Genomic DNA, 60,948 nt, shown 5'->3' with positions numbered 1-60,948 from the left:
GCAGGTCCTCTCTCCTGTAGCGTTTCTCTTTCTTGCCATTCCTTTACCTTGCTTGTGGAACACACCGGATGGACCACACAGTGCACCTTTGGTTTTTGATCTTTCTTTCCGTGTTGCAATTTTATCTCTTAGGTTCTGCAGAAGAGTCTCTTTATCTGTGCTGTACTTAGTTTGTTGACAGAAGGACTTGACAGCTACTCTGTCACCATATGTAGTTATGCATGACGGATAGCACTGCCTTATCCACCTGCAGACATAAAACATTAAAGAAATGCTATAAATGAAATTCAGTTCCCAGAGGAACCCACCCGAGAGGTTAATAAAGTTTTATCTTATAAAAAAAAAAAAAGATTTCGTGAAGTAAGGTTTAAGTAAGATAAGTTCCACCAAGTATTTCGTGCCATGACGTCCACGTTACCATTATTCATGGCAAAGCCAGATAACAATATGAAATTTCTAAACATATGTTTACTTGATGTTTAATGAACCTGAACATAATTACAAGAGTTAATATTAAAGGCTTGCATATGCAAATTCTGTTTTTCAACAAGTTACTCGCCTTCTCAACTCCAGTGTTTTATGCTATCTTGTTCTTTCACTTACTGAATTTATACGTACTTTGTCTTGTTGCATGTGCATGATGTCCTCTTGTGAGACCTCTCTTGACCGCAGGAAATGCTCTAAATCCTCCTCCATACCGTACCCTTCTGGTACAGAAACAGAACCGAAAAGTAGCAGGATCTTTTGTGAGATCTTGCAAAAGTTCATTAAAAAATTTTTCCCTCCCATGTCCCTTGCAGGGCTCCGTAGTCCGGTAACCGTTGTTTGGGTTACGAGTTTACTTATTTTTCTAATAATTCCACCTATGTAAATATTATATGAAACATTAAAAGCTTTTTGTTTTTTTAAAAATTGCATTTCAACATTTCTAACACTGAGACTTAGAGGTTGTTTTTTTTTAGTTTCCACTTATGGGCGGATACCAGTCCAAGTGTAGTCTACTTATACCAGTGAAGCAGAAAGTGAAAGAGTTTATTCTCCTTTGTGCGTCTTCCCGGCGTCTAACGATGGTCGAGGTATACTCCTATCCTCTGCTCATCGGATTCGGAGAAACCAACATACCCAGATTAGAAATAATGTTGGTGAAGTACTTTAGTAGTGAGAAATCTGCCGGTGTTGACTGTGAGATCGAGTATGAAAATGGCAGCAGCACAGCGGTAGTGCGCTTCAGGAGAGAGGAGGGTAAGTTTGGCACCATAAAGTGAACTGAAAGTAATAATAACAACAATAATAATAGCTTTTACGCAGTATTATCGGTGGAGTTATTCACTGCAGATTTTTTTCTCTTGTGTCACAGATCAGAAAAATGTTCTGGCGAAAGAGTCTCATCAGATCAGTTTGGAAAAGGGTGTCTTGAAGCTGACGGTTTGTTTACCCACTGAAGAGAAATCTTCACAGGTATTATTCACAATAGGCTGGTGTAATCAAGGGAGATCTGCATACCAGTAAAATGTTCAAGAATAGTTTTGTATTCCCTTGTCAATATAAATACAATAATGTAAAATATAGTAATGTTACACTATTTGTGGGTGGAAGGATTACGATTAGTTTATATTAAACTGATCTCCGTCTTGGTTTTGAGCGGTTTTTCCGATTTTGGAAGTCGCGTGACTTAACATGAACTCAAAGCTGTTCTCGCTGATCTCTCTTCCTTTTTTTGTTTACTTCCCTTTATTTTTAGTCTTTGCACAAAAAAACCCCATTTACAATATAAATATGTGTAGGCTTATTCTTCTTATGACATTTTATATTTTCTTTTCTGGCAACACTTTAACATAAGGCTTACTTGGTACAAAAAAATGAAACATTCATTAAAAGGATATTGGGTCACATTTTCACATAAGAAAGCAGCATCTTTACATGAATCCTTCAGTAGTTCTAAAGATGAAAAAATGATTTTTAATTCAGTCTTCAACCCATTTAGGGAAGGTTTTTTGTTTTGCCATTTACACTGTGGTATTTGCCCATAACATTGCGTGTTTCTGTGTTTCTGCTGCTGGGTATTATCCATTGATTATTTTAAATTGCATTTCTTTAACTTTGGGTGGGATAGGCCATTTCAAAATGTTTATATTTGTTTGTTATTTTAATATTATCCCTTTTAATTTTGTTTTATTGTTGGTAATAAACTAATCATTTGATTCAGGTGGGTTGACCCAGGGTGATATCTAAAACCTGCAGGACACTGGCCCTCGAGGCCTGGAGTTCAACACCCCTGCTCTAGACTATAGAAATAAGATGTTTCCTCCTCCCCCCCCATGTTCAATCCACTTGGCTTTAGACCTCACATATGCTCCTTTAGCCTTATCCAGGTACTTTGTCTAGTTGTTTTTTTTTTGGTTTTTTTTTACATCAACAGTGAAGTCCAGGTTTTATTTATTTATTTATTTTTTGCCTGTCCCGTTTGGTTCTTTTGCTATGAGAATTATTGTCTAAAGGCGAGGAAAGATGCCCAACGGATTTACTTTACCAAACTGACCATCCCAGCCTTGCCGTAATGGTCTATTTGATTCACCTTTTATTGTTTATTTTATTTTCACTTGCTAGATATGGGACAGACTTGAATGAGGAAAAGAGAAGGGAGAAAGGAAAACGGGGGGGAAGGGAAAAAAAACAGTGGAGAAGAGGGACAGGGATAAAGGGCAAAAAAACAAAAACCAACTAAATAAGCAGACAAAAATAAAATAAAATACATATATCAATCACCTGTTGAGAAAGAAAAGTTGGAATGTTACATTTCAGACACTTCGATAAGTCTTCACATATCTCGCGCCAAAACTTCTGAACTGGTGGACAGAACCAAAGAGCGTGGATATAATTGTCCGGTGTATTGGTTTGACAGTGTGAGCAGTTGTTGGTAGACATAAAGCTCTTGAACATCCGATGACCTGTATAGTGCACTCTATGTAGTATTTGTATTGAATTAATTGAAGACTGGGATTTCTAATTAGATGAAAGGTTTTTAAGCAAATCTGAGACCAGAAGTTTAGGTCTAAGTTAACTGATAAATCCGCTTCCCATTTTGCAATAGGAAGTGATATTGAGCTGATCAGCTCCATCACCTAGTGGGGGTGGGGGGTCATAGTTTGGTCCCGCCTTCACTGTTGTGATTGGTGTGGGGGTAGGGACAGGCTTAGGGCGTCGGGGGGTTCCCCGGAGGCATCTTCCTTGGGGGGCTCAACCCGGGGTAGCGGTCATGTCCGGTTAGGGGCTCTGTTGGCTCTCAGGTGACTGTTTCCTCGCGGCTGCGTGCAGCGGGGCTAGGGGAGGGTCTGTGCTGACGGACGTGGGTTACTGACCTGGTAGCCTGGCTGCCCCTGGGTGGGTCCGGGATGGGCGTGAGGTTCTGGGGGCGCTCCGTCTCTGGGCTGGGGCCCGGGCCGGGCCTCGGGGGCTTGGGTCCTGGTTGGTGTGTTGCCGGGGTTGTGGGCGGGTGGGTGCATGGGGGCCCAGCCCTGGAGCAGGGTGCCGCCGGTGCATCGAGCCACCTGGGGGGCTCTTCAACTGGTGGGGAAGATTGTCACATCTCGCAGGAGCTTTCCTCTCCTCAGGAGCTCTCTCTGCAGGAGGGGGAGACACAGGAGAGGTGGAGGAAGATCTCAGCCTGGGTGTTTATTGTCTTATGTAGTCTGGAAGATGAGTGGATGGTGGGGTGGGTGCAGTTTTCTCTGTGGTGGGGTTGGGTGGACTGTCCCGGGCTCTGTGGGGCCAGGAGGCGCTGCTGCGCTGGGCCCCGGTCTGGATGGGCCTGGGCCCCCTTTCCCTGGCGGGTCGCGGAGTATGGGGGTGCCTACTGGGGTCAGCGGGGGAGCTGGCCCCAGGGAGGGGTCACTTGCCCCTCCCTTCCTTCCCTCCCCATCTCCAGCTGCCTCCCTCTTCCCGCTCCACCACAACCACCCACACATGCAGGACCTTGGAGTAGGGGTATGTCACCAGGGTGCAGAGGAGGCTACCCCCCCCTGTCCCCTTCTGGCTGCCTCTGCCTCAATTTTATCCCACAACTTAGACATTCACATTACTCACACTCTCATTACACATACATATAGGATCTTGGGGGTGGGCACGATACACGGAGTCCAAAGTACCATGAGGGTGTACACCCCACCCCTGGCATCGTTGCCCACCTCTCAATGTTAAATACACGTAGACATTGAGGGCTAGCAGGACGGACCATGCGCTTACCTGCTGCTCTCTGGCAGGTAGCTCCATGCCCTCCTGGGTTTTAAATGCACCTTAGAACACACATGCATCAACACTACAATGAGCGGGTGGAGGGAGGTTTGGAGTCTTCTCTCACCCCCGTTCTCTGCGACCTGCTGGAGCGGGGGGGGGCTAGGAGGAGGAGTTGGCCGTCCGACTGCGGTCTGGAGTGTGGGGCCTCCCTGCTGCTGCGGAGTCGGGGCGGTCTGCCTCCCCCCACCGCAGGGAAAAGGGTAACACCACCTGGGTCTGGGTGCAGTTCCCCCCTCCGGCAAGGGTACCTAGACCCGGTTTGTTGAGTACGCTTGGGGAGTGTGATCGTGTGTACAGCGTCTCTTTATGTCTCTCTCCACGTTGGTTGAGTGTGGAGTAAGTGCATATGAGAGCATGAGGGTGGGAATGGATGTTTGTATATGTGTGTGCCTGTATTTCTGTGTCTATATGTCAGGTTGGGTGTCAGGCGCCACCTCTCTGGGGACATCTTAGGCCCTCCAAGGTTTGGAGGCCTATCTCCCCCTACCACCACTTCCCCTGCCAGTGGTGGACTCCCTCAGACATCGGTGCGTTGGTGGTTCTATGTGTCCGGGGATGGGCGTCCAGGTACACACCGGCTTACTCCTTGGCGGCCGCTTATCGGGGCCTGGAGCCTGGGGCTCGCTCGGGCCACTTCGGAGGTGGGGTGCCCCCGGCCTCTCGGCCTGGGGCTCGGTCACTCAGGCACGAATGGCTGCCGGCGGAGCTCACGGGCGCGTCACTGCAACCCCCCCTGGCTTCTGCTCCGCGGCTGCTGAGTGAGCCCTCATCTGGGACTCTCCTCAGCTCTTTCTGGGACAGTGGCGCGGCTGCCCCTCTGTTGGTCTTCCTTGGTCTCTTGTGTTCTGGGGGCCTCTGGATGTCTGGAGTTTTGATCTCCTCCATACCTGCTTCATGCCCTGGAGGACGGGGCTGTGGCCCCCCCACACCCTCTAGCAGATTATTACATGAAGGAACCTTTTAAAAAAACAAAAAACAAGCGCGTCCATGCTCACAGGTGTACACACGGGTGATCACACCCACAAACTACACCCTTTTTGGCTCCTACCTCAAAGCACACTGTGTTCTGTTGATCTTATGTGCTGCACAATAATGTTTAATATTTAGTATTTACTGTCATATTCCCATATATCATTGTGATGTTGTTTATTCTATTACTCTTGTTCTCTTCTGCTTGTTTTCTTTTTCCTTTCTCAGCAGGTGATCCAGGTGATTGATATATGCATTTTTTTCTGCTCATTCTGTTGGTTTTTGTCTTTTGCCCTTCTCCCCCGTCCCTCTTCTCAGCTGTTTCTCTTTCCCTCTTTCTTTCTCCCCTTCTTTCCCCCAGTCAAGTCTGTCCCGTATTCAGTAAGTGAAAATAAAATAAACAATAAAAGGTGAATCAAATGGACCATTACGGCAAGGCTGGGATGGTCAATTTGGTAAAGTAAATCCGTTGGGCATCTTTCTTTGCCTTTAGACAACAATTCTGATGGCAAAAGAGCCAAACAGGACAGGCAGAAAAAAGAAAAAAAAGAAAAAGAAAAAGGAAGTGATATTGATTCATCTGTTTTAGAAAGCATTCTGTATATTTTGGATAGTAATTTGGGGGTTTTAAGAGTAAGAAATTGAACCACACTTGGTGGTGTTTGTAGTTCAACTTGACCCGGTTTAAATTTCTTTTTTACTATGGATTTAATTTGTTGATATTCTAAAATTCTTTTCTTGTTGATCCCATATTGTGTAACTAGTCCGTCAAACGTAATAAAGTCTGTTCCTTCTAGTACATGTTCTAAATATTTGATTCCTTTACCACTCCAATCTGAAAAGTTTATCATATTATTGTTTTGTAATATGTCAGGGTTGTTCCAGATAGGTGTACGTTTGCATGGGATTAATGAAGACGCCGTCAATTTTAGAAACTCCCACCATGCTGTCAGAGAAGAGCTGATGTTGATGCTTTTGAAGCATTCATGTCGTTGGATGTTTGAGCTGATAAATGGTAGGTCTGAGATCTCTAGATTATTGCAAAGTGCTTGTTCTACATCTAGCCAAGGTTCATCTAAGAGGGTATGTTTTAGCCATCCTGAGATAAACTGAAGCCTGTTGGCTAAGAAGTAGTGCTGAAAGTTAGGTAGTTCTAGTCCTCCTTTATCCTTGGTCTTTTGTAGTGTTTTTAAGCTGATACGTGGGGGTTTATTTTTCCAAAGGAATTTGGACATACATGAATCTAGAGATCTGAACCAATCTTGTGGCGGTTTAGTTGGGATCATTGAGAATAAATAAATTTTTGGTAAGACCATCATTTTTATAGCGGCAACCCTTCCCATGAGTGATATGGGTAGACATTTCCATCTAGCCAGATCATCTTCTACCTTCTTTAAAAGTGGGATATGGTTTAATTTAGTTAGATCTGCAAGCTTGGGAGAAACATTAATACCTAAATATTTTATATTTCCCGATTGCAGTGGTGTAGAAGAGGAATTATGGAGGGAGCAATTAATCGGTAGAACTGTAGATTTTGACCAGTTAATTGAGTAATCTGATATTCTTGCAAAAGAGTTTATCAATTCAATCACCCCAGAGATATTGGTTTGTGAATTTTGGAGAAAGAGTAACACATCATCCGCATAAAGGCTGATTTTATGTTCCACGTTCTTGCATTTTATGCCCTTAATTACTGAATTCTGTCTAATTGCTGCTGCTAGTGGTTCAATAAAAATTGCAAACAGTGAAGGGGAGAGTGGGCATCCCTGCCTGGTGCCCCTCAGGAGACAGAAGCTGGAGGATGTCTGGTCATTTGTTCTAACACAAGCTGTTGGGGAATTATATAATATTTTTAACCAGTTTATGAAAGAGGATCCAAAACCAAATTTGTGTAAAGTTGCAAATAGAAATTTCCAGTTAACTCTGTCAAATGCTTTTTCTGCGTCTAAAGAGAATATTGTAGTTTCTAGGTTTTTACTGTATGAGTAGTCTATCAAATTTAGTAATCTACGTGTATTTGTTGATGAGTGCCTACCTTTTATGAAACCAGTTTGGTCAGGATGAATTAAGAGGGGGGTTATTTTCTCCAGTCTCTTCGAGAGAGCTTTGCAGATTATTTTAAGGTCTACATTTATAAGAGATATTGGACGATAGCTTGAGGGATATACAGGGTCTTTGCCTGGTTTTAGCAGGAGATTAATGTTTGCAGAATTCATATTTGATGGAAGTCTGCCCTTTTCTTTGATTTCCAACAATGTTCTGTAGAAAACTGGTGCTAGAATCGACCAGAATTCTGCAGGAAAGCCGTCTGGACCTGGAGCCTTATTATTGGGCATACTTATCAGGGCTTCCTGGAGTTCACCTGGTGTCAGTGGTGAATCCAGTGCCATTGCTTGAGTGTCCAATAATTTTGGAAGAGTTATGTTGTCCAATAACTGATCAATTTCCTTTTTAGATGGGTTTATTTGTGGTGAATACAACGTTTTATAGAAATCCCTGAAAATGTTGTTTATTTGTTTCGGTTCATATATTGTGTTCCCAGATGAATCTTGAACAGCACATATAGTTGTTTTTTCTTCATTTATTTTTAGCTGGTTTGCTAGAAATTGACCGGATTTATTACCATGTTCATAATTTTGTAGGCGTAGTCTTTGTACTAAGAATTTTTTTTTTTTAAATCAATTATCTCATTTAATTCTAGTTTTGTTTTGCGTATTTTGTTCAATGTTTCCTGATCTTGGTGGGACGTGTAGGCTTCTTCTAGTGATTTGATGGTTTTTTCTAATTCCTGAATATTTTTGTTTTCTTTTTTCTTGTTATGTGATGAGGAAGAAATTATTTTAACTCTCATCACAGCTTTCCCTGCTTCCCATAGAACAGAAGCTGATGTTTCGGGAGTGTCATTATAGTTCAAATATGAAGTCCACTCTTTTTTAAAATATTTAATAAAGTCTTCATCTTTAAGTAGTGATGTATTAAATCTCCAGTTTTTACTTGGCGTAGTATTATTCTTGTGCATTAGTGTTAAAGATACAGGAGCGTGATCGCTGACACCTATAGGGTGAATCTCAGTGTCTGAAATGTCGCTCAGCAGTGAGCTGCTGACCAAAAAATAATCACCTCCAAGAACAAGTGTGCCATCTAAGTGTTCAGAGAGTGCACTGAAAAAACCGTGAAAGAATGAGATAGATATCTATTTATTTATTTATTTATTTTTAAAGACTGAGACTCTACAGTACGCAGTGGTAGCATCTCTTCCACAATGTAGCCTTCAATCATTTTTTTAAGCTCACCTTCAGATGCTTTCTGTGCTGCTAAAGTAAAATCAAGTTTTGCCTGCTTAGCAGGAGTTGCCGCGGTGTTATCCATGGATGATGAACAAGGATCACTCAGAAGTGTTCATCTATGCTCTCGTGTCAGGTGCTTCAGTAGATTACTCGTGCTATTAACAGCAGCTGATAGTTTTTTCTCCCCAGGACATAGCTTACATATTACTGTAATATTCTTGTCTGCTTGTTTCAGAAAAGTGAAGAGACGGGAATATGTCCATTTCATAAAACAAAAATATTCAGGAATTAGGGAAACACAGCTGGGGCAAATCAGGCCTAACGAGACAAAGGAAGCAAAACCAGATGCATTTACATGAGACACGGACTTTCAAAGTAAAACAGGAAACATAACGCAGACTGAGCTTACAGACACTGGCTGTATCCCAATTCAGGGTCTGCAGCCTTAAAGTACGCAGCCTCAGATTTGCACATAAATAAGTGACATAATATTCAGTACTTAAAGTTTACTCTTCGGGCGCCCCTCATCATTTTTTCGGCAAAATTATCCACACCCACCGCCGCGCTATGCATTCTGGGATATGTTGGGCCACGAAGTCTACACCGCATTCTAATAATGCAAGGCAAGGCAAACATTCTAAACAACAGAATGTTTGCCTTGATTTCTTTGCAAAATAAAAACGTGGCCTTATGTTTAACGCTGTTTTTAAGCCTCAAACATTTAAAGAACTTATTAGAACAGCCAAATAAAAGGTGAAGAAAAGGAAATAACAAAATACAAAACAAGAACAATACCAGCTTCTTTTGGCCCTTATGAGAAGAAAAAGAATGCTTCAAGCAGGAATAAGCCTAGTGTCCTACATATGTCATTATAACAATACTCATACACATTATCAAAGTACTACCCTGTTTTTATGAGTAGCAATTATAACTCCCTCTAGCTCAACACATAGCTAAAACATTGCTTTGCAACCCTCACATTTTTTTTCTTTTTTTTTTACTTAACTTGTAGTGACTTTTTTAAGTGTATCTCACAGATCGATTCAAATTCAAATTCAAATTTTATTTGTCACGTACACAGTCATACACAGTACGATATGTAGTGAAATGCTTGGACAACTGCTCGTGACCTAAAGAAAACAAAAAAGGAAAAGGCTATGAATAAGATAGGAAATAAATATGAAAAATTAAAAAGGGTAAATTTAACTAGGAAGGAATAAAATATAAATTAAGGTTAAAAATGAAATAACTGTACAACACAAATTAGAATGAAGGGTAAATTTAACTGGGAGAATAAGATAAAATATATAAATTAAAGTTGAAAATAAAATAACTGTACAACAAAATACACAATATAGAACTATATAAGAATGTATGAAGAAATATAAATATTCTTTTACTGTCTATTATAGCATAACCCTCCTTTAGGAATGCTCTTCTGCTGTTGTTTCATACTTCCTGTACCTTTATGGGCTCAAAATGTTGTCATAAATATTTTGTACTTGTAGATCAAATGCGCATTTGTGAACTGTGTTTTGTAACCTTGTAAACCAAAATATGTGAAAATTTTATATTTGTGCATCAACAGATGAGAATATAAGTTACAGATTTTTTGTTAAGGTCTGCTTACAGATACAAAGCAAAAAACTATGTGTAAAACTCTGCGCTCAGGCTCCCTGGCTGTGTGTAACTCTCAGCTTACATGTACAAAATTTGACCCGATTTTTCTTCCTTGCAGCTGATTGGTCAATGTCAATCGGTCAATCACAAATTTAGCAATCCAATCAGAGAACAGATGGGTTTGGCTTTTTGGCTAGATTACTTTTAAGACCAACAGCTATTTATGGCACTGGTCACACAAGACTTCAGTATAATAAAAAAAATGGTGAATAAAATGTATATTTTTATTTGTTCCACACAGGAAGTCCAATTGGATAAAAACAACATGAAATGTAAGTACTGAAATATCCAACACACCAATCATGTGCCATGCATGCAGTGTTGGGAAGGTGCAGTGTTTTAAAATGTATTCCACTACAGATTACAGAATACATGTCCCAGAATGTATTTTGTAACGTATTCTGTTACATTACTCAATCAGAGTAACATATTTTGAATACTTTGGATTACTTAATATATTATCATGCTTTTTACAGCTACATGAATGTACTATTACTGTGTGATTTATTACTATTACTGAAGGTTACTCGCCATGCCAATACCAACTAGATTTTTAAATCTTAATATAAAATGAGTAACAGTAGGGTGGACCCTTGGCAGCAATCTCATAACGAAAACTATTCCGCGCATATATAAAACAGGTTCACGGCTCCGAACCGTAGTAAAGGGACCTGTGGCTAATACATTGGGTTCCGTGTCAGGCTCATAACCAAAAACTAGCTTTACTTTGTTGTCTGGGTTAACTTTGCTAGTGAGAGACAGAGAGAGGCATTGAAAGGCTGCTCCAACTGAACTTATTGTTTCGGAGGAAAACACGAACACGGTGTACAGTCGAGTCTTAATAGCTTACTTACAACTGGGCTCGTCAGGCACTCTTCTTGGCTGCAGTGGTTATTATTATATTTGCATGCTTCCAGCTCCCGTTTCTGGTCAGTGACACCTAGTATTTTTTGACTCTCCTTTATATCCCTGCCTCGTGCTCACAAGACACATAGCGGGTATGGCAGTCCATTCTCCCTGCAGCACGATGAAGCAAACATTCTTTAGGGCAGAGGTTCCAAAGCTTTTTTGAGCCATGGACCGGCCTTTAAGGCAACAAAATAATACTATATAATAATAATAATACAACAAAATAATTACAAAAGTACAATTACCAAAAAAACAGAAGATTAATTCATAACACACGGGAAAAGACCCAGAGAAACCGAGTTAGCAATAAAAATGATAAATAAAATAAAATAAAAACCAATAGAACTCCTGAAAACCATACATTTCATACCCGAGCCCCAACTCGCAGCTCGGTACCAAACGACTCACGGACCGGAACCGGTCCATTGCCCAGGGGTTGGGGGACCACTGCTTTAGGAATATGCCTCATATTAAATTAATTTTTGACTAATAATTTAAAAAAAATATTTCTTCATGTCATTAAGCGGGCCGCAAGTGAGGCCGCGAGATTGCAATACAGGCATTACAAAGTAACTGTATTCTGAATTCCACCTTTTTAAACAGTAACAGTAAAGGAATACAGTTACTCATATTTTGTACTCTAAATATGTAACACTGGTACTTGTATTCCGTTACTCCCCAACACTGCATGCAGTGAACAGGAAGAAAAAGTCTTTCATATCTACAGTGTTTCACATGTTTTTCAAGGTTTTTGTTTTTTTATTACAGCTGTTGAAAAGAATGAAGAGGCCACAGTTAATTGGTTTTCTAAATATTTTAAAAGAGCCCTCTATGGCAAAGAAAAGCCTTCACTAAAACTTCCTGCTGCCATCTCAGAGCCCATTGACAGTGCTATCCTGAGATACCTAGCTAAAAATAAATCAGCAGCACAGACCATTTGTAGTGAAATGGAAAAACATTTCTGCATCGTCAAGCTCCACCAAACCACTGTGACCTTGAGTCCTGTATCTTCTCTACTAAAGCAAAAGGATGCCAAAGCCATCATCAAAGAATGGACTGATACTGTGAAGTCAGCGTTTGCACAATCTGTGTCAAAGTTCAAATCTGTGAAGTTCTGTCCAGATTCAGATGCATGGAAAGAGTCTGAGAAAAAGATCAGAGAGATGCTACTGAATGAAAATGTGATCGTAGTACCTGATAAAAACAGAGGTGCTTTATCAGTGGCTGGTCCTGTTAGTGATGTCGACAGACTGGAGAAATCTCTTTCTGAAATTATTAACAAGATCCACAGGGACAAATCAAGTAAAACCGAAGAGATCAAAGTGTCACCATCAGTTTTTCATCTCCTATGTCAGGATGGCCTCATGGACAAACTTCTACTTGTGTATCCAGAACTCAAATTGTCACCAGAGAGTCCTAATCTGAAAATAACTGGCTTAGGGGAAGAGATTAATGCAGCAATCAATGCTATATTTGATGCAGTACTTGCATTAAAACGACAGAATCTGGAAATAGATAAATATGTGCTTGAACTGTTGAAGGATGAGCAACAAGAGGAGCTTACAGGTGCTCTCCTCACATCTCATCAAATAAACGCAGCGTTTGAAATCAGTGGAAACAGGGTGCAGCTCCTTGCTGTGTCTGACACAGATCTGTCTCATGCTCAGGACCATCTAGGACAGCTGTTAACATCTCAGTACATTAATGTTGAAGACAGTAATGTCCTGAAGAAGCCAGAGTGGCAGCAGCTGGTCAGTCACTTAGAGCAGGCTAACAGTAAGAAATGCAGAACTCGAATCAACACAACTGCTCAACAAGTCGTGGTGTCAGGCTACAAGGATAGTGTCAAAAATGTTCAGCATCAGCTTGGTGTCTTCTTAACACAGAACGCTCACATAGAAGAAACTGTTGTGGTCAAAGCTAATGCTGTCGTTGAATACTTGAAACATTTCAACACATCTTGGATGGAGAAAGTGAAAGACAAGGTGAGAGTGTCCTACAGAAATGAGGCCATCTGTCTGAGTGGATCCAGAGTGAATGTGACACATTGCAAGACTGTGGTTGAAGGTGCCGTCTCTGCTGTAGTCTTTGACAGTCTGAATGTCTTCAAGTCTGGAGTGAAGAAGCTCTTCCAGGAAAATGAAGCGCTGTATGTTTCCTCAATCAAAACTAAAACTGGTTGCCTGGTTCAACTAGTCGATAGGCCAGTTCTGCAGCCTACTGGATCTGACCAGTACTTGTATCATATACAGTCCAAAGAGGGTCTGGACATCCTTCTTACAAAGGGAAATATAGAGGCTACCATGGTAATTTGGATTCTTATTATACTTAATCCAGAGCACGTAGTTACTTTATGCCAGATTTTTTACTCACACAAGATGCCAGACTACAAGAGTACACATGTAGATTAACTAATCACCCTATCCTCTAGTTATAAATTATCTTTAATAGTGAAGGGTTTGACGGTTTCTTTTATTATTGTTTTTTGTTTTATTGTTTATAATAGTTATGTTCACTTTCATAAACTTTTAGACAGAGGTGATTGTGAACAGTGTGCCTCCAAACCTCAACCTGAACAGAGGTGCAGTTTCAAAAGCCATCTTGCGTGCAGCTGGACCCAAACTTCAGCAGTCAATAAATGCACAGGGTGCTACTGGAAATGTTGGTGAGATCATTGTTACTGAGGGCTGCCAACTAAAGAACAAAAAGGTTTTTCACACAGTTGCACCTCACTGGGATAATGGACAATGCACATCTGAAAAGGTAATGTATTCTCATCATAAATAATATATTTTAAATAATCTCTACAGTCTAAAATTGATGACATATGAATATTACTGAAACTAAATGTCATTATATTTATTACTATCATTATTATTATTAAATAGTATTTATTTGTTGCCTTACAGTGTTTGCAAGGAATCTTTATGGATTGTTTGGACATGGCAGAGAATAATAATCTAACCTCCATATCCTTGCCAGCAATTGGCACTGGAGACCTGTGTTTCCCAACAGCTGTCGTAGCCTCCTTGATGTTGGATAAAATCTTAGAGTTTAGCAAAAAGAGAAAACCCAAGCACCTGAAGAAGGTTCATATTGTACTTTACCCCAGTGATAGACAGTGTATTCAGGTAAGAAAAGCTTGCACATTAATATATCACATTCAAATACACAGCAAGTCAAGTTTTTATTTGAACATTGGCTGCTTTTCCCTTGATTTTCACTCCAGTTCTTGTATCTGGCAATTTTCAGCAGAATATTTTTTTTAATTTGTTTTGTTTCTTTTGGCGCTTTACACTGATCTATGAATCATCCAAGCATAACAAAGGCAACTAACTGTTTTGTATTCACATCTTAGTCAAGAACCAACTTTAAATTATTTTTCTTTAAGCATGTCATCTGTTCCCATTTCTTTGCCTGACTACATAAAATATCACAGATAACACAGTTAGACAAACATAAAACAGGATTTTTCACAATTATATTCAAGCTGAAAACTTGGCATCTCAAAATGGTGCACAGTTTGTTCTTCAAAAAAATCTGAGAAAAATGGACAAGTGGAGGACAACGGAAGAAGTGGTGTGCATCTTCTTCTAGATTCAACAAGGTGCAAGAAACATTCCTCGGAGATTCTGGGCCATACTGATATAATAGCAAATGTAATAATGATGTAAAAACATATATAAATTATATAATTATATATATAAATTGGCTCCATCTTCAGCTTTAGATGTATAATTTTATGGCCCCCTTGTGAATCACTACCTTATCATGGTAGAGGAGTTTGTGTGTCCCAGGGATCCAAGAGGCTATCTTGTCGGTAGAGTCTCCCATGGTAAATTGGTCCTGGGTGAGGGACCAGACAAAGAGTGATTTTAAAAAAACCCTAAGAGAAGAAAATCCCGGGAATAGTTCACTCTGCCTGGGATAGGGTTACAAAATCAGCTACTGTGGCATGGAACATTACCTCTCTGATGGGAAAGGAGCCTGAGCTAGTACTTGAGGTCAAGAGGTACCAGCTAGATATAGTTTGGTTAGAGTTGCCTGAGGTGAGAGACAGCGGGCTCGGGGTGGGTATCTCCTCAGCTTGCTGCCTATACATTAGAGTTTTCCCCGATGGACGAGAGGGTTTGTTCTCTGCACCTTCGGGTCGGGGAACGGCTCATTACTGTTGTCTGTGTCTATGCGCTAGGGCTATCATGATTAGTCTACTAGTCACAATTACGTCGACTATCAAAATCGTCGACGACTAATTTAATAGTCGACGCGTCGTTTGAAGTAGGGGTGGGTTTTTATAATCGATTCATCGATTAAAATCGATTCTGGCTTGGATAACGTAAAATCGATTCATTAAAATCCTGAATCGATTTTTTAATATAAATTTATTTTGTCCGAAATGCCAGAATCTCTGGTGACATCTCACAAAATTTCAATAACCACAAAACAGTAAATGAGAGCAGGTACAGGGATTCTTCACATAGACTTAAACACAGGGCGTGACCCGCGGATCAGAATCAGTTAGATGTCGCCTTTCTCACAGTCGGGGCTGAAAGCCGACAGCTCGCTGATCCGGGTCCGCGCTTTGTGTTCACGCCCTTTATGCGCTGATTCTAAAGCTGTTAGTTTGATCTCTCTCCAAACAATATTGACCGAACCAGCAGCAAAAGAAGATCCAAACGCTTCACATAAACATCGTCATGAATTCACTCTTTTACTGTTTTGCTTCCATTGCGATGCGCAGCTCTCTCTCTCTCCCTCTCTCCCTCCCCCCCCTCTCTCTCTCGAACAGTTTCGCTTTCTTCATTATTCGCTTGCTTGTTATGCACAAGTCTACTGTTGTTTACAGCGCTGTCGGCCGCTGTTTTTTTCCCTTTTACATTCTTCCGAAAAGAAAGCCTCATTTCTGCTGTTCAATACTGAACAAATTTAAACTTTTTAATATTATTCAAAATGCAAAATGCTTAGCCGTGTGTCTAATAAAACCGCTGTAACGTCAGAGGTAATGTTCATTAATTAATGGTTTTCTTTCGTTTTTGATGTACTGCAGAATATTTTTATAAAATCCCAGGCCAGGAAAACCTTCATGTTTTTGTGTTTTATCTTCAGCTACTTTGACACAAAGGCATCTGCTGTGATGCTCACACCTTGGATAAAGTCTTGCGAGTGTCAGCTTCCTTTTTATAGATACAAAAATATGTAAATGTTCTGATCTGAATTATACTTCTGACTGTCAAAATTTCCCAGATTTAAATCGAATCGAATCGAATTAAATCGAATCGTGGATCGAATCGATTTGGGACCTTGTGAATCGGAATTGAATCGATTCTAGAAATCAGTGACGATACCCAGCCCTAGTTTGAAGCTTTATAAGATCCCAAACAGCGCAAGAATAAGTAGTAGGATTTAAGAGTGTAATAATGGACTGAAACAGAAGATGGCAGCACTGCATGTACAAAGATGCCAGCTGCCGTTAAACCCCGAAGAAGAAGACAAAGCTGTGTCCAGTACTGTAGTTGTGTCCAAATTCAGGACCCGCGTCCTCCTGTGCCCGCATTAGTAGGCCGATTACGTTACAGCGACACGACGAAGACTGTCCAAAGTCGAAGACTCCAACAAATGCGCCCTTCATTTAGTTAGTGGCCCAACCTATCCCAGAATTCATAGCGCGGCCCAGCGTGGCCCTGCTCAGTTTCCAACAATGGCGACAATTAGTTAGTTTTATTTTACTCTTAATATTCTTTCTGGGTCACAAAATAAATGTTTAACATATTTTCAGGCGAGAATGTAGCTGTGTAAACTTCCAATATCTGCTCAGTTTAAGACACATATTTTCAAAAGCGCTCCGTTTTCGGAAACGTCTGTTACCCACTAGCTCGATAGTTAGCCTCGGTTCAAGGCTCACTAGAGCCGGTGAGAACACCAGTCTCCCGGCAAATCGTTTTTTAAACCCACAGTATTTTATTTGTTCCCGAGTAAATCGGTTTGGCTGAGATTAAAGTTATATTTTTTACACAGCTGAATAAACAGACAGACAACTGTTTATCAGAAGTGTGAGATGCTCGAGAATTTATTCCGGTGTCCTGTTATATTTTAGATAGCAAGGAGCAGACAGCTGAGTTTATTAAACTTAACCGAAACAATCTGCAAATTTCATTAAAATTTAATAAACTATCATCTTGTCTTTATTTTTAGTTAGCACATACCGTAAACACTTAAAGCTGTAAGCTAATGATAGTTATATAAGAGCAGATGCATGCTGGTGCAATAAACTGTACGTTTTACGTCCAGTGGACACATGATCTGATTAGTCGACTAATCGCAAAAATAATCGGTGACTAGTCGACGATCAAAATAATCGGTTGTGGCAGCCCTACTATGCGCCAAACGCATGTGCTCCAACTATAGAAGGATCACACCCCTCAGCCTCCCAGGGAAAGTCTATGCCAGGGTGCTGCAAAGTAGAGTCTCTCCTTTAGTCAAACCTCAGATACAGGAGGAACAATGTGGTTCTTTACCCGCTTGAGGGTACATGGGAATTTGCTTAACCAGTCTACATGTACTTTGTGGACTTGATAATGGATTGGATTTATATAGCGCTTTTCAAGGCACCCAAAGCGCTTTACAATGCCACTATTCATTCACTCTCACATTCACACACTGGTGGAGGCAAGCTACGGTTGTAGCCACAGCTGCCCTGGGGCAGACTGACAGAAGCGAGGCTGCCATATCGCGCCATCGGCCCCTCTGGCCAACACCAGTAGGCAAGTAGGGTAAGGACACAACGACCAGGACAGAGAGCCCAGGGATCGAACCGGCGACCTTCCGGTTACAGATGCGATTCCCAACCCCTTGAGCCACGGTCGCCCCTTGAAGAAGGCATTTGACTGTGTCCATCTGAGTATTCCATGGGAGGTGCTTCTAGAGTATCGGCCATTTGATCCTTATTGAACCATTGCAAGAGCTTAGTCCACATAGCCGGTATGAGTCAGATTTGTTCCCGGTGGGCCACGGCTGCCCTTTGTCACCAATTCTGTTCATACTTTTTATGGACAGAATTTATAAGTGTAGCCAAGTAGCAGAAGGCTTCCACTTGGGCGGTCTCAGAAATCCTGTCTCTGCTTTGTGCTGATGATGTGGTTCTGTTGGCTTCTTAAGGTGGTCTTCCAGGGCAGTGATGAAAAGAGGTGGTGATGTGTTTACCAATCGATCAACATCCATACCCTCACTTATGGTCACAAGCTTTGGGTAGTGACTGAAAGAATGACATTGCTGATACAATTGGTGAAAAGGAGCTTTCTCTGAAGGGTGGCTGTCCTTTCTCTTGGAGCTAGTGTGAGGAGTTTGGACATTTGGGAGGGGCTCAGAGTAGAGCCATGCACCTCCTGGGTGAGGTGCATGTCCCACCATGAAGAGGCCTCGGGGCAGACCTAGGATACGCCAACACGTTCTCACTCCCAAAGCGTAACATTTTACGCTAGGTGACAAATCGTCACCATATTACGTTTTCGGCTACCCACCACGTTCCTAAATGACGACCTCGGAAAAAAAAGGAAATATGAGAACCGTCTGGACTGAATCTACACATGTTCGCTCTTTTTCTTCAAATCGCTTAGAAACACGCTATTTAACATCATTAAAGTCCTGGTTAAGGTCAGGAATAAGGTTATGGTCAGGGCTAGGGATAAGGTTAGGTTTAGGGCTGGAATACAGGGCTGGAACGTCTATTACCGCGGGAGCGTCATTGCACTGGATTCCAGCCATAACCCGCCGCGTACCATAAGAACGCCGAAGGTCTCCTTTCGCGTTCCTCAGGAACGCCGCGGGACCTGACAAAACGTCGACATGTTACGACTCGGGAGTGAGAACGGGCTGGATACGCTGGAGAGATTTGTTAAATTTTTATTTGCTTTATACTTTGACTTTTACTCACTGGTTAGCTGTTGTTATAGAACTATATTAAGTTTGACAAAAAGGAAAGGAAATTAGAATTTCATTCCACATATCCTTCATTTAGCATGACTAAAGATCAGCTTAAAGGTTCCGTACATACAGTCTTCTATGATGAAACAGTACCTACGTTTTGTTGTCTGTAGCACAATACTGGACCCTGTTAATAGTATTAGTTTGGAAGTTGGAGTTTCCATATAATTATGTCTTCGTTTCTTAGCAATGCTGCTTCCCTGCTGACTTATTCATAGTGCTACTTCTTGTGGTGATGTCACATGCTATATTACATATCTAAAACACAGGATTGTGCCAAGGCCTCTTTAATGTCAGTTTTGATTCAATATTTTTAGACTGAGATTTCATAATATGCCAAAGCTTCATTGCATAGATTCTTGGACAAGTTCCAGAGTCTGCTACATATTGACATGATAGCATCACACAGGTGCTGCAGATTTATTAGCTGCTTGTATCCAAATTTCTCTTTCAAGTACATCCCAAGAGTGCTCTACTGGATTGAGATCCAGTAACTGTGGAGGCCAATGGTACAATGTTTTTCCAGTTTTCTATTCTCCAGGGCTGGTGAGCCTGTGTGAATTGTAGTCTCAGTTTCCTGTTCTTAGCTGACAGATGTGGTCCCCACTGTGGTCTTCTGTAACTCATCTACTTCAAGTTCAGATGTGTTGTGCTTTCATAGATATTTTTCTGCATAACTTGATTGCAATGAGTGGTTGAAATACTGTTGCCTTCCTATCAGCTCAAAGTAGTCTTGCAAGTGTTCTCTGACCTCTGACATTAAAGGTATTTTCAACAGGGAATGCTGGATAATACTGGAACCTCACAGGATATTTTCTCTTTTTCTGACAACTATTTGTAAAACTGAGAGATGAGTATGTAGAAAAATCCCACTAAATTTGCAGTTTCTGAAACATGAAAATATGAATCCATCCTGCCTTTTATCATCGCTTCAGGGCAGCTGCTGATGGTGTAATGATACTGGGGGATATTTTCTTCTCTGGGCCCCTTAATACCAAGGAAGTGTAGACCCTAACGCTGGTGGGCCTAAATGTCACACCACGAGGTTTATTTTCAGAGAAGGAAACCAGGAATAAGTAAACACAATATACACAATAAAAAAAAAGTTCTGTTTAAACTAAAATCCAAAACAAACCTTCAATAAAATTATACTAAACCCAAGAAGAATGTTCATTATATTTTAAGAGAGACAGAAACAATTCCTCTTCTGACGGTGAAACCGCATCAGTCTAGTCCCAGGAACAAGGAATCTCTTCTCTCTGCCTTGTTTCTCCATTGAGCTCATCCTCTTTCGAGGATGCCAATGTTCACATTTTGGACAGAGAGGACAGATGGTTTGAAAGAGGATTGAAAGAAGCCATCTATGTCCACTGTGAGCGACCATCTTTGAACAGAGGCGGCACCAACTCTCTGCCATCTATAATCCAGTTTTGAGATCCCTTCCCAGACGCCTTAACGCCCACTCACATCCTGGGCCATCTGACCTCAGGAATTCGCATGATAAGGTGGGGCCAGGTTTCACAATGAACACACCCGAAACTCTGGCTGACTGGGACCCACACCCAGTTTCACACCTTGGCTCAGGCGATTAGAGGATCATCAGGGGGTCCTTTTGTCCCTCTGTGGGGGGTTACTCCCACTAGCTTCTTCAGAACTGAAGAAGCTTCTCGGATGAGAGGTGAAACGTCTTCAAGCAACTTAAAGAAGTCCAGACGCTTTTCTTTGCAAGCTCCTTTGACTACGATGACCTGGATGACTGAGAACCTTCACAGACACATTGAGCTCATTGCACCACAACCCAGCTGTGGCCCACAATGTGAGTCCCTTGCTCACTGCACCAATGACCTCCCTGATGGCACCATCCTGTTAACAAACAGACACTGGACAGAAACACTGTCCGTGAAGCTGGCCTGGCTAATCTCCATTGTGACTCTCGCCCCAACAAAGCTTCACTTGGTGAGCGACAGTGAAACATGTCAACAGTACACCATGTCAAGTCCTCTCGAACATGTTTCTTGAACATGACAATGAGTTCACTGTACTCAAGTAGCCCTCACAGTCACCATATAAAATCCAATGGAGCAACTTTAGGATGTAGTGGAATGTACCTAATAAAGTCTCAGTGTAGACTGCGAATTAAAAAAATACTACATTCATAAAGTGAAGACATTGCTTACATGCCTTAAACGTGAATTCTAATCAAGAACATGGGAGGCATCTGATTAAATAGCAATTTAGATAAATTTTTAACCCGGCTATTAACGTGCTTGGATCTATTGCAAAATTCATTTTGACGTAGAGTCTTTGGAGAGAGACTCACAACACGGAAATGAACTCTACAGCTGGCCTTAAGTGGCCTTTTAGGAAATTGAATGGCTCTTCTTTGTGAACTTTGTTTTTAAACTCTACGGGTTGCTGCTGGGTATATTGCATTGTTTAACTTCTGTTTTGGTTTAAATATTAGTGTTTTTTTCAGTTGAAGTAGATTGTTTTGTTTTTGCAGGCTTTCACTGATGAATTTAAGAAGTTTCCCAATGCCTCAGGTGATTCAAGTTCTACAAAAACTGAAGGCACATAACATTGTTTGTTTTTAATTTTTTATCACAAATTGCATATTTTCAAAAACCTTATAATGAATAGTCTTTTTGCTACTCAGCTAACTAATAGTTTTACCAACATTAAATTGAAGTGTTTCGAAGTGAAAAGTGTATTTATTTATTTATCCATTAATTTAATTTGTTGGCTTTAGTTGTTCATGTTTTTTCAACTGTTCACGCCAGGACGCCCCTTCTCTAAGCTCACCTCAACCTCAGATATGCATGAGACTAAAATGGGAAATGTGACTATACAGGTAGTCACAGGAGACATAACCAGGGAGACAACAGATATCATTGTCAACTCTTCCAATGAAAGCTTTTCCCTTAAGTCAGGTAAATCATAGAAAAAAGTGGAATATTACAGTTTTGAAAAATAATTATAGTTATATGTATTCTCTCCTCACTATTGCACAGTGGACATAGAAGAATTAAGCATCTTTTTAAATTAAGTATGAAATTATAGAAAAGATGAATCCACCTAATTTTTTTTTAACCTCATCCAGGAGTCTCTAAAGCTATTCTAGATGCAGCTGGTGAGGCTGTTGAAGAGGAATGTCACAATGTTGGTAAGAAATCACTTTTAGATTTTCTAACATTGTACCTCAGAGTAGACTCCACCTATAACAGTTTGTTTTTTCAACAATAAAAATGAAGCTGACTTAATATGAAGCCCAATTTTGTAATCATACTCTAAGATTGCCAATAAAGGAAATATGGCCTAATGAAGCATTCTTATGGTCATTAAGGGTAAAAGACATAAAGATCCACTATCTCCACATTTAGGTGCCAAGTCCAATCCAGGCATGATAATGACTCAGCCAGGTAACCTAAAGTGTAAGAAGATCCTTCACGTGGTTGGAGATTCTGACCCAGTAAAAATCAACAAGATTGTGAAAGATGCACTTCAGATGTGTGTGAAAAGCTCCTACACCTCTGTATCATTTCCTGCAATTGGCACAGGTGAGATTTGTTCATGTATGTCAGAAGTTCATGATATGGAAAATCTACATACCATAGTTACGTTAAGCCCAAACCAGAAACGTGTATTATGAAACAGGTTATGTTTTGGATTGTGGATCAATAGACATGAAATCACCTTCTACTGACCAATCAATTCTCTGCACAATAGCGATTAAAACAATTACTCTATAAATATTAATGCATGAATTTGCACTAGTTAACTTTATGTCAAATTTGCACACAGTCTAAGCCGGATCTTTACTTACTGTCAAAGCTTTAAACACCAACATCATATGTAGCTGAAGGAACTTCTGAACTGAAAAACTATTGTCAGCAGAAAGTATAGTTGTTTACAAATAGTATGTTTACACATGAAGCAAACTTTTCACTGACAGTAACTCAAAACTGTAAGACCAGAGTGACCAGTCTGTGCACTGCCTGAATTAAGTACAAGAAAACCTACAACTCATGGCCTCACACATGGATCTTGGAATGCCTAGAGCAGATGAAAAAGCACTTCGGACTACCTCAAAACAGTTCTGGCAACTCAGGATCCCACTGACACATCTTTCATAGAGGTGGCAGAGTGGGGGATAAGGGAATGACTAACCCATCACTGAGGGTGAGGTCACTAAGCCAGTTAAACAACTCCTCGGTAGCAGGGCCCCTGGGGTGGATGAGGTTTACCCAAAATTCCTGAAGGATGCTTTAGGGCTGCCTTGGTTAACATTAGTGGTGCAACGGATCACGGTTGATCCAAAATCTGAACCGATCCCACTCCACGGTTCGGTACGCACGTGATCCGAAGAATTGAAAAAGAAAAAAGAAAGTATGTGCATGGTGCGCACGGTCAGTCTGTCAAGTGGTAGTTATGGCCAGCGCTAGCGGTCCAAGTAACGGAGCCGAGGAGTTTGCAGCATTTAAGCAGCCCTTTGCTGCCCAGTCCGACCGGGCTAAAGCTATTACTAAAGCTAATGGGGTGTTTAGCTGCAGACGGGAGACCGTCGTCTGTTGTGCAAAACAAGGGGTTTAAACTGTGATGAACGTGCTTGAGCCACGCTATGATTTCTTGTTGCGCGTCCACTTCAGTGACATCGTTCCAAGCATGTATGAGCAGGAGAAGTTTAAAGTTATGGCTGAACTGTCCCAGGCATCTTCTGTTGCTCAAACTACAAATGGGTGGAGCTCCTGGGCAACGGAAAGCCACGTGACCGTCACAGCGGAGTGGTAGATACAAAGCCCTGCACTGCCCTTGAAGAAAATATAATCTGATCAAACATTATTCAGCTTTAAATATTGTTCAGCTTTAAAGTTACTGTGCAACTGTGTAATAAAAATGTGCTCACGATTTTGGCCTTGAGAGCGATAAGAAGCGATCGCCTCATCCTGCAGGTGCAAGATATCTGCAAGCGAAGAGACTAGAACACCCAAGGCCGATTTCCTTTTATGGAGTTGTTTTTCTGCTAATGCAGCACTTTCCTCACAACCCCCTCCTGTAAGTTTTAGAGAATATATACCCATCCTCACAGCAAATATTGGGAATCTCCTGATGTGAGCTGTGTTGAGAGGTTGTCTCTGTCTCAATAAAAGTTCACTGATTCCCCATCTGCCGCAGGTGTCCGGTTGTCTTCATTCTCCGCCAGCCTGGTTAAGTCAATTCCTCCTTAACATCTAAAAGAACCTATTTAATGAAGGAAGACGAGTTCACTTTGTGTTTAATATTATTCTATTGCTGTTGTTGTTTTTTTTGTATCCTTCAATTGGCGTCACGAACAGGATCCGCTCCAGGTCAACTGGAACGGATGGGAGGACATCGGCCGTGGTCTGAGTGAACGGAGTTTGGACAAAAGCTGTGTGCACACAAAAACAAGGTAAGCAGACCTTTTATTTCTGCTATATTGAACATTATAAAAATACTTAGTGTCCAAACTCCTAGTAATTCATAACCAAAATTGTCTGGCTTACTTAAGGCTTGTTGAGAATCAGACAAGTGAATAAGAAATAAGTGAATAAGAGATAAGTGAATAAGTGAATAAAGATAAGAGTGAACTGAGGTCTGACCACGGTTGCAGCCGACGGGTTGCTCTCCGGTGTCGGATAAATACCTCAGTGCAGGTCTGGGACCTTGAAAGGGTTTATTAGTAACGCCTTTCTAAACAAATTAAAAGGTTAAAGGCCTTGAGAATATTTTTTAGTAATATTCTCTAAACTACAGAAGGGTTAGGAAGGCCCAGAGGACTTTATTAGAAAAGATCCTCTAAAACTTAAAAAGGAGAAGTACTGGTTGGAGTCCAAAGGAGGGGTCCCTTTGATCAATAGGAGAAAACGGATCTCTTCTTAAAACCCCGATGATTTTAGTGTTTTAAATGTTTTGATGTTCTGTTTGATATTGGACACACATAAATACACGCTGAATGCTTGCTGTGGAACACTGGGCAGGACAGTTTGGTTCTCCGTTGTTCACAGATTACACAATTAAAGGAACTAGGTTCCTCTTTTGGTTAAAATAATACACCACACATAGAATTTTTTTTTTACACATTTATTACATACATAAGGAGGGTAATGAGTGACTGCAGGTAATGTATGAAGTGTGAATGAGACGTGTGAACAAGGTGACAACCAACTAGCACCCCTATCAGGAAGCTCTAGGCAAGGTTACCCGCCAGACTCCGGTTTGGTAGAAGCTTGGTAACACCTGAAGGGATATTTCAGTGCTGACTCACCTTTAAAGCAGCGCCCCAGCTGTTAGTGCCTAACAGAGGCAGAAACCCAGCTGGCCCAAATTCTCCTTTAAAAATCAATAAAAGAACACTCCTCCATTGACAGTAAAATGGATGTAGAATTAGATCGAGAAACTAATGATGATGGTTGGGGTCCCGGTGTTATTCTTAGCACATTGGGAGAACAATTAACATGTGTTGAGACAGTCATCAACTCCACACACCAGCCTAAAGAAGCAAAAAAGCAGAAAGAGTCATTGAGGAAAACAGCTGAAAGGTTAATGAAAGAAAAGGGAAAGGACGAGGGGAGTAGTGGTAACTGGGGAATAATTTGGCAGAATAAGGCTATGCAGGCAAAAGAGAAAGAGGAAGAAGCCAACTCAGCAGCAGCAGGTGCAGGTGTGATGAGCAGGGTGAGACACAGAAAGGAAGCAGATAAGCACGCAGGCCGCAAAGCTAAATTTAATCACTGGGTGTGTTTATGGGAAACTGCAAAACCACACATGAAGAAAAATAGGTCTCAGCCACCTCCCTATTCTGCCTCAACTCCTCCCCCTGACCCACCTCATGTTACACTGTTTTATGACAGGCATGACACCACCTGGTGCCAGCACATGTTCCAAAAGCAGTGTGAGGGGCGGGCTTGGTCTCTGAACATGTCGTGCATTTTTGCGGCACCGGAGGGAGTGGCAGCAGCGGTTACTTTTACAACAGATCAATTACAGTGGTACATGATGTCTGATGAGGCAGCTCCCCATGTGTCACTGGCCTTACATCCTGGACACCAGGCTAAGGAGCTGGGTGGAATGGTTAAACGTTCCCTTGCGGCCACTGACTGGACACCTACAAAACTCCCACAGGTTTTGTTTTCTCCATCTACCAAGACATACCAAATTTTAAATGATTGCTTTAATTCCTCAACACTGCAACATGGAGTGGTCAGCGGGTCACATGGAAGAGAACACACAGACCACTGTGATGCTGCGCCTTTACTCGACTCTCTTCCAGATTGTTTGTGGTCCCTTGGACCCACAGATGTAGGTTTAGTTGATGTGGAGCCAGTCTCTTTTCAACTGTCATCTGCTACCCCTTTGTGGCAGCCTCAGTACCCACACAGACCGGAGGCTGAGGCTGGGATTGCAGAAACAATTTCTGGTTTGGTCACTGCCGGTGTCTTGGAGCCCTCCTGCTCTAAGTGGAACACGCCCATCCTACCCGTTGAGAAAAAAGGCACGGGGAAGTTCAGAATGGCACATGATTTGAGAAGGATTAATGCCTTACTTGGCACTCCTACTTTGCCTGTGCCTAATCCTTATGTTGCCTTGACCAACCTCCCACCATCTCATGCCTGGTTCACCTGCATTGACTTGGCTAATGCCTTTTTCTGCCTCCCACTTCGTGAGTCACTGCGTGACATTTTCTCATTTACATTTAGAGGCCGACAATGGCGTTACACTCGCTTACCACAGGGATTTGCCCTCTCCCCAGGACTGTTTAATCAGTGTTTGAAAGAACTTTTACAAACCAGCCCACTACCATCTGACTGTATGTTAATACAATATGTGGATGACCTTTTGCTGTCTGCCCCCACGGCTGACATCTGTTTGGAGGCCACCAGAGTGGTACTTCACCACCTGGCCAACACAGGTTTTAAAGTGAGCAAAAACAAACTACAGATTGCAAGAAAACAGGTTTCTTTTCTAGGCCGCATGGTCTCACAGTCCGGTATTTCCTTGTCCCCAGAACACAGGAACTCCATTTTGCACCATCCAAAACCTCTAACTGTAAAAGACATGTTGTCATTTTTGGGCCTGACTGGTTACAGCAGGACCTATGTCCCAGACTATGTTGGCCTTACTTCCCCTTTGCGCGTTTTGGTAAATGAACAAGGCATGAGAAACCTCTCTGCTCCCCTCTCATGGACTACAGAAACAGAACAGGCGTTTATAAAGTTAAAACAACAGCTTTCTGTCGCCTCTGACCTTGCTGTGCCAGATTATGCTTTGCCTTTTCATCTTGATGTTTCTGGAACTGGAACCCATATCAATGGTATCCTGTTCCAGAAAAAAGGGGGAGAGAGAAAAGTGTTGACATATGTAAGCGTAATGCTTGACAACACTGAAAAACGCCACCCACCGTGCACACAACACGTTTCTGGACTTGCAAAAATCATTCAGAAAACAGCACACATAGTGATGAACCACCCACTAAAAATTTTGACATCACACAGTGTGGTGGCCTACGTCTCCTCACAGGCCTTCACACTCACTTCACTCAGGCAGAGACGCCTCAGTACCATTTTGGAAGCACCACACATCACCTACTCACATGAAGGCATAAACATGGCTGATCACATGGGATCAGGGGAACCACATATGTGTGAAGAGGTTGTGCAGGTACAGGAGAAAATCAGGCCAGATTTGCAGGCAGAACCTCTAATGGATGCAGAAAAAGATTGGTTCACAGATGGATGTTGTTTCAGAACTGAAAGTGGAATGTTGAAGGCTGCATGGGCAATAGTGGAACAGACAGACATGAGATGGAAAACAGTGAAAGCAGAGCAGTTGACAGGACAACAGTCTGCACAGAGAGCTGAACTGAGAGCGGTGATTGAAGCCTTAAGGATGGGAAAGGGACAGAAAGTGAATATATACAGTGATTCAGCTTATGCTGTGGGAGCAGTGCATGTGGAGCTCAAGCAGTGGCTAAGAGCTGGTTTTTTGACAGCCAGCGGAAAGCCTATTAAACATGAGATAGAAATGAGGGAATTAGCGGAAGCACTGTTGTTACCTGTTAAGGTGGCAGTGGTAAAATGCAAAGGACACAGTGCCGGATTGGACTTAGTGGCATTAGGTAACAAACAGGCCGACTTAGTAGCTAAGCAGACAGCTGGTTACTTACCCTCCCTGATTATGGTAATGGACCCAGAAGCCACACCCCCTCCAGAAAGACCACCCATACAACTAGGCCTAGCCACAATCAGAGAGTTACAGGACAAAGCCAGCCCCCAGGAAAAATCATTATGGGTAACAAGAGGGGCCACAAACACAGATGTTTGGCGTGGCCCAGATGGAAGGCCCATTCTACCGCCAGGGGTCAGACAGACAGCAATGGAAGAGGCACATGGAGTGGGGCATGTGGGACCTGCACAAATGATGAGGAACTTAGCCGCCTGGTGGCACCCTTATCTAAAAGACATGACAAAATACATGGTTAAAACCTGTAAGGAGTGCAACCAATTTGGAATCAAGCCCGCCTTCAAGCCAATAGCAGGGTACTTCCCCATCCCACTTTGCCCAGGGAAAGAAATAATCATTGATTACACAGACATGGTGGACAGAGTAGGTAGTTACAGGTACCTGCTGGTGGCTGTGGATGCATTTTCAGGTTGGCCAGAAGCCTGGCCGACAGCAAGTGAAAACAGTAGAACTGTGGTGAAGTGTCTGATTAATCATTATATACCACAGCATGGGTTTCCCGAGGTCATAAGGTCGGACAATGGTTCACATTTCAGGAACCACGATCTGCAGAGGGTTGAAGCCGCATTAGGTTTGAAACATAAGTTTGGCTCAGTTTACCACCCCCAATCCCAGGGGAAAGTGGAAAGGATGAATCAAACTCTAAAAACTAAATTGGCTAAAATCTGTGCACAGACCAAATTAGATTGGGTTAAGGCATTGCCTCTTGCATTAATGTCCATAAGATGCTCAGTAAATCAAACCTCTGGTTACACTCCATTTGAGTTGGAGCATGGCAGGCCTTTTCCTGGCCCCTCCTCTCGCCTGTTAATGTCGGATGAAGCTGATTCAGACCTCGATCCGAGGACATATTATAACATGCTCCGCAGTTTTGTTGCCCAGTATTCCTCACAGGTCGCTGAAAGAAACCAGCAAGAGCTGAAAGAGGCGGCTACACCTGGAATGGACTACGTCCTCCTGAAAGTCACAAAGAGAAAGTGGGCTGAGCCTCGCTGGACAGGCCCTTACCGCATAACAGAGCGGACCTCCCACGCTGTCAGGCTCGAAGGGAAAGGTGACACCTGGTTTCATTACACACAGTGCGCTGCTGCCACCGAACCAGGAAGAACCTTGAGAGAGGTGCAGAAGGACCTGTCAGAAGGAGCTGCAACAGCATCACCAACCACTTGAGGGAGCCAAAACTCAACCTACAAGCCGGCTGGTTACAAAAGGGGGTGTTCTTCATACTGAACTAAACATTTTTATTTTTCTATTTTTAACATCTTTTATGACTTTGCTTTTATATTGGCTTGAGTTTTTAAGATTTACATTTTACATTGCAATAGTTTTAACCGCTGAAAGCTCATTTAAAGTTGTGTCACTGATACTTTTTGTTGCTCTTTAACTCCTAGAACACGCCCTTGGCGAGGTGGGGGGAACTGGACCACCTTTCTGTGCCCCATCATCCTCTATTAGAAGACATCCAAGCTAAGTAAACATGTCTTGGCCCTTTCCCCCTGAAATGACAGGCAGGCAAAGATGTTGCGTCTTTGTTTGCTTCCTGGCCCTGGGTCTCATTCCCATTGGCATAATCCTGATCTGTGAAGGGCCCCCGACACTTCTGACACCTTCAAGTTCAAAAGCTTCGCCCCCTTCTGACAGTCCCAATCTGACAAATGTAGCCCCTAGGGTCTTGCCCACCACCTCCTCGCCAACGGATGATGAAAACTCTGATCGTGAGGGTGACGAACATTATCGTCTTTCTCTTGTTTAAATGCTTCTAGAATGGTTGTTTCTCTGTGGTGTTTTGTATTAGGCTTGTTATTAATTGTTTCCCTCACCCACTTCCTCTTGAAGGATATATCTGGTTGAACTGTGTCTGGTCGGGTTGTGAGGGTTAAGCGATGTTCTCAGGGTCTCCGGACTTAAGCCTGAGCGAATGTGTACTCCCACCACTGGATATAAATTGTTTTTTTTTTTCCACACCCCTTCCTCACGTTTTACCATATTCACTTTTGAATGTCCTTAGCAGTTACCGTTCTGGGTTTATTTTACGGTTGATTTATTTTTTCACATTTTCACGTTTATATCTCTCATTATTATAGTATACTCTGTACTCTCCAAATTTTTATCATTACTTATGCTTTTTGGTTGCTGAGTTACAGGAACTGTTAATTTTGTGTCACTACCCTGGTTGCACTGACTCGTTGTATCCTTGTGTGCAGGACAGCTGTTACTGCTTTCGTCGGGAACCGAGACTGCTTGCAGCCGACCCCTGGGCAGGGTGGTGCCTGGACTCTTTTCTCCTCATCTGCAATGACAGATAAAGACAAATGATAAGACCCGAGGAGTTTTTCGAGCCAGGCTTCGACACGTCTCTGTGTTCCTTTTAATGTTACTTATTTTTGTGTGTTGACCCATTTAAGATGGGTCAAAAGGGGGATTTGAAGAAAATATAATCTGATCAAACATTATTCAGCTTTAAATATTGTTCAGCTTTAAAGTTACTGTGCAACTGTGTAATAAAAATGTGCTCACGACTTTGGCCTTGAGAGCGATAAGAAGCGATCGCCTCATCCTGCAGGTGCAAGATATCTGCAAGCGAAGAGACTAGAACACCCAAGGCCGATTTCCTTTTATGGAGTTGTTTTTCTGCTAATGCAGCACTTTCCTCACAACCCCCTCCTGTAAGTTTTAGAGAATATATACCCATCCTCACAGCAAATATTGGGAATCTCCTGATGTGAGCTGTGTTGAGAGGTTGTCTCTGTCTCAATAAAAGTTCACTGATTCCCCATCTGCCGCAGGTGTCCGGTTGTCTTCATTCTCCGCCAGCCTGGTTAAGTCAATTCCTCCTTAACATCTAAAAGAACCTATTTAATGAAGGAAGACGAGTTCACTTTGTGTTTAATATTATTCTATTGCTGTTGTTGTTTTTTTTGTATCCTTCACCCTATAGATTACATTAGATTAGATGAAACTTTATTTATCCCTCGGGTGGGTTCCTCCGGGAAATTCAGTTTCCAGTAGCACAGCACCGACAGAAGTTGCAAAAATGTGAGCAGAAATATACCACATATACACATTTATAAATACAGAGAATACAAAAGGGATAAATAGAATAAATAGGAATAAGAATACAAGGGAACGGTACATTTTAAGTATTGTGAGTCTATTACACCGTTGGATATTAACAAAAACTATTGCACAGTGAAAAGGCACTACAGCTACTTGTTCCCCTCTCCTCTGTCCCTGTTTCCCCTCCAGCGAGGAGTTAAACAGTTTGTTGCCGTGTGGGACAAAGGACTTTTTAAGTCTGCTGCTCCTTGACTTTGGGAGAAGCAACCTGTCACTGAACAGACTCCTCTGGTTGTTTATAGCCATGTGTAGAGGATGCAGAGGCTGCCCAGCATGGTCCATAATGTCCATATTGCACCTTAATTTGTTTTATATAAGTGCGTGGAATGAGTCTTCAGTTGAATGTTTTTTAATAGGCAAAAAATACTTAAATAAGTAAACGGCGAGTAGAATTTTTGTCTTTTTTTTCTATTTTTGCTGATCCGAAAATTGATCCGATCCATGACTTTAAAACCGTGATCCGATCCGAACCGTGAGATTTTTGATCCGTTGCACCACTAGTCAACATGCCTCTACAATGTTGAATAGAAATCTGGAGCGGTACCTCTGGATTAGAATAGAATAGAATGTGGTTTTTGTCCCGTTTGCAGAACATTGGATGATTTCTTTACCCTCTTGAGGAAATTTGAGGGTACATGGGACTTCATCCAACCAGTGTACATGTGGTTTAATAGACTTTGACCATGTCCCTCTGAGTATTCTGTGGGAGGTGCTTCTGAAGTATGGGGTGTCTGACTATGAGCTATTTGGTCCCTATACAACCGTTGTAAGAGTTTAGGTTATACTTGCTTCTGGTGGATGTTGGTCTACACCATGTGGCTGCCCTTTGTCGTTGATTCTGTTAATGATTTTTATGGACAAAATTTCTAGGTGTAACCAAGTAGCAGATGGCTTTCATTTGGGTGGTCTCAGAATCTTGTCTCTGCTTTTTGTAGACAATGTGGTTCTATTTCTGTGGGAGATCAACAAATGTATTGGGGCTGTAGCTGCAGTGATGAAAAGAGGTGGTGATGTGTTTACCAGTCTATCTACATCCCTACTGTCACCTATGGTCACAAGCTCAGGGTTGTGACCAAAAGAACAAGATCACGGATGAAAGTGGCAGAAATGAGCTTTCTCTGAATGGTGACTGTTATCTCTCTTAGAGATAGGGTGAGGAGTTCAGCCACCTGGGTCGGGCTTAGAGTAGGGTTTGTTCTCCTCCACATTGAAAGGAAACAGTTGAGATGGTTCAGGCAGGAAATAACAGCTAGATCTTTTTGCGCAGGATTTTTGTATACTCAATATAAACAGCCATGTCATCTTCTTTCTACCTCACTCACATGACACACACAGCTTGCTCCCTGAGTCATTTCCTGTTGGGATTTTTCATTGCACCATTATCCAAGATGGGTAAAAGCTACTTCTTTCTAAATTAAGGTAAACATTATGTAGCGCCTCTACTCAGCACCAGTACACACTCACTTTAAATAGAGACCCTAGACATCTTTCTAGGTTCAGGAGGAGGTTTTGTTTTGGAGACTCACAAAAGGAGTTGGCTTGGAAGTGAATAACTGGGACCTTTATTGCCTCAGTACCATTTATACACATATACGACACAATAACCCAAATTGCACACTAATAGTGCATTTTAAAGGTGAATACATGTAAAACAAAACAAAATAAAGACATTTAAGTGGAAGATTTATACTGAACAGTATCAGAGCTCTTGGGAATGAATGAAACAGATTAAAGTGTTCCTGTTGTGACGTTTGAATTGTCCAGTCTGAATTGTCCTTTAAAGTCGTTGAAAACCCAAACAGGTGTACTGTAGGGGAATTGTCAGTGTGCAAACCCTATTATCCGGGTAGGAAAAGTAGTGCATAGGGCTTATCTGTAATCCAGGGTTGCTTGAATCAGTTTCTCAGGCAAATCCCACAATCCGATCGCATGGCTGGCCACACCATTTCACGATCATCCAGGATCTCATTTGGGCTGTTCTCGCCGTCAGTGGTTCTCCAGAATTCTTCTAGTAGTTCAAAAAAAACAATCGGGATTTTCAGACACAAATAACTTGACAGACCTTTGTGGTCAGAGTTCGGGGCCAAGATACTTTTTCCATGCGCTCCGACACGTACTTGACCGCCATCAGAGGGAAAATCTCACAGGAAGAGAGAGGTAATACTTCCTGCGCACTAGACGCAAGGTCATCAGAACACAAGACTGCATCACAGCGCCCCCTTGTGACAATAACAGGCTATAGCCTTAGATTACAAAAAGGGATTTTGCAGCCCTGTATTTCACATGGGTTACAATTACATTCATTTCATTAAAATAGTTAAATTTTCCAACTCATTTTAAACATTACTTTATTCCAATGCAATTGTTTGGTTAGCAAAATAAAAAAAAGAATTCTGTATTCTTTTCATTTATAATCTTCTGTGATCATGATCTATGTGTTGCAGCCATGGTGGGTGAATTTCTGTGATCTTCAGCCCTTTTTATGCAGAAATTCCATATAAGTCTGCTTGATATTTGTTCTTCTTCAGTATGCCTCAAACACTAATAGGCACACAATACTGTAGCCTTTAAAATACCGTAATCTAAGCTCTGTTTTGCTAAATGAGGGCTACACACCTCTTAAGCTTTATGGTGAAACAAAAAAAGTCTAAATTTCCCTGGCCAGATAGTTTTTTGCAGTCTGCTTGGATTCACAAAAATTGCAGTCCAAACCAAATTGTTTGTATCTTTTAAGGTAGAGGGCATGAGGGTGTGCAATGGCAAAATAAGTAAAATATCCAAAGGCAGGTTCTAAGATGGTACGCTTCTGTAACAATGACTAAAGATTTTTTGACAGAGATGAACTTTTGAATCTGGATCATCCAGTTAACAGTGGGACCCATTATGTATGCAAGGGACTTAGGTACACAATAAAAAAAACAAAAAAAAAACTATGGAAATAAAGCGAAACCCATCATTTTTGAATTGGTATGTTTCTGTGTTTCATTTTTTTTTCATTGTTATTAACCACACATTAAATTTTGGAATTTGTGAATTGAATGTTACCATTTATGGAAACTTCCATTAAAAAAACAAAACAAACAAAAACAGTGTACATGAAATTTATGTTTCAGTAAGATAACTGATTAGCTAATATAAACTCTGTAACAACTTCTACTGTAAAAACTTCTGTAGTTTTTGTAGTCTTATGTCTATTCTTAGAAATGAAACTTGCTAGCGTATACACCTGATTATCAGACAACGTAACTACTAAAGTTCTGTCTGTGTAACTTGCATCAACTTAGAGAAAGTCTTTGATGCCCTGGAAATCTTACTGACAAACCTTGAGACTACACATATTCAGCATGTACCTTTAACAAATCAATTCTTCAAATTATAATTATAGTATTATGGGGTTTTTTTTTAGGTCAAGGTAATGTAAAAGCAAGACTGGTGGCAGATGCCATGTTGGATGCAGTAATTGATGTGTTGAGCCAAAACTCTTTCGGTCCCCTGACCACAATCCGCATAGTTATTTTCCAGAAACCTGTAACGTTGGGTTGTGTTGTGTGGTTGAGAAGAGGCGGCAAAACACCTAGCAGGCTAGGCGGAAGGATACACACCCACACTGGTATCAGTAATCCACGGTGGTTCTTTAATACGCATTCTTCAGCAACCATATAAAAGCCCGGCTGAACGGCTGCGGCTCAACAACAGAAAGCCCAGCGTTCATACAACCCAAGCGTTGCAAACAAAACAAAAAAAAGGGTCTGGAAAAGAAAACATAAGTCCGTCCCTCGTTAAGCACGAGCGTGAAGGCACGTGTCCTCATAATCCCAGAGCGAGAGAGAGAGCGAGAGCAGTGGCACACACTGATGACACCATAAACCCTCGACTTGGGTGTCTTAAAGGGACACCACACCATAACGGCTGTTACAAACCTATGCTAAAAGACTTCCACAGCAGCCTGGAACAGAGAGCAGCTACTGATCCTAATCCCAAGGAAAAACGAAAGGGGGCCTGGAGAGGCATTTGCAAAATCAAAGGTAAAAATATGTATAAGAAAAACCTACTAGGACTGTTCTAGTGTCTCCAGTTGGTGTTGAACCTTAATTTCTAATGTTTTTGATTTTTTTTTTTTTCAGAAATGTTTATGGGTGGAAATACTGATGCTACTTGCTTCCACATTTGTGGTGACACTCAGGCTGATGTAAAATTAGCCAAGAAACTGATCCAAAAACTTCAGACGATCAAAATTGAAGACAACACTGAGATGCTAAGCAGGAAAAGAGATGATGGCATTCCGGGGCACTGGGAACTCATGCCAGCTACCCCATGTCAGGTTTTTGCGATACAGGCCAATACATCAGAATATGATGAAATCCTGAAGCTGTTCCAGGCATCATGCAATCAAACTGTTGATGTTACAAAGGTAGCATTAACAATTTGGTCTTTTAATTTCTTATTTATCACTCAGATCACTAGAGCAGAAAGTTTTTGGTGGATGCATGGATAATGACTGATTATTTCAAAAATGATTTTAATCAAATTTGTTTAAAATTACTTCCATAGAAAAGTTTTTTGGGTAATAAAATGTCCACAAAAGAATCTCTCACTCAAAATGTATTTAATGTATTTAAAATGTATTTTTGTACATACGTTCAGGGATTTATGCAGTCAAACTGTTATGAAATTAGCATTAAACATTATTTTTTAGCTTTTTAAAAAAAAGTCTCTTTCAAGGAAAACAGATTAACTTATTTTGACTAAAAGTAGTTAAAATAAACTTACATCAGTCTACACAAAAAGCACTTTTCTTCTTCTCAGATTGAGCGTATCCAGAATCCTGGATTGTGGAAGTGTCTACAGATCAAGAAGCGTGACTTGGAGTTGAGAAATGGTCATCAGAATAACGAGAGACGCCTTTTCCATGGTACCTGCAACACAAATGTGCCAAATATTAATAAGCGAGGTTTCAACAGGAGCTATGCAGGAAAGAATGGTGAGATGTTTGTGGACCATGTTTGTGGATCATAACAGAAAACATCAAATATTTAAACTGAGATGTTTGACTTTTTATAAAAAAAAATATTACCTCATTTTGAATTTAGCAACACAGCTCAAAAAAGTTAGGGACACAAAGAGACTGGAAAATAAGTGGTCCCAAAAAGCAACAGCCAAAGGGTCATTTTGCAACTAATTAGTACAACTGATCAGTAACATGAAAGGGTATAAAACATACCATCTTAGAGAGGCAAAGTTTCCCAGAAAAACGGGCCTAGGTTCAACAGTGAGCAAACTGTTGAACACTTTCAAAAAAATATTAATCAATGTGAATTTGAGAATACTTTGAATACTTCATTATCTACAGTACATAATATCAACAAAAGACTGAGAGAATCTGTCTTTGGAATAAACAGCTTCCACATTTGGAAAGATATCACTAATGCGGAAAGATATATACAGGTTTTAGAGCAACATATAATTCTCATTCAAGACCCAGCTACAGTGGGGCACAAGGCAGTGTACTCCTAGTAACAGACCCAAGCCTGGATAAATGGCGAGGGTTGTGTAAGGAAGGACATCCTGTGGAAAATCTTGTCCAAATCAAACATGCAGATCATAAAGATTGAGATTACCATGCCAGATCCATTGGGGACTGGGTTAACACCAACCACCTCTGGTGCTGTTGGAGAGAGGCTATTGTGGAAAGTGTGATAGTGTGTGGGTAAGGGTGATTTCTCAAAGACAATAAAGAGGACAGGTGCAATTCGTGTTAAGCAGCAGCAAAGGGGAGCGAGCTGTTTGATATGACAGATAGGAGGAGGACAGATGCATTGTTACTGCAGGAGATGAGGTGGAAGGGAAGCAAGGCCAGGACCTCTGGAGATGGATTCAACCTGTTCTACCATGGTATAGACAGGAAGGAAAACAGATTAGGTGCAATCTTGAATTAAGAGTATGTGAATAGTATCATCAAGGCAGAATAAGGTTGAAGAGGATGTCAGACCAGGGTAATGTTAAATGTATGTATGTCTTATAGGTGTGATGTCAGAAGAGAGAGGAATTCTGGAGTAAGTTTGATGAGGTGTTAGACTGCCATGAGTTGAGAGAGAGCAGTGACTGAAGTAACTGAATTACACTCAGTTTGAATGTCTGTCTCCACAGTATGTTGCATTGTAAATAGAATCTTAGTTTATGAGATTAGCAAATCATTCCTTTCTGTTTTATTTAAAAAAATGTTTTGCCCCCGCTTTTTTGAAATTGGGTTTTAGTATTTAAGTTTGGAGTGCTGTGACTCCTACTATTATTATTATTAATAGTAGTAGTCATTACTATTATTATTATTAATCATAATAATAATCATAATGGCAGATAATATGTTATATCTTTTTCATTGATTTCTCTTCTTTTCTCTCTCTTCTATTTTCAGCTACATGCTACGGCAATGGCACATATTTTGCTGTCAATGCAAGTTACTCTGCTAGCAATACCTACTCCAAGCCTAATCAGAACGGGGAGAAGTTTATATACGTCTGCCGAGTTTTGACTGGTGACTTCACTGTTGGAAAACAAGGCATGATTGAACCACCAGTGAAAGGCCCCGCCTCCACTGACCTGTACGACAGTGTTGTGGATAAAACCCCCAATCCCACCATGTTTGTTGTCTTCCATGATGCCCAGGCGTATCCTGAATATTTGATTACATTCAAGTGAATTAGATAAAAACCTCAAGAAACAGCTCTTAGAACAGTCTGTAGCCTGATTTTTACCTGCACTGTTTTTGATGCATGTGTACATCAGATCAAGAATCATTTTTAGCTTTATAAGAAAACGGAAATTTGCTGCTGTTCAAATAAACAAGCCCTCAGAAAAAAATAAAGCACAACAATTTAATCTTTAGTATACAATACTTTAAAATGACTTACCTACATTTTGTCTCTAATTTATGACTGTTAAAGGAAAATATGTCATAGTCTGGAATTTTTATATGTTTGTACTTTTTTTTCTGAACAGCATCTGTTCAATGTTTTTAGTAATTTCTTTAAACATATATAAATATCTTCCAATTAGACACAGGTAAAAAAGATGCTCTTGTTTTCAATGAAAGTGATTGAGAGGAACAGCCAGCCAGATCTGAAAATCTGTCCATAATTTTGATGAATTTCTAGGTATAGCCAGCTGGAGGACGGCTTACACTTAGGTCGTTTTAGAATCTCATTCCTGCTTTTTGCAGATGATGTGATTTTGTTGGCTTCACCAGGTGGTGGCCTCAAGCTTGCACGATTTACAGCTGGATGGGAGGCAACGTGAGTGAAAATAATCGTCTCCAAATCTGAGGCCATGGTGCTCAGCTGGGAAAAGGTGGAGCGCACACTCTAGGTCAGGGATAAGTTACTGCACCAAGTGGAGGAGTTTAAGTATCTCGGGATACTAGGGGAGAGGGAGATCAAACTAAGGGTCAAAATGTTTCCAGATATCTTTCAATATTTCAATATTCTCTTGTTTAACCTTCTTTAGTGCATCAGATTGGGTAATTATATTACTCTTTAATACTGCTTTATATGCATCCTCCATCAGGGGTGGTGCTACTATTCCATTTAATTTTGTATCTGTTTAATTTACCGTTTCATCTTGAACCTTTGGATTGTTTAAGATATTCAAGTTCAGTTTCCATATGGTAAATTATTATTAAAACATTATTAATGCAAATTGTCAACCAATTAGGTGAATGATCTAAAATATCAACTGTTTGGATTTTGTGCCTGTTTCCCTTGAAAGAGGTCATAAATGTTAAAGTCTGTCATATAAGTTCATCTTGAACCTGGTTTGAGATAAATGGTTAAAGATGAATGCTGTCTGTCTCATAATGACTCAGTGACTCAATGTGAAGAGAAATTGTAGAAGGCAAAGGAACTCAGACTCAAGATATCTTAATACATGTGCACACATGGACGACCCCCCCTCATCGCCCAGATCCATCCCGCAGCAACGTGTGCAGGGCAGATATGAGTGAGAGGGAAGACCGCCCAGTGCATCCAGAGCTTTCTTTATTTATCCTTCAAGGAAGTAGGAGTGGCATGTTCAGAATACAAAAACATTTCCATATTAGGAAAAAGAGACCGTTAGCTTGCCTGTTGACAAAGGAGGTAGTATGTATAGAAATGCAGACATTCCATAAAAGGGAAGAGAGAGAGGGGGAGCGCCAGTCTGTCTGTTTAAAACCGGATGTCACCACATTCCTCTAAACATATGGCTTCAATCTCTCTCTCTCTGTGTTGGCTCCAATTCACAAACTCCTCTTCTTTAATGAAGCTACAACTAAGCATAATTCACAAAATTAAAAAAAATCTCTCAACACTCAATAACTCGTAATGACTCACAATCACCTGGTTGTGACTAGGGCTGGGTATCGTCACTGATTTCTAGAATCGATTCAATTCCGATTCACAAGGTCCCAAATCGATTCGATCCACGATTCGATTTAATTCGATTCGATTCGATTTAAATCTGGGAAATTTTGACAGTCAGAAGTATAATTCAGATCAGAACATTTACATATTTTTGTATCTATAAAAAGGAAGCTGACACTCGCAAGACTTTATCCAAGGTGTGAGCATCACAGCAGATGCCTTTGTGTCAAAGTAGCTGAGGATAAAACACAGAAAAACATGAAGGTTTTCCTGGCCTGGGATTTTATAAAAATATTCTGCAGTACATCAAAAACGAAAGAAAACCATTAATTAATGAACATTACCTCTGACGTTACAGCGGTTTTATTAGACACACGGCTAAGCATTTTGCATTTTGAATAATTTTAAAAAGTTTAAATTTGTTCAGTATTGAACAGCAGAAATTAGGTTTTCTTTTCGGAAGAATGTAAAAGGGAAAAAAACAGCGGCCGACAGCCTGTAAACAACAGTAGACTTGTGCGTAACAAGCAAGCGAATAATGAAGAAAGCGAAACTGTTCAAGAGAGAGGGGGGGGGAGAGAGGGAGAGAGAGAGAGCTGCGCATCGCAATGGAAGCAAAACAGTAAAAGAGTGAATTCATGACGATGTTTATGTGAAGCGTTTGGATCTTCTTTTGCTGCTGGTTCGGTCAATATTGTTTGGAGAGAGATCAAACTAACAGCTTTAGAATCAGCGCATAAAGGGCGTGAACACAAAGCGCGGACCCGGATCAGCGAGCTGTCGGCTTTCAGCCCCGACTGTGAGGAAGGCGACATCTAACTGATTCTGATCCGCGGGTCGCGCTGTGTGTTTAAGTCTATGTGCAGAATCCCTGTACCTGCTCTCATTTACTGTTTGGTGGTTCTTGAAATTTTGTGAGATGTCACCAGAGATTCTGGCATTTCGGACAAAATAAATTTATATTAAAAAATCGATTCAGGATTTTAATGAATCGATTTTACGTTATCCAAGCCAGAATCGATTTTAATCGATGAATCGATTATAAAAACCCACCCCTAGTTGTGACTATTCTTTGCCCCTCGGAACTGGCAGGTACATAACCACCACAAAAAGCTAACTACTACAAATAAGAACATAAGGCAAGAGAATGTCCAATAGAGCTTCCAAAGTAGGAAGTTTGTTGATAGAGAGCAGCTTTGATGAACGAGATTCCTTTGCCCAAGAGTCCTGGCACAGTCTACACTAAGGGTGTCAAACTCATTTTGCACGCCTCGGTTTTCTGATAAATGTGTTTCCTATAGAAAGACGCACCTTTTCCTTCCTCAACTTTGATAAGATTTCATTACTTTTAATTGGATTAAACATTTCATTGACATTAAAAGACAGAACGTTTATGGCTTGAATGCTGTCTGCTGTGATCAACTGCAGAGTCTTTGTTTGCAAGCTCTTATGTTTATGTGAAATTTTCTATGACTTAACTTTTTAACCCTCTCAAGGCAGACGTTGCCGATTTGCAACAGTTAAAAACTAACAACCTGATTACCCCACATACATATTTTATGAGTTTTTTTTACTCAGAAGTACCACTGCAGGACTTGGTTGTGCATTAGCAACAAAAAACTTAATTTGAGCCTGAGAGGGTTAAATTCAAAACTCCATTTTGCTCACAAAAGGACTAAATAATATATACACAGATATATCCAGTTCAGGGGATAATTATTTAATCTCCTGCTGAATATGCTCACTTACAAAGAAAGGAATGGTGGACTATAGCAGACTTTTCTTGGATGTTTTAACTAATATAATAATTAAATTCAGGTGTTCCAATCACTTCAGTGGCCACAGGTGTATAAAAACAAGTACCGAGGCATCCAGATTGCTTAAAGAGTCTGGATCTCAACATTTTATTGCACAAGTGTTCTTTTCCACTATTGAACTGAACAAAAGGCAGTCAACAGCTTAAGAAGAGCTTTGAATGTCCTTCAAGAAGTCTGAAGAAAAGTATTTAAAGCAATTTCAAAAAGCTTCTTTAAGAGAATTTAGGATTTCTTGAACAATAAAGGTAGTCATATCAAATATTGACTTGAAAACTCTGTTTTTTTGCCATTCAATTCAATTCAATTTTATTTTATTTATATAGCTCCAATTTACACCACTGACCTCAAGGTGCTTAATATTTTAAGATAAACACCCTACAATAATAGAGAGAACACCCAAAAATCAAACAATCCCCTATCAGCAAGCACTTGAGACAGTTGGAAGAAAAACTCCCTTTTAACAGAAACACATCTCAGGCAGAACCCGGCTCAGGGAGGGGCGGCCAGAAGAGAGCAGGGAGACTGTATTTGCATTCATTGTCTCCATTTATTGTTGCACCCATTTCCAATTTTCCCAGAAAATTAGGTCAAAACTTTTGCACACTGTTTAACACAGAAAACATAACACAGCAGTACTGTGGTTTGATATAAACATTGTAGTAACTGTCTGACAGTCTGATAGCTGGAACTGTCCACAGAGACCGAGTTAAAAAGATGAACAGTGATGAAGGGCTAACCACTCTCTCCTTACACTAATGCTCATGTTGTTGAAAAATGAAAATTGAGTAAAGTGAATAATTTTTTCTTTCTTTGTAATTTATAGAAAATTTCTGTGTTTTATTCTAATGTTTCCATATTTGCAGTCTATTTAAAAGTCGAGCATCTGTTTCAGAAATGTGCAATTCTGGAAGACTTAACCAAACACAGACACAAAAACATACATATCAACCAACCAAATCCACCTCATCTAGTATATGCAATACGTCAACGTTTTTTGTCTCCTACTAATGTAACAAAGCCTTCAAGATAAAGGAATGGCTATTTTATTGTATGCCATATTTGACATAGCATCCTACCTCATGTTATTTTATATTACTGTACCTGGGGTTTTTTATTGTTGCATTTATATTTTCTTTGTAATTATGACTTTAAAAATGCATATGAATACACCAAAAGAGTTTACTTTTTTGTTTTTCACAGAGGCTGGATGCAGTTAAATTATTAAAAGCATTACAATTTGAAATATGAAACCAATGAGCAGTACATTTTAAAAGACCTGCGTCTTTAAATGCTTATGTAAATGTTTGTACCCCTGTTATCCCATCACTACAGCAGAGGGAGACAGAGAGAAACTTTTTTTTTCACTCAAATAATTTCCCAGCTCAAGAAACAATAAGCTTTAAAATATATAGAGACTGTTCAGTGGCCTTTAGTGCGTTTGACCCTTAGGACAAAAAACCTTTCCACAGGTTCATAAAATGTTACATGTGTAAATTTCACATTGACAAAAAATAGTTAATAAATTCTTGTTGACTTGGACTATCTATCCACTCTTGCTCGTCTCTTTTTGCTCTCTCTCCCTCTCACCTTCTTTGCTCAAGCTTTGTGCCATCAGCAAAAGGTAAATGTAACAGTTGAACAGAATTTACAACCCAATAAAAGGCTGTCACGATACAGCAACAAGATGCAGACCAGAGGCAGGTGAAAGTTTAACTAAGGGATAGCCCTTTATTGACCTGATATAAAAACCACATAAGAGATAAACACATAAGACATAAAACTAAACTGAAAAACAAATGCAAAGTATCAAAGTCACTAGAAAGCTGATACACTAGGAGAGAAACACTATGGGAGCAAATCATGAACAACAAGACATAGGACGTAAACTCAACACAATGCACAGACAAGAGATTATCACAATAAAATAGGAAACATGACTAATGTTGAGACTGAGACTGCAACCCCGACTAAGACATGCAGACTTGACACTGATAGAAGATACACATGGTTACAGAACACAGATCTGACTGAGGGAGCACGGGAACCACAAAACATAATAACTAAATATTATGAAACCGGGAAGAAGAGCAAGAATAGAGATTACAAAGGATATAATAAATGCTAAACAGAATCACTTATATCAATATACAAATTCAGCAACACTTTTTACATAACAGCGACAATGATCCTGTGATATCAGAACACTACACTTTTCCTGGCTGACATTTCAGTTAATGTATATTTTAAATCTGAAATGTGTCATTAAATTACCTAAAAAATTACCTAAACTCTCAGACTATGACTCACTCTTGTTCTTTCAGAAGAAAGCACTGAGGTGAAGGAGAAAGCGAAAGGGTGAAAACAGGATACTGACCTCTCCAAATAGCCTCTCCAGGCTGTAGCAAAGTTTTTTTTCCCCCTTGTCAAACAGCACTGCTCAAGAGTCCTGCCCAATCTATGCCAACATCATTTATTGGAGAAAAAAGTATTGAGAGCACAAAGCACTGACCTACTTTTACTGGGAAGCAGTTAAAATTTTATAAACATTATTCAATTCAATTCAATTAAATGTTATTTATACAGCACCAAATCACAACAACTGTTGTCTCAAGGCCCTTTATATTGTATGGTAGACCCTAAAATAATACAGACAGAGAATGAAATGAAATGGCTTTTTGTTTTTCTACTTTAAAATTAATATTTAAATTTCATTTCTTGTTATATGTTGAGTATAATGAGTCATATAAATAATACAAAATAAAAATCTGATATAGAATATATTTCATACGTAAGTAATTACAGAGAAGCGGATGGATGGAAAATCCGAAGAGTTGTTTGGGAGCCAAAAAAGTGTTCTTTTTAGTTCTTTTTTTAAGAGGCGGTTCCATAAGAACTGTGATGAGCCAAGTCCACCACCAGGGGGCCGTGTTCACGTTGGTGAAGAAGTAACGCACATGTGCACAGACAGGTTGCAGAATCTGGTAACAAAAAACTGTACTTTATAGATACACATTTAATTCATATCGTACCTATTCCCCTTAACAATTATTTGTTTAAATAAATAAACTTTTGTTTTGTATATTTGATTTGGATTTTACTGACAGTTATATAAGTCAAGAAATGTCTTTTTGTGTGTGCGCTGGACTCTTTGCAGAGCTTGCCTGGTGTGGTAGATCCCAGCCTTTATTGATCTTCATCTTAGAACTTGTTCCTATACTGCCATGATTAATGGCCCCGTGCTTTATTTCAGTCCAGTTTTATACATACATTATGCAAGCCTTTAAAATTTTCCATCTCTGACAGGACAGCGATGTGTGAAAGTGAAAGACTGACAGCAGGCAGACTGAACCCGGCCTGCAACAATGGCTGGCGTACACTCCTATCCTCTGCTCATAGAGCTCGAAGAAACCAACATCCCCAGATTAAAGATTAAGTTAGTAATACTTTCAAAGTAACAAATCTAACGGTGGTGGCAAGTGTGAGGTGGAGTATGAAAATGGCAGCAGGACATTGATTGTGTGGTTCCAGAGAGAGGAGGGTAAGTTTGTAACAATAAAGTCATGCTTTATTTGGGCAGCTAAAAGATAATGTATTATTAGTGGAGTTAAGTAGTGACATGTGTTTGTGCTGTGTCACAGATCAGAGAAACGTTCTGGCCAAAGAGTCGCATCAGATCAGTTTGGAAAAAGGCGTTTTGAACCTGACGGTCCGCTTACCCACAGAAGAGAAATCATCACGGGTGCGAAAAGTTTGTAATGAATCATTTATCAACAGCTGTTCTGCTCTGTGTACCTTAAAGCTATTATTATATTCTGGTGATGGACAATATTTTACACAAAATGTCAATATAATCCAACTGTTATTTTTATTTTTTCTACACAGGAAACTCCATCTGACCAAATAAAAACAATACATACAAAGAAAACTAAAACATTCCTGTACTTATTATGCATGTAATTTAGGTATTTATGGAATCTAAAAATATTAATTATATAAATTATTTTATCCATTATTTAGTTTTCTTATGTAATTTTGTAAAATTGACTGCTAAATAATATTGTCTTTGCTTGCATATCTTTGCCAAAAAGTTTGTTGTTTAAAATATTCACCTTGTGAATATCTGGATCTGGCTAAATGAAGCACTATCCTGTTGTCATTTTGGGAAGTTCCTCTCAGACTGAATGATGATCAAACAGCATATTCTGTGTTTATTTATCTTTATTCCACCAAATGTGTTGCACGATGTTGCCGTTGTACGTGGCAGCTGATGAATGCTGTTGAGCTGGGTGGACAGGAAAAGGAGTGGAGGGAGGACTTCCCTGCATGTTTGTCAAACTAATTTTAATTTTTTGTTCTCAAAACATCAAAATATTGTCTTCACACAAATGCAATGACAAGATATGAGAGACAAACATTCTCAGCCTTGTTAGAGGATTAAAAAAGGATAATCCACTCAGAAAATTAAACTTGAAGTTCATAAGTTATCAGTAAATCTACAATGTGGGTCAGCCCTAGGCAATTAAACATTTTAACAGTTAAAACAAGTTCTACATCTAACAGGTGACAATTATAATGATGCAAGGATGAGAGTATGTGGCCTTGTCTCTTTAAATGAAAGTGTGGCAGCAGAGCTTTGAATGAGCTGGAGGTGGGACATTCACTTTGGATGAGACCTAAATAGGAGGCAATGCAATAATAGGATAGTCTCATAAAAGTTCAGCAACAGCTTGGTGACTTCTTAACACAGAACGCTCACATTGAAGAAACTGTTGTGGTCAAAGCTAATGCTGTCGTTAAATACTTGAAACATTTCAACACATCTTGGATGGAGAAAGTGAAAGAAAAGGTGAGTGTGTCTTACAGAAATGAGGCCATCTGTCTGAGTGGATCCAGAGTGAATGTGACACATTGCAAGACTGTAGTTGAAGGTGCCGTCTCTGCTGTAGTCTTTGACAGTCTGAATGTCTACAAGTCTGGAGTGGAGAAGCTCTTCCAGGAAAATGAAGCGCTGTATGTTACCTCAATCAAAAATATAACTGGTTGCCTGGTCCAACTGGTTGATAAGAATGGTGACTTTAGACAAGTACCAAAACCTTTATATAAAGTTAAGACACCTAACGGAGTAGAAAAGCTGTTTGCAAGGCAGGTGGGGGTAGGTATTCATATACACATACACATAAGTTAAATGGTACCGCTAATACTGTCCCACAGCCGGGGCTGTCCAAATTCAGATGCTGCATCCACCTGAGGACCGCGGTCTAAGTGGGCTGGGTCCTCCGAAAACCGGGTAAGCCGGAAGTGAGCAACTGACAGTCTAGCCTTCAGAATTACGTCACAAGCTCTCTCGGTGGAGTGAAACTCTGCCGTCTGCTCCCTGCTATCTAAATATAACCGTACGCTGGCGTAAATTCTCGACCATCTCACATTTCTGTTTAATCAGTTTTCTCTTTGACGTTTATTCAGCTGTGTGAAAACCCCCGGAGGAACCCTCCCGAGGGATTAATAAAGTTTTATTTAATCTAATCTAATAACTTTAATTTTAGCCAAACCGATTTACTCAGGAACAAATAAAACACTGAAAAAAATCGAACAATAACATTTTTAGGTTATCTAAGTGACTTATATGTAACGTTTAACCTAAATAGCGGGGGTTTGAAAACAATGTGCCGGGAGTTCGCTGTTTTCGCCAGCTCAGATATTTGAAGTTTACATTCTCGCCTGAAAATATGCTATAAATTTATTTTGCGACCCAGAAAGATTAATAAGAGTAATATTAACCCGTGTGCGCCCGCCGGGTCTCAGGAGGCTTAAGCTCGGTGAGGAGACAGCTGGGTGGTGATCTGGTGTTACGCTGGGGGGTGGGGCTGGGTGTGACCCCCGAGGAGCACTTGTGTTATTACGATGACAGTGGCGAAGCAGCGGTGCGGGAAGCGGCACAGTGGGGACAGTACGTGACGGCGCAGTTGGTGCACACGTACACTCGACACTCGTGGAACAGGATCTTGGTCTTGACGTCTTTGCTCCTGGGACACCTTCGCCTCTTGACCGGAGAGGAGTCGCATGGCCCCGTGAGAGGTGGAGTAACGGTGATGGTGGTGGTACTAGTAGTATGAGGAGTAGTAGTAGTAGCAGCAGAAGCAGCATCAGTAGTACCTCCTCGTGGACCGCTTTGCCCAGTCGCTAGAGGAAGAGCCTTCGTTTGTTGAGCTTGCCCACCATCCAGTCAGGTCGGATTTCCCTCCAGAGCACGAACGCGTTGTAGGCCAAGACATCAACCATGTTGTGGAAAAGGGCCACGGGCCACCAGCAGGTCTTTCTACTGCAGCTGTACATGCTCACGACCTTGTCCAGGTTGTTGACGCCTCCCTTGGTGCGATTGTAATACAGCACCAAGGCTCTGCCCTTGACGCAGCGCAGCTCTCTGGGGATCTCGGGTCTTTGCTCATAGAGTGCCCATCACGGTGTGGCCTCTTTCGCAAAAGAGCCTCTCGGCGAGCTTGCACGAGGTGAAGAAGTTGTCGCAGGTGACACTGCATCCTGGCGACAATCCCTCGGTGAGGTCCACGACTACTCGAGTGGCAAGGTGCTTTTTGGGAGGGCCGCGCTTGTCGGGCATGCGGTGTAGACTTGCATCTTCCACGCATAGCTGGAACGTGCGTCTCAAGCCACCTTTATCTTGATCCCGTTTGTGGCCGGTTTGCTGGGCATGTACTGTCTGAACGGACACCTTCCTGATGCCGAGCGATTCAGAGAGAGAGAGAGAGAGAGAGGAGGGGGAGATTGGGGTAGAAATGGAAGAAGAGACGTGAGTTTGACAGAGAACACACGTGGAAGCATGGAAGATAAAGTGATGTACAGTGGCTTGCAAAAGTATTCGGCCCCCTTGAACTTTCCCACATTTTGTCACATTACAGCCACAAACATGAATCAATTTTATTGGAATTCCTCGTGAAAGACCAACACAAAGTGGTGTACACGTGAGAAGTGGAACGAAAATCATACATGATTCCAAACAATTTTTACGAATAAATAACTGCAAATTGGGGTGTGCGTAATAAATCAGCCCCCTTTGGTCTGAGTGCAGTCAGTTGCCCATAGACATTGCCCGATGAGTGCTAATGACTAAATAGAGCGCACCTGTGTGTAATCTAATGTCAGTACAAGGTGGCTCAGTGGATCTGCGCTTGACAGTGCAGCCTAGGCGGAGTAGTCGAACGCAGATTCACTGAGCGCTCAACACAGACAGCATCGTCAGAAGGAAAGTTGATAAAATAAATTACAAATGTTGTATTGTTCGATACATATGCGTACCGAACCGAAAGCACTGTATCGAACGGTTCAATATCGATACGAATATCGTTGCACCCCTAATAAGTACCATATATATTATAATAATCTTTAATTTAATATTATATATTATAAATAATGTATATTTATATTTACACATAAATATTTAAGTACAGAGGATATTATATAAAAATAGTCCCACATCTATAAATTATTTTTATAAAATAATACAATAATAATTATAAAAAGGTAACAAAGTAATTGTGACTTTTAGATTATATGTACAGTATGTATCCAATAGTGATGTAACCTTTGCCTTCTCCAGGAGTTTCCACAGCTATTCTAGAAGCAGCTGGTCAGGCTGTGGAAGTGGAATGCCGCAACTTTGGTAAGAAATCACACCAACTTTTTATAACGCTGTAACTCAGAGTTTACCTTTAGGTGTTGAGCCCATCCAGGGCTTGGTATTGACGAGCCCAGGTAACCTGAAGTGTAAAAAAAATCCTCCACCTGGCTGGACAGTCAGATCCAGTAAAAATCAACAAGACTGTGAAAGATGCACACTAGATGTGTGTGAAAAGCGCTTTCACCTCTGTATCGTTTCCTGCCACCGGCACAGGTGAGATTTAGAAAGCATGTTGTCACTGGCAGGTCACATATCCAAATGTCAGTTTTAGGCCACCATATTTTTGTAGGTTAAGCTAAACCAAGTCGACAGGCTGCAGCTTGTGCTGTACTAGAATGCAATCGTTCAGGAAGCTATGAGGAACGCTATGGTTATAAAGGCCTCCTCAGCTTCCTACAGTAGCTTTATAACTGATAAACACAGGGTGATGATCAGTCTGTTTGCAGCCAGCAAAAGGCATTTTGTTGTCTTGGGGTGAAATGTTTCCCCAAATGTATGATATGTTGTGCTCTTTCTCTATTGACATGCTTAAATTAGACACATTAGAAGAAGGCATTATACACCTAAATAATAATAAATAATATAAATTCTATCACTGACATGACATTTTCACCAAAAATTCTGCAACACAATTTCTTTTTTTTTCAACGTTTCAGGCACATAAATTTTCCCTGCCTTATATTGGGAACATAAACTCAGAGCTGAATTCAAAAAATACACTTTTCTTTTTTCTTTTTTTTTTCAGACCAAGAGGATACAGAACTTTGGATTGTGGAACAGTCTACAGGTTAAGAAGCGTGACATGGAGGTGAGAAATGGTCACCAGAACAACAAGAAACGTCTTTTCCATGGCACCACTGAAACCACTCTGCCAATTATTAATGATCGTGGTTTCAACAGGAGATACACAGGACTGAATGGTGAGGCATTCGTGGCCATTTATTTTGCCTTTGTCAGAGAGCTGATAATACAGACATGTGGGAAATGGAGATGCTGCTCCTAAAGATATATTTAGAGACACAGAAGTAAGCCAAAAGGCCCCAGAAGGCTGAAAAATTAAAGAAAGAAAGAAGAAAAACAAAAAAAAACGTTCATGCTAACTGAAAACATTATTAGTTTAAATTTAGTGTTACACACCTATTTGTTATTACATTTTTAAGACCTGCAGGCTACAACACACCTTCAAAATCAGCTTTAGTTCACAAATAGAAAGCAATGTATTGTTGACGTTCTCCTGTGCTGTCATAACCATACAGAACAGTTGCTCTACACTCAGAAAAATAAAGGTGCCAACTGGAACCAAAAGTGGTTCTTTAGACTGATGCCATAGAAGAACCTTTTTTGGTGCCACAAAGAACCTTTCAAACAATGGTTCTTTGAAGAACCATTTCTTTCAGTGGTTCATTGAAGAACCTTTAAAGGTGCCCCAAAGAACCATCAAGAAATGGTTCTTTGGGGCACCTTTAATGGTTTTTCAAAGAACCTTTTTAAAAATGGTTCTTTAAAAGAACCATTTTAAAGAACCTTTTTTGAGTGGTTCTTTAAAAAAACCATTTTAAATCTTTCAAAATAAAATGCATCATAAATTGAATTTGAGTAGGGTAAAATAAATACGAGCACAGCATAGACATATATTAATGGTTTATTGTCATTTTGTAGTTACCAAAAGACAAAAAGGCATTTTAACCCTCAGCACAACATCACTACTAATACATGTCACATATTAGTGTTTTAAAAAGTAATAATTAAATATATTGGCTATACTATAAATAAATATATATATAAATACTATATCTACAGATAACACAACAAATAATACATGTATTGTTTAATTAATAAAACATCAGAAAGTGATAAAACACATTAGAAATAGCAATAGCTTCATAACAGACCAATAAATCAACACATTTTCATCAGCAGATATTTGCATGTTCAGTAAAAACATTTCAACAACAAGTTTATGATTAAAATGATCAATGAACTTCAGCCTTACGCTATGTAATGTACTTTTCATGTTGTACTCATGGTCCTTTGTTAGTCCAGTTTAGGACAATGTCTCTGACGTATGTTTCATATCAAATATATGTCATATCAAAACAAGCCCACACCTGCAGTTGTTTCAGTTTTTCACTGGTGTTTCCTGTCAGCTGGTCAACCTCACTCAGGCGGACATCCATATCAGCCAACCAAATGACAAGTTCCTCCCTTTGTGCTTCAAATCCCTCCCACTCTGAGACAAGGAGCTGAAAGAGAGAGAAAAGAGTCAATTATAAAGAAGAGAGAAAAGTGAAACCCTCCTCAGAAGGTCTGACTCGCATACCTGCAGTTGACCTGTGATGGACTCCAGTTTGGCGTTCACGTCATCCCTCGTCGATGCCAACAGCCGAGTCTGCAGGGTGCCCTGGAAGAGCTGAGTTAATGTTCGACTCCTCCTGGTCAGGCTCTCCAGCTGGATGACCCGAGGTCTCCCCTCTCGCCGCTGCCTCTGAACGCACAAACACAAACTGCATCTGAAGCAGGAGGTGCAGATTTTTTTTGCTATTCTTTTCTAAATCCAGGCTAGATCACGTGGAGGTATTTGGAAAATTGTTTTGGCCAGTGGACGACTGTTGTCTTGCAGAAAGTCAAACCAAACATATGCGATACACAATCAATTCACAAGAACACATTGTAAAAAATAAGTCCAGTTCTTGCCTGATTTCAAGTGAAAGCTGCATCAAAACAGGGTAAAATGAGTGTTTGCAGCAAATGTGAGCACAAAGCCTCACTTTGTACAAGCCTGCTATTACAGTTCTCCTCTATGCAGACGACTTTCCTGTTTTCAAGGCACAACTTGGATCTGCTGTACGAATCTTATGGATACACACTAAATGAAATAATAGTGTGCATGACTCCAGATTCTGATCCCTCATCCTAATATGGTCCCAACATAGCAACAGCAATAATGCAAATGTTGAGGCTTCAAAATACAAAGTCCATAAACCAATGGCTGACATGGGTTTTATCATAAGAGTGATAAATATACAGATTTCAGTCTGTCTTAGAGATTTGATGTTCATTTACCTGCAGATGCACTATACGTACCTGCTCCATGGTTTTTCACAACATTTTGCATATCACTATTTAATACAGGAAGTACGTGAACTAAAACATGTCATCGTTCTTTGTGAGAGGACCATATTAATGAAACAAACCTCAATGACATCATAGGGATCCCTAAAGATGCTCCTGCTGCTTCTCTTCCTCCTCATCCAAAGCTTCCTTCTCCTTGTCCTCAACTTCCATCCAATTGTAATTCAATCTAATTGTGTTTCTGCCCCTCCTCTTCCTCATTTTGTTGGAGCTGTGAACACAGTTAATGTGAATCTGGATTAATTTGTGCAAACAAGAAAAATCTACAGCTTTTTGGTCAGAGGTGCTCTTGTGATTTAAGCCGGGTAGAGTAGATTTATGTGTTGATGCTACCTGCTTCAGCTCTGGCTGCTGAGTGATATTTACACCCTGGCTGGATTACAAACTTTAACCATGTGCTGAACTTTGGCCCAGCGTTGATACCTCTTGTTAGTATAACGACCTCTTCTTAGCTTGTATGTATGATGTATGATGGTGGATAAATTAAATATACAAAAAAATTTAACTATATTACAAAAGAACATCTATCTTGGAAACATCAAATGACCGGAGCATAACTTGTCAACTAGTCCGAAACTAAGTTATGCAGGAACAGTCAAAGACACACCTTCTCATGTTTGAAACCATTGTTTGAAAGGTTCTTTGTGGCACCAAAACAGGTTCTTCTATGGCATCAGTCTAAAGAACCACTTTCTATTCATTTCTATATAATTCGATTAGACAATGAAGAGTTATCTAATCTAATTATTCATTCAAAACTCTTATGCATAGCTGTATTTTATACAGCTCATACAGAATTCAAAGTACAGGTTCATGTGAGTATTTAATGTACGGCTCAGATCTACAGAATTTCAGAGTTTCTAGAGCAGACACAGAGCTCACAACAGGCTTCAGGCGCCATTTTAGTGACTTTAACAATATATTAAATTTTAATTTCGGTCTAGCTGACATTGGGTTATGTACGCAGCACGCAATTGAACCACATATTTTAGAAGCCAAAGGTTCAAATTAGCTGGGAGCACCTTCACTTAATTATAACAGTGGTTTTGTTAGGAAAACAGTTTCTGTATACCGGATACTAAATTGCGCTGACCTCAACGGCTAACGTATCTAGCTAATCGCTACTGTTAGCACAACATTAACAGCAAGCTACAATGACGAGTAACAAAAACAAAACAGTAATAAGGTTTTAATGAAAATGTTTTACCTTTTCTAACAGTCCCAGAATCCACAGCTTCAAAGTCCAGCAGGTACTGAAGACTGTTATCCGTTTCGCTGTCACCGTCCGTGAGTTTTTTTCCCCGAAAGGTCAAGGCCCGCCGCTCGCACACTCTGTCTGCGCATGCGCATCCCAACGACTGACCCCCTCCGTTCGCTCCCGGGAGGTTATAGTGTTCTGACGTCACTCTCTCTCCCTGTCATTTATTTGGCTCGAAACACATATTAACAAATTGCTCAGTGATGAACAACTACTCAGATCATTTACCTAAGCTGTGCTTTGTCAAAACGAAGTGTGTGTTCATTACACTGACATTCTGTTCTGCAATTGTTATTTACTTGTATCTTATAATTTGACTTTACATACTGCTGGGTGGTTTGTAAAGTTTACAATAACTAGTATTATCATTATGCTGTATTTTCAAAAATATATAATAATCTCAAAAGTAATGCCTTGGAGTAGAAAATAGTAATGCTTTATTAAAATTTAAAACTAAAGTACAGTACTTGAATGTGTGTATTGTGTCTACTGTTCGTTAACTCACCATATTCATAATGTGTTTGTGGGGTTAGGGGTGTGTGTGTGTGTGTGGGGGGGGGGGTTTAGGGTCTTTAGGCTTTGGCCCCCACCCCTGCCACCAGTATATTTTTAAGCAAATATTTCTAACTTTTATTTGAATATTCAGTTTCCTACCATCTTCTCTTAAAGGGTAATTGCCAGGTAACCCGCCCTCTCCCTTCGCACACACATGCACACAAAGAAAACACACAGTATAATTCACAGCCTCATTATAGTGAATAAATATTTATGCCATTTACACCATCAAACTTAGATTGCTAAGGATGAAGAACCTTTTGTTCTTTAAAGAACCATTTGTAATAGCTGAAGAACCATCCACAAAATAAAAAGGTTCTTTGACGTATGATGGTTCTTTAAAGAACCATGAAGCCATCTGAAGAACCATTTAAGAACCATAATTTTTCTGAGTGTATGACCAATAATAATAAAAGAAAATATGTCTCTTCCACTTTCAGCTACATGCTACGGCAAGGGGACATATTTTGCTGTCAATGCTAGCTACTCTGCTCATGACAGCTACTCCAAGCCAAATTCAAATGGGGAGAGGTTTATGTACGTCTGCCGAGTTCTGGCTGGGGACTTCACTCTTGGACAACAAGGCATGATTGTACCACCAGCAAAAGGCACCGTCTCCACTGACCTGTATGACACTGTTGTGGACAAAACCCCAATCCCACCATGTTTGTTGTCCTCCATGCCACTCAGGCTTATCCTGAGTATTTGATTACATTTAGGCAATGAGGAAGATTATAAATCATTGATATTACCTATTATGCTCATTTTAGCTCCATATTTTTATTCTTGGACTTTACTCAAGCGGCGTTCCATAATTCAGAGTTCAAAAGAATCCTTATATAGAGGGTTTACTGCAGCCCCATCAGTTCACCCTCTTCCTGAAACACCCCTTTTCTCCCTTGGCTTCTATGCCAAAGTCAGAAAGATGTGCATGAAATTATTATATTAAGCAAACAGATTGTCACTGACACAATAAAGACTCATATTCAATTCAATTCAATTTTATTTATATAGCGCCAAATCACAACATAAGTCGCCTCAAGGCGCTTCATAGATACAGAGAAAAAAACCCAACAATCATATGACCCCCTATGAGCAAGCACTTTGGCAACAGTGGGAAGGAAAAACTCCCTTTTAACAGGAAGAAACCTCCGGCTGAACCAGGCTCAGGGAGGGGCGGCCATCTGCTGCGACCGGTTGGGGTGAGAGAAGGAAGACAGGATAAAAGACATGCTGTGGAAGAGAGACAGATTAATAGCAGGTATGATTCAATGCAGAGAGGTCTGTTAACACATAGTGCATGAGAAAGGTGACTGGAAAGGAAAAACTCAATGCACCATGGGAATCCCCCGGCAGTCTATGTCTATTGCAGCATAACTAAGGGAGGATTCAGGGTCACCTGGTCCAGCCCTAACTATATGCTTTAGCAAAAAGGAAAGTTTGAAGCCTGATCTTGAAAGTAGAGATAGTGTCTGTCTCCTGAATCCAAACTGGAAGCTGGTTCCACAGAAGAGGGGCCTGAAAACTGAAGGCTCTGCCTCCCATTCTACTTTTAAATACTCTAGGAACAACAAGTAGGCCTGCAGAGCGAGAGCGAAGTGCTCTAATAGGGTGATATGGTGCTACAAGGTCATTGAGATAAGATGGGGCCTGATTATTTAAGACCTTGTATGTGAGGAGCAGGACTTTGAATTCAATTCTGGATTTAACAGGAAGCCAATGAAGGGAAGCCAAAACAGGAGAAATATGCTCTCTCTTTCTTTCATATGTAGAACAAACTGGAGGAATCAGCCTTCACAGCAGTCTTTAGCCTGAATTTTGGCTCAGGGATTATTTGTACACATGGTGTCTATTAAAATACCCACCCATGATCAATTAGCCTTTGATAGGCAAAGCAAGAGTCCTGACAGCACAGCTCCTGCGAGCACTGGGAAACTCAAACCTCTACACCACAGTAACGCTGTGGTTCATTGAATTTACTTTCTTTTTTCTTTTGTTCAAACAACTTCTGTTCAGTGTTTTTAGTAAGTTTTTGAGCAAATATAAATGCCTTTCAACCACATTCATGTCACAAGAGAAAACCGCCAATATAATGCAATCACAGATGCACTCGTTACACATTCTAAGATTTATTCAAACATGGATTATGGCATTTTATCTTGTCAATCAATAAAACAGAAGTGTGGTCAATGCAAATTTTGATTTGTTTTATTATTATACAACTTTCAGAATTGTTTGAAATTCATCATATCGGTGGCATTGTCTGTTTTTCTTTTTGTTTTGTTTTTCCCAAGTTTGTTTTTTGTTTGTTTTTAAGTCTGTTTGCAGTCTTCTATTAACATGCTAAAGTGCTAATTTTGTGTATCCAAAGAAGTGCAAACTCACAACTCTGTAAAAATGAAAGTAAAAGGATAGATAACCTTTTAATCTTCTCTTTCTCCTTTAGAACTGGCCTAGTTCTTTATGGCATGGATTGAACAAAGTGCTGGAAACATTCCTCTGACATTTTGACATGACAGTATTGCACAATTGCTGCACATTTGTCAGTTGCATCTCACAATGACAACCTCCCGTTCTACTACATGCCGAACATGCTCTGTTGGACTGAATGTACTTATGAGAGTGAGAAGCCACAATAACATTTCCCAGAAGCCAGCAAAAGCAACAGACAAAAAAACGACTTAGGAGATCCAAACCATTCGCAACCCTCAAGAGTACTGAAGATCTGCGGCAAGGAGTTTAAATTACTTTATTGTCTTATTTTGTTAATGTTTGAGATTCTGGATGAACTGTGTTTCATGTCTGTTGTAGACAGTGAATTATGGTATAGACAGAAACACTGACTTATTGGAAATGGCCAATAAGTCAGTATCAATGGCCAGGAGCAACCCACATTCAACCCACACATGATTTTTATTTTTCCCCACAGCGAGAGGTGGCAAAAGTACAGACTTTCCTTAACTGAGTAGAAATACTGGTTATGAGTGTTTAAAAATACTCTGGTAAAACCTGAAGTACTGAAGCAACTTCTTCACTTAAGTAAAAGTAAGAAACGTCCGGCTCTGAAATCTACTCAAAGTAAGAAAGTAAAAAGTAGCTCTTTGAAGGACCATTCGAATAACAATTTTTGTACAAAGGTAGCAGGGCCTTGTACTAGGGGCGATCGTGGCTCAAGAGTTGGGAGTTCGCCTTGTAATCGGAAGGTTGCTAGTTCGAGCCCCAGCTTGGACAGTCTCGGTCGTTGTGTCCTTGGGCAAGACACTTCACCCGTTGCCTACTGGTGGTGTCCGGCAGCCTCGCCCCTGTCAGTGCGCCCCAAGGTGGCTGTGGCTACAATGTAGCTGCCATCACCAGTGTGTGAATGTGTGTGTGAATGGGTGGATGACTGAATGTGTAAAGCGCTTTGGGGTCCTTAGGGACTAGTAAAGCGCTATATAAATACAGGCCATTTACCATTTGTGCTATATTAATATAATAATAAAACAAAATTAGTGTATGAGAATACAAAAATTATCTTAATTCTTGCAAACTGTTAGGTGGGACACATAGTGCACAGTGAAAGAGATTTAAAAAAAATAAAAATAAAAAAATAACAATTTTCTGTCGCCTACATTGTAGAGAGTGACTTTGCCTCCAAACCTAAAAAATGAGTATAGGCGTTACAGTCTGATCTGTGTAGGTGCTCAGTGTGGGTAAAAGAATCACAGCTCACAGTAATTTCTAATGTGAGCTTCCACAGGATTTCTTAGTGTACAGGCTGTGATCAGCTGACCCACTGCTCTTTGTAGATTTATACAACTAATTTTAACAAGATGTCAGCAGTTTCACAGCTATGTTGGGTTTCACAGCTGTTGGCATATAGCCTACCTACACTGAGAGTATATTGTTTACTGTCTTTATAATAGACTGTATAAAGGTGATATAAAGGTGGAATTCAGTGAATTAATCTAAGCATCATCAGCTTTAAATTATTTTCTGCTATGCTTGATGTAAACCTAAATCTGACCATGAGCACCACAGACACTGTGCACCAGTCCAACACAATACTTTACTGTGAATGCACTTACACCCGCACCTGCACAAAACTACCCAGTATTTCCATGCAACATTTGAATAACACAAGTTTCTATATCCTTGTTTCTTTTGCAGGACATTTCACAATGTGAAAACACATAATTTAACAAAACACATCATATACAAATGCAACATGTGATCAACATGATGGCATTACATGCAAGCTTTAAATTTACAATTTATTAAGCGTCACTGAGTAGTCATTTACATTGAGCTGTTAGATGCATTAAATTGGAAATTACCTGACACAAAAAAACTCCCTTCACTCCCTTCATGCTTCCTCCTCTTCTGCAGCGCGAGCTAGATTCTGAAGTACTTCTGGTCCACTTTAACTCCTGAGTATGAGTGCAATAAATTAATCTAAAGTAACGAGTCTGTTTTTGAAAATGTAAGGAGTAGAAAGTAAAAAGTTGCCAGAAAAAGAAATACTCAAGTAAAGTGCAGGTACAGTACATGAAACTTCTACTTAGGTGCAGTAATCAGAATCAAAATACTTTCTTAATTCCTAAGGAAATGATGTGGTAACAGTTGCTCCAATACAATAAAAACAGTAACAGGCTGAACTAAATTAAATAACATAACACATTAAAAAGTTACAAAATATAAGAAATAGGACCTCAACAGCTACAGGCCGGTGGCTCTGACATCCCACCTGATGAAGACCCTGGAGCGGTTGGTCCTGGCTCAGCTTCGGCGCCTAATAAGCTCATCACTGGACCCACTTCAGTTTGCCTACCAGCCTGGCATTGGAGCGGATGATGCCGTCATTCACCTCCTACATCGTTCCCTCGCTCACCTGGAGACCGCTGGAAGCACTGTGAGAATCATGTTCTTTGATTTCTCCAGTGCCTTCAACACTATTCTTCCCTCGGTTCTAAAGGACAAGCTGGTGAACTCTGGAGTGGACCATCACCTCACTACCTGGATCCTGGACTACCTCACCGACCGACCACAGTATGTGAGGACTCAGGGCTGTGTGTCGGACAGGGTCGTCTGCAGTACGGGGGCCCCACAGGGAACGGTTCTGGCTCCGTTCCTCTTCACCATCTACACTGCAGACTTCTCCCACAATTCCACCCAGTGCTTCCTGCAGAAGTTCTCTGATGACTCTGCAATAGTCGGCCTCATCACTGATGGGGACGACAAGGAGTACAGAGGTCTGACCCAAGACTTTGTGGACTGGTGCCAGCTGAACTACCTCCAGATCAACGCCAGTAAAACCAAGGAGCTGGTGGTAGACTTCCGCAGGCACAAGCATTCTCCACTGCAACCACTGAACATCCAAGGTATGGACATTGAGGCTGTGGACAGCTACAGGTACCTTGGTGTTCATCTGAACAATAGACTGGACTGGACTCATAACTCAGACGCCCTCTACAGGAAAGGGCAGAGCAGGCTGTACCTGCTGCGGAGACTCAGGTCGTTTGGAGTGGAGGGCCCACTCCTGAAGAAATTCTATGACTCTGTTGTGGCTTCTGCTATCTTTTATGGTGTGGTCTGCTGGGGCAGCAGCATCTCTGCTGGGGACAGGAAGAGACTGAACAGGGTGATCCGAAGGGCCAGCTCTGTTCTAGGATGCCCTCTGGACCCAGTGGAGGTGGTGAATGACAGGAGAACGGCGGCTAAGCTGTCATCCCTGATGGACAACATCTCCCACCCCATGCAGGAGACTGTGACAGCACTGAGCAGCTCCTTCAGTGGGAGACTGCGGCACCCACGGTGTGGGACGGAGAGATTTCGCAGGTCTTTCCTCCCCACTGCTGTCAGACTCCATAATAAAGACTTTAACTGATCAAGCACACACATCCATACATATGCAATAATACTAAGTGCAATAATCCTTTCTGTCATCGTTGTATTTTTACTCAGTTGTATATAGTATTTGTATTTGTATTCTATTTTTATCTTATTGTATATTTATTTTATTCTATTCTACTGTATATAGTATTTTATTTTATTCTATTCTGTACAGTTGTGTACTGTATTTATTCTTATTGTATTCTAATTTTTGCCTCATAACTTTTGCACTGTCCACTTCCTGCTGTGACAAAACAAATTTCCCATGTGTGGGACTAATAAAGGTTATCTTATCTTATCTTATCTTATCTTATCTTATCTTATCTTAAATAGCTCTAATATATACAAATAGTTCAATTATAAACATGCAGAATATTACAGGTGTTGACAGTTGCTTATCGACACCAGAAGAAAATCTGATTCTTTATAATGACAGCTTTGTCTTAATTAACTTTGTTGTATGAAAGACTCAAACCGATTATGTTAACTGTGCATATTTTAAACCTCTATTGAAAAAAGGAAAAAGAAATGAAATGTTTGCCTTTTAGAGAAAGTCTAGTTGCGAATAAAAAAAGGGCAAATTTTAAAATTCAGTCAACATTTTTTTTTTTTAAACTTCTCCCCATTTGAATTTGGCTTTTTACAATTTACAAACTCCGAGCACGTTGTCTTCAGGTTGTGGAAGCATATTTGTTGCAGTCGTTGTTGTTTAAGCCAGTTTCTCCTCATAAACATG

At 40.6% G+C, this 60,948-nt stretch overlaps 1 protein-coding gene and 1 long non-coding RNA gene across 2 annotated transcripts; both read left to right on the top strand.

Moving 5' to 3' along the window:
• Positions 1–1,067: 1,067 nt before the first annotated feature.
• LOC146691302 (protein mono-ADP-ribosyltransferase PARP14-like) lies at positions 1,068–39,270 on the top strand. The gene is made up of 13 exons (XM_085435109.1): positions 1,068–1,242; positions 11,907–13,444; positions 13,671–13,901; positions 14,048–14,269; positions 21,622–21,688; positions 21,899–22,048; positions 22,219–22,281; positions 22,499–22,675; positions 34,900–35,103; positions 35,384–35,518; positions 35,618–35,904; positions 36,300–36,474; positions 37,906–39,270. Exons 1-13 carry the CDS (start codon positions 1,068–1,070, stop codon positions 38,187–38,189), a joined length of 3,708 nt encoding a protein of 1,235 aa, XP_085291235.1. The 3' UTR covers positions 38,190–39,270.
• On the top strand, positions 23,935–24,926 carry LOC146691303 (uncharacterized). Its single transcript, XR_014915570.1, has 2 exons — positions 23,935–24,322; positions 24,452–24,926. It is a non-coding gene; the product is annotated as an uncharacterized LOC146691303 (long non-coding RNA).
• Positions 39,271–60,948: the final 21,678 nt, after the last annotated feature.

Source organism: Copadichromis virginalis, linkage group LG16 (genome assembly GCF_057382275.1).
Source record: "Copadichromis virginalis isolate Kocher_CV1m ecotype Utaka linkage group LG16, C_Virginalis_male_GT1.1, whole genome shotgun sequence".
Lineage (NCBI taxonomy): Eukaryota > Metazoa > Chordata > Actinopteri > Cichliformes > Cichlidae > Copadichromis > Copadichromis virginalis.
This window is presented reverse-complemented; position numbering and strand designations above follow the sequence as displayed.

Bases quoted from the DNA above. Each gene is read 5' to 3' on its own strand.
- LOC146691302 (XM_085435109.1), top strand. From the start codon at position 1,068: ATGGTCGAGGTATACTCCTATCCTCTGCTCATCGGATTCGGAGAAACC. The intron at 1,243-11,906 runs GTAAGTTTGGCA...TTTTTATTACAG, and splicing joins GCGCTTCAGGAGAGAGGAGG to CTGTTGAAAAGAATGAAGAG. The intron at 14,270-21,621 runs GTAAGAAAAGCT...TTGTTTTTGCAG, and splicing joins GTGATAGACAGTGTATTCAG to GCTTTCACTGATGAATTTAA.